Here is a 63,916-nt window from a genome sequence, read left to right as displayed (position 1 = left end):
TAGATTGATTTTCGAATGCCCTTGCTTACAACGGCTTCGCTTGGCTCGTGACGGTTTCAAGATACTGGGGTTTCGGTTTTGTTTATGATGGCAACATTGCCAACTTCCCTCTCCTCGATAGTAATAAACCAACCTCCGGCCGCAACGTGCGGCAGATTTCGAAATAGCGTGTTTCTCAACAAATCAAACTGTGTTGGTGGAAATCACGAATTGCAAAACACTCCGCCGGGCCGCCTCCAAACGATGTGGCTTGGTTTGGGTTTCGGTGTACGGCACGACACGCGGTATTTGCTCTGGGTTTTGATGGGAACACTGTGTTGTTCCCTTATGACAAATTATCGCACCCTCCCAAAACCCAAAATAAAAAAGGTATTGACAGAGTAAACCTCGGGGACACGGGGAGTTGGGATTGAGTGATGATTTCGTTGGGTGAATGTGTGTGTGTGTGTTGGTTGGGTTTTTTGGGGTACTGGCCGATTCGAGTGATGTTGCCGATGTTGAGATAGCGCATTTCGTAGCCCAGCACGCGCTGGCTGAGTCTCGCTCACATCGGCCGGCAGTCAGTCCAAGGAAGTCGGAGGCGCCACGTGGTTCCGTACGCTACGCTCTGTGTGCGTGCGCGTGTGTGTCCGTTTTCTGTGCAGAATAATCAAAACAACATGTCACTTGTATGGCCGGCATGGCAAATGGTTGCCACGCGTGTCGGGAATCGGGAAAAATGTTGTGAAAACAAGCGGATGGGGGAAGAAAATGCGCAGACGCTTGCGCACCACGTGGCCAGGAAAGCTAAATTAAGCATACGCTGGCCGATGTTTCAGTATGTCGCATCACGCGGACGGCGGCGCGCGTGCCTTACCGACTCGAACGCCCACTCCTCGCAGTGGACTGTCATCTGGCAATGTCATCTAGCAACTGGCCGCAGCCTCATCAACCCCTGCAAGCGTGAGACATCGGTCGGATCTCTGACTGGACCGGTTCAGAATTCGGCAGAACGATGCTCAACCGAACCGCAGCCTGCGATCAACGTTGAACAAGTCGGGTACAAACTCGCACGGCGCCTATTGACCTAACTGGGATAGCGCTTGGTGATAAGTGATAAGCACCGATTACGTGCGCTTTCGTGTGGTGGTGTGTACAGTATAGGCATTCGTTTTATCAATAAGATAACAAGCGAGCGTTACTGGCCGCTTCGGTACTTCATTCATCGAAGGCTGATCGTTAGCCGACATAAGTGGTCTTACGCTACACACCCTGCGGCATAAGTACCGAGCTACAGGCAACCTCTTTCTATATGGAATTCTGTTAATCAGGAAACATAAGGTGTCAGATGTGAGTGAGAGTGTTGAAAGCCATTCTCAGGGTTGAACGTGTCAACAGACCTCTAGACGGCTTCCAAATGCCTCAAGCCACATCTAAGCCCAGACAGTTGTCAAGACGACGGCATGGTACATTCACGGATTCACGTGATAAAATCTATATCATCTCAATGGTTGGATCTCGCGCATTTATCTTCACGAGCAGATGAGGAACATTCCCGTCGTTTAGATAAGCGGGTGGCTAGGCTCCCTTCTTGAACCACGTTGCTTTCGCCTATCTTCCTAACCGTGTTTGCTGCTGATCATCAGCTGACTTAGTGTTGTTGGTTTATGTTAGAGATTTCCGGCCGCAATCTACAGACGGAACACGTTCTCCCAAGAGGAAGGCAAAACGCAAACAGGGGTTGTCGCCCGTCGGCACTATCATCATAAACCGTCTGTCAGCTTTGCATTTGTTTGCAATGGTGCCAGACGCTACCCGCGGGCCATGTCTGTTGTTGCTTAGAACAATTTTCGACGTCCTATAAAACTGCGTCCGATGGTTGAAAGCAGGAGGCTTACCGTTGTAGCTCGGAACGAAAGAGACCCGAGAGTCCTGTGGGATTTGAGTCCTCCGATTTGTAGTTTCCATTGCCTCGTTGTTGGCTATTTAATCTCCAAATTACTTTTTTACTTTGATTACTTTTTAATTTGTAAGCAAAGCTGAGTTGCAAAGATTGCCTTGTTGAATTGAAGTATAGCTGCATCGCCTCGATCGAGCTTGGGGTGGACAGGGTGAAAGTGAAAAGCAAACTATAAACCTCTTTTCCCACAAATTACTCCTCCCCTCCCATCCCTTTTCCGTTTCTATCATTCGTTGATCTTATATTTCTAGTGCGTGTTGCAGCAAAGGACAAGGCGACAAGGGAATCTAGCAAAGTAGAGTATAAAAAAAAGGCCGCCGGAACGACAAAATCGGCGACAAAGCTCGCGGAACGCATTCTACGTTGCAGCGTTTATTTTCAGCATCGCCGGCACAAAGATACGTACGTTACAGTTTACAGCCTACTGTTTGGTGGCGGGTTTCTACTGCGCTTCAAGACGGTGCGCTATTTTTACCCCGTCCCTTTAACGATATACACAGCCGATACCACCTTGTTGCTGCACCTTCCGTCGGCGACGTCCAGAGGGTGGCCGCCTGCAAAACAAACCAGGCCAACCACGCTCGGTAGTTTCGTTTTCTAGGGCCCAAGCGCACAGGCCAACATCCACGAGCAGTACGCAATGTGCGCTTCTTGACTCACCCCGTCCGTATAGTGCAAGGCTGAAGTCCTCCTTAGCCTCCCTCCCGTCGCGTCTAGTTTTTTTTTTTTTTTTTTCTACATCTCCGCTCGATCTTTGGCCAGCACGAGGCACTGTGAAGGCTCTTCCGTGTTGCCTTGCACTCTAGCTGCTGAACTGTGACAATCTGTGCCCGGGAACTGGGGTGAAGACTACCAGAGCATGGTCCTAATCAGCTCTCTAACCAAGCAAAAACTAACCGACGCTTCAGAACTGAGTTGCTAGATAAAGTAGATTGAGTGCTGAGTTTAAAGTATTCAAAAACATCGACAAGCAATCAATTGTTTTCCTAAAGCGTCGATCATCAAAAACATGTTGTTCGGGACATCTCGTTTGAACACATCATACGTTGCGTTGAACGTCGGTGGCTATATGTAGCTATCCAATCCAACATTTCGCAGATAGTGTACTACCACGGTTCCTCATCTCTAATTGTCGACCAAACTCGCTCCCGAAGCGTGTACCTTTTTGGAACAAGTAGCGTCGTATATACGAACAAGTAGGAAATCTACTATCCTACGTCAAGCTGAAAGAGAAAGTGGTTCAACTGTGCGCCGGCTAATATATCTTAGTGATCGATCGATAGTGGTAGTGATCGGTTGAGCACGTACCGCACCATTCCGTCCACCTCCTCGGCCCTCACGCTTGGATCGTGTTGCAAGCCGCCGCACTCGCACGCTCGCTGTACGCTGTACGTAGTGATAAGGAACGAAATAGGCTGTTGGGGTGGTAATCATCGCGTAGTCGCTGCTCGGTTCTGCACCCGTTCGGTTGTTCGCCGAAACTCTCGTCGATCAGGCAAGTGTGCGATAGTGGCGCTGACTGGGCTGTCGGTTTGTGTCTCCAGGCTGCGAATCCTATGGCCAGATCGTCCGCGACCGTATAGTTCTTAGTTTCCACGAGTTTCCTGCTTCGTTTCTATAACTGGAATCAGAAGATAGAGTGGATGCTGCACTTTGTCTCGCTTTCTATTTCTCTTCCGATCAACCCTTAAATCTACGCGTGGTACAATCAACTCGTGGTGCATTTTTCCTTGGCAACATATCCAAGCAACCCTCAATTCACCAAACCTTGTCGACACATGGCCGTGAGTCATGGTTCGATGTGCGCCTTCCATCATTGTCCATTATAGACAACGAAAGTGACTGGCGCATCCATGTTATTCGATTTGTGGCAGTGTTTCTTTATTATACTCACGGGATGTCTTTATTCAAAGAGACAGAAATAACAGTTTGATTGCATTACAAACCAGGAAGAAAGAGTAAAACTCTCCGCCTGTGCTCTGGATATTGCTTGCCAGTAAATATCCTGCCTTCTTTCAGCATACTGGACGGATAAACTGCAGAGTAGAATAAGAAGTGTTGCCGAGCGCATCTGGGTGATTTCAATACCACGTGGGTGAGTGAGGAATACAGGTGACTACTGTCAGCCTCAGCTCTCCAGCACGATTTACAGCGACAGATAAGCGACGCACTTCCAGGCGTGTTCAGAAGCCCCGTCCGCATGTGATGAAATTGAAATAAGGGCCGATTAATCTTTCGCAAGGCCGCCGTTGCCCGATAGTGTTTGAAGATTTTGATTACTGAAGACATTCTTGGCGTATGTGGTCAACAATCGTTTTGAGTGGTATACGATTATGTGGAGAGCAGTAGCAGACATCTGTCGGCTGTAATTTGCTGTTGTTTGGTACTTCGATGCTTTAAAGTGTTTTGAACATCCATCGAACCTCGTCCATAAAATTGGGTTGAAAGTGTCGGTCAATCTTTAGCGGTTCAATGCCATGACTTCTGTGGTCTACTAGCATGAGCACCTTCTAATCTTCACTCAAATAGGTTTAATTTCGTTCTCTATCTTCATACAGATGTGTGCCATCGGCGAAACCGTCTATACAGTAACCTAATAGGTTCATTCAGTTAATGTGGTAGAGTACTTCCGTGGTTATTATACTTTAGATAGAGATTCAACTATAACGACAAAGCGAGAGAAAGGGAGAGAAAGAGAGAAAGTAGGAGAGGAAACAGAGACTGAGCACACGCAGGACCGCAGCTTGTCGATCTGCCAAATATGACACACGGACCACCGGCGAGCCGCAAGCGGCAACAGCAGCAGATCAACACCGACATCGAGCAGAGCGTCGTAGAGGCGGAAAGCGGACTTCCGACGCCCCCGGATGGGGGATGGGGTTGGATGGTGGTGTTGGCTTCCTTCAGTATTCATATCATCAGTAAGTACACCCGGGGCCTCCGGGCCACTTAGGCATACGTAGTAGACCCTCGTCCATAGCGACAGCGTGCGGCACCCTTGGCGCTAATCATCGGCTATTGGTGCTGCCTCGAAACCCACGTGGTAAACAATGCACTGTCAATAACAGATCAATCAAACTGCGCTCCTCATCGGCGTACAGAAACGGGTCACTTATTAGCTAGATAAAGCCCTCAGCTCCAACTGAACCTCAGCTCCATTTGGTAGGCGTCAAATAGATGGTGATCGATTAGCGTAAGCTATGCCATGGCACTCCAATTACCCCGCTCCCCTCATCGTAGACTTATTGTGCCTTTTGATAGCCATTATCCGAGGGACATGTGCCTATATAACCAACCAGCTAGGCGATGATAAGATCGATTACACTCATTTTCGGAATGTATGACATAACTGACGCAATCGGCCTGTTCGGAGATCCTGTGAATACATCACACATCAGTGGTTAATAGAGGTAACTTTCTTTCTGCATATTGCAGACAGGCCAGATGAGCTAGGACACAAGGAGAAAAACAGCTGAACTCGTGAACATCTACTCCGGTTTTGCTCGACAGCAAAGTAAATGGAATATCGCACGTTGTTTACTTGTCGACACATTTTTTTTATCACGGCTCGCCCACACATTTCGCATGCATCAACAACAAACAGTAACATGAGTCTTAATAAGTGCGATATGTCTCTGACACTGCAATGCACATTGACTCACTCTCATGTCACCATTCCTTGGATTGCTTTGTCGCTTGTAGGAACGCATATTAATAGCCGATCTTTGTTCGCTTCTTGATCCGAGGCTTTGTCCCCGGTTGGTGAGTAAGCAGCGTACTTTGTACCGTACCAAGGACGCCAACCCTCGCGATGTTCCCGCAGGCCTGTATAGGCTGGTGAGATACAGTGAATTTGATTAGTCGGCTGATTTTGATTACACGGTCCGACCGCGACCGGCGACAAGTTGTTAATGGGCGCATGATATGCAATCGCTGGATCTATCGATCAGGTTCACACACCGCGCACGAGGTTATGCAGGAAGGTTAGCCGCTGTTACGCTTCCAAGCGGCCGAACTGCGTTCGAGCTCTTGCCCACCCAGTGCTGGCAAGAAGTGCTGACGAGCGTATTTATGACTTCGAGGGCGTCGACAAATCAATTTGTGGTGTTTACCCGTACTTGGCACCTAGCAAAGGGCACGGGATGAGATATAGCAACGTTGCACTAGAACACGACAAAAACAACGGATAAGAGTTTGGTAAACACTGCTGATAAGCCACCTCTGGTCGGACCACCGAGTGCAGACATTGTAAAACACGGACGCACTTGGCGGGTCGATCGGTTCCTACGATATGTTTTGAAGATGAACCTAACTAGTTTATTTTTATTAGCAGCCAGCTTTGAAGTTCATATGGCTGGCTAAGCACGGGTGGTACAACGGTTGGTAAACACGAGATGTGCGTTATCAAAATCGACCACAAGAACTTGGAAAAGGGAGCTGTACAGAGCAATCGCGAGGAGGAGGGTCTACGAATTGTACGATGTGTAACATTGATTGACGCCTAGACTGGCAACAACATCCGTGAATGTACTCAAAGCAGGGTGTGGATGTTTCCTCTTTTACAGCTGATGGCCTTACGTACTCGTTCGGTATATTCTACACGGAGTTTTTAACGTACTTCAACGAAGGGAAAGGCTACACGGCCTGGATCGCGTCGATCCTGGTAGGAGTGACACTATGCTCGGGTAAGTCCAGCACCGTATGGGTGGGTCTGCTGCGCAACTCCTCACCTTTGCACACATGTTCTGACTCACTCCCCATGTAGGACCCATCTCATCGTCGCTGGTGAACCGGTACGGCTGCCGGGCGGTGACGATAGCGGGTGCGTTGCTGGCCGCTGCCTCGCTGGCTGTCAGCAGCTACGCCACCAGCGTCTTCATGCTGTTCATTACGATCGGCTTTGGCACCGGGATGGGCCTGGGGCTCATCTACCTGCCCGCCATCGTCAGCGTGACGATGTACTTCGAAAGACTGAGATCGCTGGCAACCGGCATCGCCGTGTGCGGCTCCGGGCTCGGTACGTCCATCTTCGCCCCGCTAACCGAGGCGCTAATCAAGCGGCTCGAGTGGCAGGGGGCACTGCAGGCGATCGGTGCCATCGTGCTGATCTGCGTGCTGTTCGGGTTGATGTTCCGCCCGTTGACGCACGAGTCAGCCGCTGCTGCTGCGGTAGCCGTTGCTGGCAAACAGGATGAGGCAACGGTGCCAGCATTGCAACATTCCAGCACTGGCAGACCGGCATCGCCAGCAAAGCAAACCACACACCAGAGCGGCGAGGGTGCCCTGAAGCGATCCAACAGCCACGGCGACATGGACATTCCGAAGATCGACCTTAATGCGGTAGGTCTGCCAACGAAATCTGTAAGAATGCGCTGTAACTCTCTCTTTATCTCCACAGAATGGTCACTCTATCAGTGGCCACAACCTGGACGCGGATCGCAAGCTTCTGCCGGTGGATGAAACGAAGCGGCTGGGACTCAGCCAGCCCCTGCTGACAGCTCCGCTCACCGATCAGCAGCTCCAGGCGACTACGATGCAGGGCGCGATGAAGCGAGCCGAAAGTGGCACCATGTACCGCAAGGACGCCCTGTACACCGGTTCCGTCCACAACATCGCATCGCGTCACACGTCGCAGGCGAACCTGTCGGTGTACGAAAAGGGCAGCTACGGGTCGGTGCAGGGCAACGGCACGGGAACTCAGCTGGGCGGCCAGGACGCGACCGAGCAGTGCCTCGGGTGCATCCCCTGCTCGAAGGAGACGTGCGACACGTTCCGCGAGATGATGAACTTCTCCATCCTGAAGGACCCGATCTTCATCGTCTTCACCGTGTCGAACTTCCTGACGAGCGTCGGCTTCAACGTGCCGTACGTGTATCTGGCGGCGCAGGCGCAGGTCCTCGGCATCGACACCAAGAACGCGTCCTACCTGCTCGGCATCATCGGCATCGCCAACACCGTCGGCCGCATCGTGCTCGGCTATGTGTCCGACAAGACGTGGGTCAACCGGCTGTGGGTGTACAACTGGTCGCTCGCGATCTGCGGCATCGCGACCGGCCTGTCCGTCTTCTGTCGCGACTTCTACTGGCTCGCGGTCTACTCGGCCGTGTTCGGCTTCACCATCGGTGCCTACGTCGGCCTCACCTCCGTCATCCTGGTCGACCTGCTCGGTCTGGAGAAGCTGACGAACGCGTTTGGCCTGCTGCTGCTCTTCCAGGGCATCGCCTCCTTCGTAGGACCTCCGATCGCAGGTGAGACGGTTACCCCCCCCACTCAGTCCGCCCTACTTGCCCGTTTCACTTACTCTTTCCCCCTTGCACAGGCTGGCTGTACGACTACACGCTCTCCTACGGGCCAGGTTTCATCATGGCCGGCACAACGATCGCCATCAGCGGCGCGATGCTATTCGCCATCCCCTCGATCCAGCGATACCTTGACCGAAAGCGCTCCCCCGTCGCCCTGCCCGGCGGTATTCCCATGGAGTAGCGACCAACCCGCGCGCGCGCGTTCGTGTGTGTGTGTGTGTGTGTGCTTCCATCCCGGGGTTTTGGCTTCTTTTGTTTTGGTTTTTCCTACGTTAAGTTTTCCACGATTTCCGTGCCATCGTTGCCATCTCTGGGCGGCCATTCGTTTCGTCCCGGCCCAGCTGTAGGGTTACACCAATTATATTTACCTCATCTTTTAAAGCAGTAACACCATTAGCGGTAAGCAACGATTAAGGATAGGAGCACCGTTAGCTAGGACACGTTTTCTAATTACATATCCACTAAGATGCGCGACACGGTCGATAAGAATTTTGTTGAATTTTTTTTTATAACTTTTTTCAAAATATACTGTACATGAGGCTGATTCTAATTATTCGATGGCAGTTTCTTACCATCCGTAAGTATCCTTCCGTTCCCATTGTGTGTCCTTTAATTGAAATTTTTAAATTACGGTTCCTACTCACTGTCATCAACGCCATCTAGCGGAATTTTAATGTAAGCTAACGTTTAAAGGGTCGAAGGGAGATCGTTATTTTTTCCGTTTTAAAAATCGTTGATTCGCATTCGCCAATACGTACGCTCTTGCGGAAAAACTTCGTGATTTTCTTTCGAGCTGCGTATCAAAATAGTTCGGTTTGATTTGAATTTGATTTCACTTTATTGAATGCTGGTCGGAAAACCCAAACGATTGCATTGCGCTTCGACCGACGAATCTCGGCGCACGATATCAAACGTGTGTAATTGTGTCTGTTTTTGTGTGTTTTGTCCACTGTGATGATGTGAAAAATCACTAGGGAAGTAATGTGAGAAAAGGTTGACGTTAAAAACCGCGTTACGCGCCGCGAATGCTGGCCGCCGAAGCTTACGATTTGAAAAAGGGAGGAATCCGAATTTGTGGATAAAAAACGACAAGAGATTTGTAAAAAACTGTTGTGTTGTAAGTGTGTGTGTGTGTGTGTGTGTGTAGGTGTTTAGGGGTGATTATCAATTCTCGAAAGTTGGCCATGGACGCGCTTCGTGGAGCGTTACGCCATGCCAGGAACGGGAACGGTTAATTGTTATTACTTGATTAATTTTGAAATATTGTCTCCGTAAAAAGGGGAGCCGTGGTGAAAGGGAAAAGGAGTAAATTTGTCCAGCCCTCTCCGATCCCAGCACTGGCTGCAGCATCGAACGGGTCAGCTGTAGGATAAGGGAGAGTAGCCTTTTACCACACCGTCTTTTTTAGTATTCAGGCTCTCGCCATTCCAGCACAAGAAGTCGATTTCTTCGAGCATCCTGATCGGAAACAACAGAGTTTTCCTCTAGCACACACACACACCCACACATACACAAGTAAATACTCACGCCCCAGATATTGGGGAAATGTCGATGCGCCACCAAACCACGCGGTGCCAAAAGTGGTTGAAGTATCAAACGTGCTCTTCAAACCAAACCTCGGAAGTCTACCGGCTTTCCACACATTTCGCTTGTGCGCGTTTGTTGCGTGTGTATGGGTGTGCGTGTGTAGGAGGTGTACACTTTTCACCGTTCAAACACTGGAAACGAAAGGACAACGTTCGAACTTGGCACCCGCAGGTTTGCGTCGTATATGCTGCCAACTAGCTGTTTTGCAATCATTCCAATTATTGCACAACCGACATCTCCTTCCTGTCCTAACTCCCCCATCGCCTTCTCAGCTCCTATTTTAAATATTGATTTGCCTAGACTAATGTTTTGCATAATGTTTACTCCTATTATAGCTCCTGTGCCCTTCGGTGTATATTTTGTTGAAACCCACACGATCGCATTTGTTTGCGCATTTCATAGCCATCGGAATTTGTAAAAATTAAAATACCCTTTATGCAGCGTCGCCCCTCTCTCTCTCTCTCTCTCTCTGTCTAGCCTAACCTCCTCCTCTCTGGTCCGTGGAGCAGCGTTGAACTCTCCCTCTGTTCTTGCACCTGCAGCCTGAGTCTTTTCATTTGAGCGTTCCTAATCTCGGGAAAAACACAGGTCCTTCCGCATCGCCTCCAGTTTGCTTAAGTGCCGAGTGAAAAACAGGTGAAAACCAACAGACGTGTCTTCTTCTGCGAGGTGTTGCGATATGTGTGTTTTTGTTCGTTTTTTTTTACAAGAATACGTTGAGGAACGGCAGGAAACTGTGAGCGCTCGTTTTCTGTGCTGACCAAACGGGAGATGGTCGTCGCCGAAAAAACCGGTAAAGTCTCCCTCGGGCGTGAGGGAGGGGTGGGGGGGGGGGGGGGGGGATTCAATCGAGCGGTTCACAGCCGACGCCGTACTTCACAACCATTTGCTGCAGGTCCTTGGGCCGGTTTCCGCTGGGGCCAAGGATTTGCCAGGCGGTCCGCAGATGCTCCAGATTTAACTCCTCCGTGGTGTTCTGTATAGGGGAAATAGGAAGGCAACGTGTTAGATCGAGAAGAGCTGCCAGTTGTAGGAACTCCGGGAGCCAGGAGCTGAAGCCGCAGAATATCCGTAGAGGCAACTACTTACACCACTCTCGCTCGGCACCTGACCCAGCGTGACGCGGGTGACGAACAGCTCGTAGCAGAGCACACCCTTGACGAAGCACTCGCCGTACTGCAGGCGCTCCAGGATGTCCAGGATCTCGACGCAGTAGCGCTCCTTCTCGCGCAGCTCCGCCACCGGCCGGTCGGCCTGGATCTTCTTGATCGCCTGCAGCTTCAGCTCGACCGTGAACTGGTTCGTCGGCAGCAGAAACCGCACCAGGTGGTCGTTCAGGTAGTCGATGATGTAGCTGGACTCGCGCTTGATCGCGTTGTTCAGTATCATCCGGCCGGCGATCTCCTGGATTTTCGTTGCCTTAATGTTGTCCATCTTCAGGTCGCACCGGTCGCAGCGCCACAGGGACGAGATTTTCAGCGGGTTGATCGGTAGCAGGCGCCCCTCCGGGCAGCTCTCCCGTACGCACTTCAGCGCCCCGAGGTACGTGCCGAACTCCTGCCGGTGAAAAGAGCAAACCCCCAGCGGTTGCGTGAGCGTGTTTCTGGCCTTCCGTTTTACGAAACCTACGAAACCATAAACAACCTCCATTCCCGCCTGCCAAACACACACACACACACACACACCCAACCCTTCCTTCACCCAAGTCGGTCTCTAATGATTTTAAATGGCAATTTTAAGTGCCTCGCATGCCGTGCTTCGGGGACGTTTCGTGCCGAGCGCTAGTTTCGTGCTATGATAAGCATTTTTACTGAAACAGGTCCTCGATGCCGTGACCGAAGCCAACAGCTCTCCGTCGTTCAGCTTCGTTCAGCCTGCAAACGCCGTTTCGTGGCCTTATTTTTTATAAAATAACTTTGCCTGGAATATTTATAACCTCGCCTAGGCCCCAACGCAAAGTGGGCTTCTACACCGTACCCTTTGGAAAGCTCGTAACTTATACCTGAAACAAGGAGATCTACAGTCAACGAGCTCCATTCAAAAGGATTAAAGAACAATATGTCCTGCCAGGGTTTGCAAATCACAACTACAAAACATAGTCAAACTACTCGAAGCATGCTAGAATTAATAAGCCTCAACTTTTAAGAGACAATAACAGTAGAAGGAGTTCTTTTAAAACAAATAGTAGAAAACCAGTCTGTCAACTCAGCCGTTTGGTTTTGTTCGGCTAACTTCACTAGTCATTCCTTACTTCAGCTCTTTCATTCACTGCACGTAGAAGCAAATAACACGAAATATAATTGTGTTTGAAAAGTGAGTTGCTTGGTCTACCTAGTGTTAAACACCATAGAGCCTAGCTTTAGAAACTTCAAACTAACTCCATTCGAGCCGCAAGTGTTCGATAGGGAGGGCTTGAATGTTCCTCAGCAAACGGACGTCGAGGGTTTATCAGGAAAACCGTTGCAAAAGACACCTTCTAGTTTTAAAGCAATTAAAAAGACACGCCTAACCCATCATTCAGAAGCGTACACACACACACACACACACACATACACACAAACACACGCCGGAGGATCGGTCACCGGAGGTTGCCAAAAGCTATGGCCATAAATAGCTTTAACCTGAACCGACCGGACGGTTTGAAAGGTGATTGATTCGTAGCTTGTGAAGTGTTTTGAATTCGGGTTTTTGAAATGTTGCACGATTTGGAAGACAGCCATCCCTCGAACAGGGCAAGCGCAATGGCTGACGGATAGCATTTGAATACACCGGAAACTTGACGTCTGAAATGCGGTGGGATGGTGTAGGGTGGGGGGGAGGGCCAAACAGGAAATGGAAATGCGAGAGTGCGTGCGTTCGTCCCTGTTTTCGTCTAGCAAGGGGGAAAATTCGCTCGTCACATTTATATTCGTGCGGGAAAATAACAGCGATTGCAGACGAGGACACAACACCTGCATGTCCCCCCTTGGGCCTTGTGAGATGCATCCGTGTGGTAGCAGGCGGTCGGTGTAGACATACTCCTAATCCCCCGATCGGATTTTTCCGAATGCCGAATGCGTCGCCTACGCCATTTTTCCCCAACGTTTTTCCGCGACGTGAAAGGTGACGGTAATTAAAACCACCATTTGTCGCCGTTAGTAACGTCCACGTCCACAACTCTACCGCAACGCCACACCCTCCTCCCCCCCCACCCCTCCCCCCTCACGCCAGCTGTCAAACGGTGTCAAAGTGGTAGTTTATTTTGGCCGGTATTTGAAAAAAAGGGGGGCAAAACATATATCTCCTATGCGAGCGCCCAGCTCGAAGCATGAAAATCGAAAATGTAATCTTTCACGCAAACGGGGGAGACCAGGTCGGGGTTAACCCTCGGCCCACACCCCCTCCCCTTGGACGCTTCCGAGCGCGCGCGCAGGTTATCCTCGCGTTTCCCCGGGGAAAAACTTCTTCCTTCCCATCTGGTGAGGAGGAGATTAAAATTAAAGAAAACCTCCTCGCCCCGCCGGGGTACAGGGGTACAACTTCCTAACCGACCGGTGCTCAACGTAAACATATGCACATGTGGAGGACGCAAAACCCCATCGTCCCTCCCTTCCCCACCGTCGGGCGGAACGCGGCAAAACTGCCCGAAAACACACGGAAAAGAAATACACCGACGTCGGTACACGGGCGTCCAAAAATATCGATCCCGGTCTCATAAAAACTTCTCAAAATAACCTACCCCATCGCCTGCCCGTGCCCCGCTCAGCTCACGGGGTCTTAGTTTTATTTTTCGTTCCGTCCGTTATCAGATCGTCAGCAGCAGCGTCGGGGTTGTTGAAAGTTGAAGCTAGTAAAACACAACCCCACAGGAGGTGTGGACTGGTTGAGTCCCGGAGCGGAGCGGAGCGGGTGGATACGAAGAGTTATCTTTCCTTCAGCATGCAACACGGACTCTTCCGCATCCAACTGGAATGGGGGAAAACCGTAGGGTTTGGGTTTGAGCACAGGTAGTCTTCAGTAACTGGGCTGAACAGCATCTCGCCAGGGAAATACATACAAATACCCGGCCCGGAACGAAAGGGAGCGCGGGGTACGATGCATCCTGCATGGAGCTACAGTTTCATCGAACACTGCCCTTTTCGCTAAAGCCGGGTGTCTCAAGTTCTGAATGCGATATCTCGAAAGTTGCGAAACAAACTACCTACGCAAGGAATGTTAGATTCCACGAAAAACCCTCTCAAGTATTACTGTCGAGCGAGACGTCGAGATAGACACGTACATTGTACCTCGGGTCGGTCGACTTGGTGACGTGGGTGGGGCAGGTACCTATCAAACATTAGCCCCGACAGTTGCAGTCACCTGGTTTCCAAAACAAACAAAAACCCGACCGACGTCAGAAAGCGATACCTCGCGAAGACTATTGACAGCTGCCTCGTCTGAGAATAGACGTGATGCAGCGGCGAAAGACAGGAGATGTTTGGCCAAGATCGCGAGGTTCCATAAAGTCAACTTGAAGAGGTTTCTGTATAGAGGCTGGACCACGAGGTGGCAGAGGTGTGCCAGAATTCTCATTAGGCTTCGGTCCTTAGTAATCTCAGCAGAGTCTTTTATGTGTCGGTGTTCTTGCGGTTGCCAGACCCGAGTACCGTCAAGCATTGGATAATTGTTCATCAATCAAGCTCGATTGCTGCAAGCCTATTTAGCCCCACACTCCCGATGCGAGAGGATGTTGATGATTGCGCTTGATTGGTTTCGTTTGATCGAGGTCTTCCGGTTGATGTGCTCGGAACTCACCGTCGGATCCTTGCAGCGTTCGCAGGAGCACAGGAAGCACTTCGAGAAGCACAGATGTATGATGCGATGCTGCGTGCCCCACAGGATCTTGGAGTAGTTGTTGAGCAGCTGCTGGCCGGCGCGGATCGGCCGCGAGGCGTACACGCGCATCCGCAGCTCGCTGTCGAACACGTAGCGCACGTTCGGGCGGCAGCAGTGGTTCATGAGCGCCCCGAGGATGTACAGCCCGCGCAGGATGATCTCGTGGTCGTTGTTCTCCTCGTCCGCCACGATCCGGCTCGTCTCGAACGCGTTGGTGTTGAGCACGTTGACCAGCTGGCGCAGGTAGCGGACGTCCGCGCCCTCGCCGTCCAGGTTCTGGAAGTAGCCGTCCTTCAGCAGCCGCTCGATCTCCGTCGTCATCTCCTTGCGCGGCGGATGGCCCTCCATCTGCAGCACCAGCGAGCGGTCGCGCTCGGACAGCAGGAAGCCCCGGATCGAGGTGAGCGCGTACAGGATGTTCTTCGAGTAGCGCCCGGCGTCCTTCGGCTGCCAGCTCTGGATCAGCCGGCACTCGGCGGCGTGCGGCGACGCCTCGCCGACACTGAAGTCACACTGGGCGCACATCGGCAGCCGGCAGCCACCGCTGCACAGGTGCAGCTTGCGCAGGATACGGCAGCAGCTGGCGCAGAAGATCACGTCGTAGTTGTTGACGCGCGGCCCGACCAGGATCGGCCGGTCCAGGAAGATCAGCTCGTTGACGGCGATGTCGCGTGTCGCCACCAGCCCACGCCCCAGGCCCTCGAACACCGCAATGTCCCAGGGGGCCCGCTCCGGCGGCACCAGATCCCCGAGGAACTCCAGCAGCTCGCCCTTGAACTTTGCCACCCGCTCCGGGGGGTACTGGACCGCTGCAGGCACCGGAACCTGCACAGCCTCCTTGGGAGGTTCACTGCCGGTGGGTGTCGCACTAGCGCCCACATCATCGGAGCGCTCGGGGCCGTCCCCCGCAAGCTTCACAGCCTCACTCGAGGTATGTCCATTACCATTCTCGCTGCCCACACTCGCCATGGTTTTTCCCTGCCTTTCCTCTCTCCCCCCCACGAAGTATTTCCAAAGCGAAGTCGTTCGCTGCCCTACCTACACCTCTTGCGTATAACGCTAACCTAGCCGCTCAAACCCTCCGTCGGCGTCGAGCTCTCTTGACTACTCTTGTGTTTATCGCGAAATTTGGATACGCCTTTGCTTCTTCTCTTTCGATTCTAGCCTACCGTAGGAAAACTACCAGTGCACAACCAGACGGAACGCTCTACAAACACTGCTACCCCACTAGCACCCCATCGACGTGGTCGAACGCGTTGGGCTGGACGTTGGCGCAGGTGTAGTCGCTGATGGCCGCGCGATGGCCTGACGCGCGGTCCGGTCGACTCGACCGTTCGGCGTGAACTGCGGCTGCAAACTGCCAACCTGTCCGGTCGCGGTCTCCCGGGTTTCGGCTAGCGCTCACCGCAAACGCCACTGCGTCTGCCCCGGATCCGTCGGTTCTTGTCACCGTCGTCACCGTCACCGTCACCGTCACCGTTACCGTCGTCGTCGTCGTCGTCTTGGTTGTCTTGATCGCGCTCCCCTCCGTACAACCAGGGTGAGATCTCCGCTCCTCTCTAGGCGCTACCGAGCCGATCCCTAGGAAACAGTGACCCCCCGGGGGAGAACGGTTGCCGCCCGCCGGCACGTTTCGTCGCGTCCTGCGCCCGCCGGCAGCCATCGCTCCCTGCCGTCGCCATGTTTGTTGGACGCAGCCTAGCCGCGCACGTGGTGTAGTAGTTGTTGTCGGCCCTGCACCGCATATGAGCGCATATTCCGGGCGTCGCGCTCTTTTTTTTGGCAATGGCTCAACCGTGGACCACGAGGTAGGGGACACCAGGACGCCCGATTATCCTACGCCTTGTCGGGAACGTTTCGGGATGCAGGAACTTTAAAGCAGCCGTCGAACACCTTTATCACAACCATACATATGACACCCGGTGGCTTGTGGTCCAGGTCCACCAGACGATCGCCAACGTCAGCCAAATCAGCTGTAACCGTCGACTTCTCACTCGTGTGTGTGTGTGTGTGCGCGTATATATAGATATAAATCTCTCACTTCGCTGCCGCTTTCACCGAACGCTCTAGAGACCGTTCTTTACGACGCCGTCAGCGTGGCGTTGGCAGGTTGACACTTTCGCCGCGTTTGCTACTTCTTGCACACAGTGTAAGCACAGTGTGGTGCTGAGCACACCGGGGCGCCTTAGGGACATAGCTCCTCCCCATACGAAACCGCGTCCGAGGAGTCGCGGGCTCTGCGTCGTTGCCCGGTGGAATGTTCGGTAGCCTTGACCAAAACAACGCGTCGCATCGTCGCGCAACCGGACCTACGGCTCCACTGCAGTGGAGCCCGCCCTAGATTCTCGTCCTTGCCCCTTCCCCTTACTCCTACCTACCTCCCTGCCCTACCTTTCACTCGATTTCGCACCTTGCCAAAAAGGCGACCGTCGAAGCGGATAAGGGCCCCAGCTAGACGCTCTCCCTCTCTCTCTCACACACACAATCTCTCTCTATCCAGAGTCCTGGTAACGAAGCAGCTGGGAAACACACACACACACGGTCGCACTCGCTTGGACGCTTGGTGTCCTGCACCTGAATGGCGCGCCTAGGCCTTGAACAGTCGCTATGGGAACACCTGCCGTCCGAGGAGATGTCTCACCCTCCCCGGGGAGGGGGGCTGGAGCGGAAGGGAAAACACGCACACTTTCCGGCACTCTGGAGTGGTTGCACTGAACAGGTGGTTGCACAGTTGCGACGTTCGTCGTAGCGTCGGAAAAATGCCACCCGAAGAAAAACAATAGAAACTTCTGCCCAGCACCAGCGGGGTGTTTTAGGGTTTGCGAAGGGCCAGGATGGAGATTTTGGCGAAGGATTCACGCACACACATGTCGGGGCCAGCACTGGAGGGTCGTGGAATGAACACGATGCTGGGTTTTGGGGTGGATCTCGTGTCCAAACGGAAACCAAAACAAAGTCCGGAACATCCGTCCGCCCGTGGCTACGTGCGAAATTGGAATGGTACGATGCCTGGGATGCACTGGAACGTTCAAGTGTCCCGTGTGCGTGTGTGTGTGTGTGTGTCTGTGTGTGTACATATGTGAGTCCTAGGGAGGGCGACGCACTCGAGGAAACTCGTTGTAGTCCGGAAAATGTTTCCCTCCGTATGCGTACGCACGATTGGAAAGTTCCAAAATACAAAAGATGTAGGAAGAAACAGAGGAAAAAGGATGGGCCGAGACAGCAAGGCAATGAGAGAAAGAGAAAGGTGCACAACGCACAAGAACGGGAAAGTAGATGAGGTTGTACTACGACGCGATGGCAAGAGATGGGACGCTGCGTGGAAAAACACGAAAGCACCGAGAGCGAATACAAAACAAAACAAAGTTTTTCCTTCCTTCCCCACCCCTTTGTCGCCCCCCCCCCCCCTGCCCCCTCCCCTTACTTCTCTGCCGGAGCCACCCGAACTGCTGCTGCGTGCGAAGTTCAAGATTTTCCACAGAGTTTCCATTTTTCTCCCTTTGTTTTGCTCTTTCAGTTTTTCCTGACTCCCCGTGGAATGCCTCGAGGACGTGCGACTCCAGCCGTAAGCCACCACTTTGCCCGGCCCACCTCTTCTCTTCACTTCCCACCGGACCGGTGTCGCGAACGGGAAAGGTTCCGGGAAATTCAAGAGAAAATGTGCGCAGAAGGCCATAGTTTCTCGGAACCCGCGGGAGAAACGGAGAAGGCGCGAGAGAGGAAAATAATTACGAAGGGAAAAAGCACAACCGAAGCCACAGGGAAAAGTCACAAACTTCTCGGATTCGGGTTTGCACGCGGTACGACCGGGTTTTTCCGCAGTATGTCCTTTCTTTCAATCGCGTGACGTCGGTCCCAGCACGTTGGTGTCCTTTCGGCACACTCCATGGCCGCGGTTTGCCTTTCTCTCTCTCTCTCATACACACAAACACATACACACACACACATAATTCAGTGCGAATGCGCGCACGAGAAGGTTCCCGAGCCCGCAGCGGGTTGGTGTGAAAACATCGTATCCAACGAGGGGCTCGCACGACACGAGACCACGAGAGCGAAGGGAAAGCGTTCGGGCTGACCGACGACAATGGGAAAACTCCAGCAACAAGTTTTCCCATCTCCTTTCGCTGCCGAAGCGTATTACGACGTTCGTTACGGTCCGACACGTTGAAAGAGTTCTCCGCTACAGGTTCGAAAACCCTGGACACCCTTTGATGTTTTCCATCAACTTAGGTTAAAAGTTTTCAAGAAAAGAAAATGAACCAGCCAAGCAAGCAAAGTTGTGTTAAGACCACATGCCACAAACATTCGCCTTTCAACTGAACGGTTGTTCAACTCTTCCACGCGCTCCGGCCAACACGTTACACGTGAAAAAGGGCCGTGCGGTGGAAAAACAAGCAGCCCATGTCGGACGCAAGACGTTTGCATTAATCGTTCTGGCATAACGCAGGTGCATCTGGTTGTTTGCACATATGTGCGGCGAGTGCAAGGCGAAGAGACTTGGACTTGGAATTCACAGTGCGTTCCATTCGTACAGACTTCACTTTGGAGCAAACGAAATCGAACAATGAAACTAAGAAACAAATACCAAGTCAATCAAATGAAACCATAGCAAAGCCAGTTGCTTTGTTCGGATTAGTTATTTAATTTAATCTTCCAATTTCATTTCCTTTATTATTCAATTTTCCAACTTCCCTTACAAGCATGCGCCACACTGTATCCCTTGCGGGTACACTATTAATAGCTCCTGCACTGCATATCCGCAGCATATGTTTCATGTAGTTCATGTTTTTACCTTTTTCAACCTGGTGTTCGATGAGTTAGTTTGTCAAAGAGTTACCAGAGAAACAGCTTCATCTGGAGGATGAAAGGTGATGTTGGGAAACTGTGTTGGACAAACAGCTGAAGAAACATTTCCGCGGCTTGCTGTTATGATTGAGGCTTTTATTCATCGTATGGAGCGTAAAGTTAAAGTAAAAAGCTGATATCGAATTTAACGCAAATGAATGAGAGCTAGAGCTAACATTCAGTTTATAGATATGCTTGTTTGAGATTAGGGAAAACACGAATTACTGTTTCGCCTGCATGTCTACGATGACTACGTAGTTTAAAAATATAATCGGAGCATACGAATATCTGGCAAGCAACCCTAATCGAACGGGCAGTTTAAAATATCAACTGCCCGACGTGTAATCCTGCTCCTGGCCCCGCACGGGATTTATGCGGCCGATTTTCTTGGCAAACGTTGCGGCCGGAAAAGTCAAACCCGTCAACCAGTCTGCGTAATGGGACACCGACTAAAGTAAGGCGACACCGAGAACTCGAACAACGATGGATAGTTTGCGAAAGCAGCTAAATCAAAACGGCCAACCGACGGACGGCAAATACCAGCAGCAAACATAGGCTGGTCGTGCGGGTATCTGGTCTCATTTACTAATTTATGCATTTGCCCGCGGTCGGATCGAAATGCTAAGCTGAAATGGTGTACCGGGAAACCTTCCAACAATTTTCCTTTCCCCCCACACCACCATATCGCGAACAACCCCGCAACCGTCGTCGGTCGGTATGATTGAAATTTATAGCTTTGGCAATATCCATTTTTTACGATACTTCCACGTCAACATCGTTCGTATCTGTCGCTTCAACCTGTAGCCCAAAATCGAAGGCGGCCAGAGCGAGTCCTTGAAACGAAATCGGAACCAAAACCCAACCGAACCTTAGGCGTGCACGCACGCCCCGAAATGGGGTACTCCGCACGCGAACTCAATCCCTCCAACAGCAACAGCGCGTCCAAGTTTTGGTAGTCAATCAAAAATTGTTCAATTAGATAGACACTTATGGCACGGGCAATAAACCTGCTGCCGACGATGACAGCCCGAACCCTTTTGGGCAATGGATTGCATGCTTTCTAGCTAGCGAGATTGCGGTGTTCCGGAAGAAAAGGGCCCGGCATACTCATTTATTGCTTTTCGTTTCGGTTTTGCGGAACTCCGAGAGACTTGACAGGAGTCGGTTGTTTGTCGAGCATCGATTTTCCTTCCATTGAATCTGGTCATTATCCAAACACAGCAATCATAACCATGTTCGAATACCATTAAAACTGTTTTAGCTTTTTCAGATTCCGTAAAATTGACTTCGTGCAAGATACGTAAAGATAGCGCAGAAACAAGTTTAAAACGGATAAATTTGAATAGTCGATGGAGGCGCCCAGTCGAAATGGATCGTCGAGACGGCCAGCCAGTTTTTTTCCTTTTTTCCAAAGTCTTGTTTTTACCTTTTGTATGGCACAGCGACGAAAAAACAAACAGTCAGCGTCTTTTCGGTCCTTCCAATCATAATAACCTCAATTGTTCATCCTAGTGTGATTTGAACGTCAATCAGGAGCATTAATACTTTTATTGTGGAAACGCAGCTTAATCACAATTACATCTGTCACTAAGCCCTCTCACCTGTCACCGCCACTCTGTCAAAGTGACTTGTTTTGATTCGCGTAAAACCATGTGTATTTACTATCCTCACGTAAGTTTTACGTTCTTTTTATGTCTATCAAGGCATTTTTACTTGCCGGAAGGACGTTATTGCCCCCTACCGTGTCCTGTTCATCAAATATTAAGGTACGTTACAAAAATACCCCAAAAAACCTACATGATTGTGTACACCTAATCTTCTAACCCTAATCCTCGCTCGATCTTCCTTTTTAGGCGTTCGAAGATGGTTCTGGCCCGCTCTTTGCGCCGATGGCACCTTTGCACCTCGCCGAACAGCGTGATCATGGCCAGCGCCAGCCCGACCAGCGTCGCGATGAACGCCCCACCGAGGCTCTCCGCATCGAGCCGCTCGTTTACCCGCCGGAAGCCGTCCGCCGCACTTGCCACCGGCTCGGCCGACTCGATGACGGTGAGAATGTTGATGTACTGCTCCTTGATCGGATAGTCCCAGACGCGGTACTGCGCCTGATCGTTGCCGCTCGAGAGCATCAGATTGCGCCACATCTGGTACAGCACGTCCTCGACGTTCTTCATGTTGCGTAAGTATTCATGTGTGCACGAGTTCTGCACGACCGTGTACTTGATGCGGTTCTGGCGCGACAGTTGCTCAAGGGACTGGATCGGTGTTTGCATGCGCTCCACCGTGAGGAACGCGGCCAGGTTTACGGTAAACGTCGCGAGCATGAGCACCACGAACAGCCAGTAGGCAGCGACCAGAGTTCGCCCGGAGAGTGCCTTCGGAGCTTCATCACCACGCAGAATCTCGTACTTGATCTCAGCCGAATCGTGGATGAAGGCAAAGTCCGCATCGAGACGCTCGTTTACTCGCCGGAAGCCGTCCGCCGCGTACTGTTCCTTGATCAGATAGTCCCAGAACTGCGCCGGATCGTTGCCGCTCGAGAGCGTCAGATTGCGCCACATCTGGTACAGCACGTCCTCGTCGTTCTTTATGTTCCGGAAGTAATCATGTCAAGGGACTGGACGAGGTCAACGCGAACCAGCAGCTTTCCTTCATCGTAAAGTTCCTGCGTGTGGGAAAGTCAGTGGAGTAATCGGAAACGAACACAGTGGAGGAATAACAATATCTTAGGGAACCTGATCTCTTACCGACACTCGTACGGATAGGCGGCCTCGTTGTTTCTTGCACTATAGGGCGAGAACTTGTCCAGCAACCGATGCGAAAGAGAGCCCCACAACCACAGCCAGTGGTTCATACAAATAGACGTACTTGCTGATGCGTTGCCGGTGATCACAGGATATCAATCTGGCCGATACCGATCGGTTTATGGCTAGCCGGAAAGTCGATGCAGATCAACAGCTGGGATCCTTTGCGATGGGCTACAAATTTGACCGCCCGGATCTGGACCACCTTCAAGCGGAGAGCGTCGTCAATGAGAAACAATGGCAGCAACACGTCTACGGTTGCTCGGCAAACACCTCGCCCACCTCGGTGAAGTTGCAGTTGCGCAGAATCTCGTACTTGATCTCGGCCGAATCGTGTATGAAGGCGAAGTCCGCATTGAGACGCTCGTTTACTCACCGGAAGCCGTCCGCCGCACTCGATGGCGGCGAGAATGATCAGAACTGCGCCTGATCGTTGCCGCTCGAGAACGTCAGATTGCGCCATATCTGGTACAGCACGTCATCGGCGTTTTTCATGTTGCAGAAGTAGTCATGTGTGTCCGTGTTCTGCACGACCGTGTACTTGATGCGGTTCTGGCGCGACAATTACTCAAGCGACTGGACCGGTGTTTGCATGCGCTCCACCGTGAGGGTCGCGGCAAGGTTTACGGTAAACGTCGTGAGCATGAGCATCACGAACAGCCAGTAGGCAGCGACCAGAGTTCGCCCCGAGAACCCGATTGCTGCCTTCGGAGCTTCACTACCACCTTGTGAGGTGAACGAGGTCAACGCGAACCAGAAGCTTTCCTTCATCGTAAAGTTCCTGCGTGTGGGAAAGTCAGTGGAGTAAACGGAAATGAACACAGTGGAGGAGTTACAATATCTTAAGGAACCTGATTTCTTACCGACACTCGTACGGATAGGCGGCCTTGTTGTTTCTTACATTTTAGGGTGAGAACTTGTCCAGCAACCGATGCGAAAGCGAGCCCCACGACTACAGTCCGTGCTGAGGTCACTAAATAGATGCACTTGCTGATCCGTTGCCGGTGACCACAGGATATCAATCTGGCCGATACCGATCGGCTCAAGGCTAGCCGGAAAGTCGATGCAGATCAACAGCTGGGATCCTTTGCGATGGGCTACAAATTTGACCGCCCGGATCTGGACCACCTTCAAGCGGAGAGCGTCGTCAATGAGATACAGCGGCAGCAACACGTCCTTGGTGCCCGTCACAAACGCTCCGCTGCGTGGAAAGCGAAACCGCCAGGCTCTTGACGTCGTCCGTGTGACAAAATTTGCTGGACCTAAATGGTTACTTCAATCGTCCTCGCCTCCCGATCAACCTTCATTTCCATGATGACAGACCGGAGTTTCTGTCCCTTCTGTGACCTCTCCAATCTTCGATTTCCAGTGTGTGTGTAGTTCGAGGCATCATGGAACCGAGCACCGTTGATACCGTGCCTCTTCTCGGTCTTCAGGAGGCCAAAGATTCCTAAGAAAACAATTTTGCTTTGGAAATGTAGGCCAACAAACTTCCGGATTAGTTTTTGGTGCTACGCGTGCGCGGCGACGTAAGATGATGTCGGGAAGGGATTCCTATGTCCTTTCGATCCCCGTCGTCCTCCAATCAGCCAAATTGACTTGCGAGTGTGACGTCGGCGAAGTATAAGACGTCGAAAATCGTGCGCAAACGTTTTACGTACGATTATTACCGCGCGCGGTAAAACCAATTGTTTTAGAATAATAGATTTACTTGTCCTAACTTTACTCTTCGCGGAAGAAAAGAAAACAGCTATCAGCTTCTCTTGCTTGTCGTTACCTGTGAGTAAACTGTAGTTTAAGTATGTTACAAATAAATTAACAGTTTCCAATTGTATTTAGACATGTTCTAATGCGGATTTTAGCACTGTAAGAAATGCCTTTTGTACGTGAAAACATGAAGTCTCATTAGTTGTTTTATAAACAAATGTTATAAAAAACGTTTATATAGGCCATAAGAAGACGAATCGCAAGACTGTAGAGGCTAAATGCAGTAGTTGTTACACAATTTTGTACGTTCACAGGTTCTCATATAAGGTCATTCTAAATAATTTTAATCCCTTTAGGTAAGGAGGTAAGTAAGCATTAAATTATCTGAAAAGATTTATTTGTTTTACACATCTTTCAATCACCCAAAAAGAGTTATTTGAGTAAATGCTGAAAAAATTAAATTTTTCAGCTTAAAAAATCGGCTCCAAAAATTGGCCAAAATTTGCCAAAGTAACAGGAGCGAATAATTCGCGGTTTCGTAGGAGGTAGCACAGCTGGTCGAACCGATTCGGCCGAGTCGGTTCGGGTGACCGATTCTCTTGCCAAGGTCATAGAAAATTGATTAAAATGTACGGGAAAAGGCGACAAAACGTCCACTGTTCATACCAATGGCTTCCTAGTAACAGTGATTCGTGAATGAGCGGTGATTTTAACGCCTGTGACGAGTGAATCTGTTGATAAACCCGATAGAAAATGTAGTCTATGTAGTCTAAGGATACAACCTACATCAAGAAAGATGTTCATGCCCAAAGCACACCGAGTCGCCTTCTACGAGCACCTCTTCAAGGAAGGAGTGCTGGTAGCACAGAAGGATGTCTATGCCCCAAAGCATCCCGAACTGGAGACCATTCCCAACCTCCATGTCATCAAGACGATGCAATCGCTGAAGTCCAAGAACTTCGTGAAGGAGCAGTTCGCCTGGCGCCACTGCTATTGGTACCTTACCAACGAGGGTATTGAATATCTTCGTGCGTACCTGCACCTTCCTTCGGAGATTGTGCCCTCCACCTTGAAGCGCGCTGCCCGCTCGGAACCAAAGCGTGCCCGCACACAGGCTGGACCGCGTCCGGATGGATCCAAGAGCGGAGAGGACCGACAGGCTTACCGTTGTATGCAGCAGGCTGGTCTAGGCGACAAGAAGGGAGATATCGGCGCTGGAGCAGGCGATCTTGAATTCGTAAGTGATCAGTTCCACAGTTTGATCTGTTTGAGTAATCTATTTGTAGTATTTTACTACACCCCTCAGCTAAGGATAAAAGTTGAATTTTCAAGCTAACGGTAACTAACTATACGAATAGTTTGGTACATGCAAAAAAACAAAGATCTTGAACTGAGCCTTATTGCCAAAAACGATGTGGTACATTTGTAGAGAAACCAGTAAAATATTTTGTCGATGTATATATTTTCGGACTGTGCCCTTTATCAATTGATTAAGTCAATAAGTTTTTGTATAAACAAGATTTTAATTCATTGTCTTGTGTTTAATGATGATTTAAATGTAATGATATGTCCATTTGCTAAAATTCAATATAGTAACGTTTAATGGAAGAATTCGAAATAAGAAAATTCATTAACTAATAGAGCTCGATAGAGTTTAGCAACATATGCTGACAAGAGCTTATTTAGATAGTTAGTAGTAGCAATTAGTTGCCACGTCGCTTAATCGAAACTTTTCCTTGGCGCAGGTGCGAAAGGAAGATGCACACCTTTTTGCCGTCTGATGGTTTCTTCACCCAAATGTCATCGGCGCCAATCGCTGTTATAATACCCGAGAGTGGAGATCTACCTATCCCTTCCACATACACTGGTTGGCCACGGAAAAACCAACGGCGAGCATACCACAGCCTACCATCCTCGATGCGTGCCACACTCAAACGTTGCTGCCGCAAGAGTGAATGCGACGGTTTTCGAGAGCTGGATGGCTGTCTATTGTAGCTTTGGTTCTGGAAGATAAGGAAAGAAAAGCCATTCAATTACATGACCAATGTAACGTAACACATAAGACGCATTTCAGTGCAGCGCAATATTGCTTACTGTTCGAGATCTGCGTGCACCTGATGTTAAAGCTCCATTCAGATTGGAATACGATTGACCAGTGGCATAACCCAAACCGCCAGAGTTTAAACCCGAGCTGTGCGCCGACGTGGAAGGATTATTTCCACTTGCACCTGCACCGGTACTAGTCGAAGCACCTTCGTTTATACCATTTTGCCGCGATCTCCCGGAACGGGGCGGTGTAGAAGGATTAACTCCACTTGGACCACCGCTACTGGTCGAAGCACCTTCGTTTATATCATATTGCTTCAGGTCCGGAAGCGGCTTCTTTGAATGAGAACGCAATTTTCGCGTGACCGGCTCAACTCCACTTAGACCACCGCTACTGGTCGAAGCACCTTCGTTTATATCATACTGCTGCGAACTCCCGGAATGGGGCGGTTTGCCACCAAATACGAGCTCCAGGTCATGTTCGATCTCCTTTTTGTCGAGCAGAAAAACGAGCTTTCTGGGGGCCAGTTTGCGCCGCTTCTCTGGCACCGGAAGCGGCTCCTTCCAATCAGAACGCAATTTTCGCGTAACGGGCTCAACATCGATCGAGTCGCCATCGAGGCGCTTCGACCGCAATTTCATCGCGGCAAACTCTCGCAAAAACAGCTTCTTGTCATTCTCACACTTGGCAATCAACCTTTCTTTGAGCTTCGCTTCTTCTTCCTGAAACTCCTTTTCGGCCTCCACAATATCTTTCTCGTATTCTCGTTGGGCCCACTGGAGCTGGTGGTCTCGGTGCAATTCGTTGAGCATCAAACGGTCTTCTAGTTCCACCGTTAGTGTCTCGACGCGGCGCAGGTAATCGGGGTGCTTTCTCATCTTCAACAGCTCCATCTCATGCATGAGGTCAGCTAGTTTTTCCCGGTATATCTGCTCCTTTAACTCCCTTTGTTCGTCTATCGTGCGCTGGTTCGTCGACGATCCTGACTCCGTCTCGCTAGCCTCGTCCGTATCTAAAGAATGTAAAATCCATGATCAGTCTAAAGTATGAAGCAACCGCTTTAAAACGTACCTTCATCACTGTCGTATTCATTGTCCTCAGACCGACGCGACTCATATTCGTGCTTGGTTTTTTCTTCTGGACTTTCTTCCAGCGTCGATCGCTGATTGGAAGACATATTTTAGCTGCGATTACAACGCTTGATCTTTTACAGTATATCAGGAAAAAGGATACTTCTTCGTCAAACGGCACGCTGTTGCGATATGCCTGCGTTGGATAAACTATCGCGCGTCAATCTGCTGTTCAGCCTAGTACGTGATTGGCTAAACTATAATGCGTAAAAGGATAATTCTATGCAGCGTTTTAAACCTTTCAAAACCCTATGATGTATGCCAACTGAAATTCGTATAGGACTAACTAATTCGTAGAAGACTAAGACGTAACTAAACGAAGCTAAACCTTCAGCACAGTCGAAGTACGGCGAAAAATGATGAAAGTTCTTCGAAACTTAAGCACCAATCGGAGAGATTCCCAGAAACTAAACGGATATCCTCTGGTTTTATGGCTACCGGTTGCGTTTGTAATATGCGTTCATCATAGGAGCTGTCACCAATGACAGCAGACCTTGCGTTCTCTGTACTGTACTAAAAATTACCATAAAAAATTTTGATTGCAAACGTTAATGTTCGAAAAGTAATAATAATACATGAAACGGCTTTTTTTGTTTTTCACCCGACAGTTACGATATTTTAGCTCAGACTTAAATTAGATCGAATGGTGTTATCAATTTATCATAGACATTCCTCAAGACAATCGATCAAACAATCTGCCCTTATTTCGTATAACTTTGAGAAGGCTGTATGCGCCCATGGCGTGGTTGATACAAAATAAAAATATTTCTAGCTTTTTCTGGCGTTTAAACCAAGTTTGGTAGCGATTGTATCAGAATTTGTCGGGCAACAGGTCGGGCAAAAAACCGGTGGGCAAAAAAACGTTCACCGAGTTTTCTGATGTATGTACAGCATTAACAGTAGTCTGTTATTCTGCGGGAAAAGCTATTTATCATAACTAGGTAAAACGGCCCGGTTACACGGCCCAGTTACAGGACCCAGTTACAGGACTCGGCTACAGTGCCCGTTTACATGGCCCGGTTACACGGTCCGTTGACAGGTCCCTGTTACAGAGCCCAGTTTTAGGACCTGGTTACATTGCCTGTTTACAAGACCCGTTAACATGGCCCGGTAACGCCGCCCGTTTACAGGGCCCGGTTGCAGGACCCGTTTACAGGGCCCGGTAACACGGTTAATTTACAGGGCCCGGTTACATTGCCCGTTTACATGACCCATTTACATGGCCCGGGGACACGGCCTGTTAACAGGACCCGTTTGCGTGGCCCGGTAAACCTGTGGTCAACGCTTTGCGCAACCGCATGCGGTTGCCTTTTTGATCTGTCAAACGAGCACAGCTTTTTGCCAAAAATAATACTTTAATGTTTGAATAAACCACTTATATGAGGATACAATCTCTTCAATGTCAAAGTCTACTAGGAACAATATTTACTGTTGACATATAAAAACGCAAGAGTCTGCGGCAAGAATCAAACTCGTTTGATTTTTTAGTACAGAAACCGCAAGGTCTTGCGTCTGCGGTGACAGCCCATGACAGCTCCTATCTATGGGAAAAAACGCAACCGCATGCGGTTGCGCAAAGCTGTGACCAGGGGTTGACAGCTCCTATCTCTCCCATGGGAAAAAACGCAACCGCATGCGGTTGCGCAAAGCTGTGACCAGGGGTTAAGAAATGCCTTTTGTACGTGTGGATAAAAACATAAAGTCTTATTAGTTGTTTTATAAACAAATATTATCAAAAACGATTATACAGGCCATAAGAAGACTGTAGAGGCAATATGCAGTAGTTACAGTAGTTACACAATTTTGCGTATTATCCGAAAATATATGGAAATGACGTAAGTAAGCTTTGAATTATTCAAGAAGAGTTATTTAAGAAAATTAAACAGCTTTTAGTTAAACAAAAATACTACCACAACTTACAGTATTTTATTTTGAAAAAATCCGGAAAAAATTAGATTCAAAATTGAATTCGAAATTGAACAACTGCTCGAACCGGTCGATAAACCGGTTCGGGTGCCCGGTCAACCGATTCGGCCGAACCGGTTCTACCAGCTGCGCTACCTCCTACGAAACTGCGAATCCTGCGCTCCTGTTACTTTTCGGCCGATTTTGTCGGTTTTTGGGCCCGAGACTGCGTTGAAAATTTCAACTTTTGTAACAGGAGCGCAGGATTTTCAGGAGGTAGCAGGAGCAAAATTTTTATCGATTTTTCGACCTAAAATGGTAACTTTGGGATGATTTTTGGGGATGAAAATTTCCATAGGAAAAGTTTAAGTTATATAGGAAAATGAATTGACTTCTTTTTCTTTTCTCTTTTCGGAAAAAATGCAATATTTTCGGATAATTTAAAGCTGCTTCAAATGCCTAAATAACTCTTTTCGGATAATTTAATGTTGGCTTACTTACCTAAATAAAACTTTTTGCATAAAATGCTATATTTTCGGATTACTAAAAGTTGTTTTACTTACCGAAACAACTGTTTTTGAATAACTTAAAGCTGCTTTACTTACTACGTCCCATATATATTCGGTTTTTACGGGGCTTTATTAAAATACACGATTCCAACTTTTACTTTTTTTAGACTTTTATTATTAACTTGATTCGTTCTGGTTCTCTATAATGCATTTATACTCAACTTTGCTAGCCTTGGATGCAGTTTTTCCTCCTTTTCCCTTTCATTTCGGCCTGTCTTTGTTCTGATGCGTAAGAATTATTTTATGTGTGTAGTGTAGATTTTTTTTCGATTTTGTTATGATTTTCCTTTTCATTGTTTATTCTCGCCAATATGTACTGTAATTTATTTTTTTTCTGTTTATATCTTTATTAACTTTATTCTCGGCGAGAGTAGGTTTGTGTTTATGTGTATTTGTATGTGTTTATGTTATTTCGAAAGTAACTGTCCTATGCAACCCACACTCCCCTTATCCCTTGACTCCCCTCCCGCTACAGAACGGTGAGGTGTTTCCTGCTGACCGGGTTTGGAAAAATGCTATTATAGTTTTGAATTTGCAAAGAATACGCCTTCCAGTGGGACACTGCCGAAAAGATGATGCACAATGGCAGTATTTATATCATGTTTTTTGGTAGTTTCGTTTTTGTTTTGTTTGTTTTTTTTTCTTCGCATTACATAAGTTTGCTCATACATTTTCTTTAAATCTATCCACGCTTCATTCGTTAGTTATACTTCCACTTCATATTTTTTGTTTCGTTTTTGTTCCATTTGCTCCTTTTTTCTCGAGCGGCTACTTAAGAGAGAGAGAGTGAGAGAGTATCTACGCAACACTATCATCATACCTATACGAATCACGATCCGACGAAAGCCGGCTTGAAAAACAATCCATGTCCTTGCGAGACAATTCGACCGTTGCGCATCAGTACACATAGCATCTCCCGCAACGTCTCCCCCATTCGACTATCGCTATTTCTCTAATTCTTTCCTCCTTCAATTACACACACGCTCTTAATCCTAAGCGAAATAAGTTCACGTATCATACCTTGTTACCAAACATCTTACACTTTGGACTCGAACTTTGATTGTTGAGTGGGTTTCAGACCTACTCCATCCGGTTGCTGCTGTTCAGCGTTTGTCCCTATCCACATGTACTTTTCCCTACGCTGGAAAGGATGACGAAACGATTTCCAACCGACTTAATCGGACCACTACTGCTGCTGTTGCATTATTTGAATTATTTTTTCTGGTTTTTGTTTGCATAGTTCATTACTTGGCTCAAGTAAAATCGTACACTAAACGCTACCACCTATATTCTCTCGTGCGAACGCCTTTCTCCACTCTGCTAAACACTAATCCGATCATCCGTTGCCTAACTTAGCACTAGCTCTCTGCCTGTATGCCATAAGTCGTTAATGTAGTGAACTAAAACAAACTAATGTAAACTTATTATTTTACCGCAAAATCTATCATAATTTACACAACTTCCGATCCGATTCCGCCCGCAGACAGATCACGCCGGACACGCACCTCCTTTCCGCTCGGAGGACTCTGTTTTTCACTCTCTTCTATATTTTTTGTTTTCGTTATCACAAATCCTTCACCGTTCATTTAAGTGCGCTCTGAGCCATGACCTTCAATCAGAACTGGACCTGAAAATCATTCGGCTGCCCATACTTCTCTTGTTGTACCACTACAGCCAGCCTTTTCCCCACAATTTCCTCCTCATATATCTCATATCCTCTTGGATTTCATTCGATTTTGCTTTCTGTCCCTACACTACATCATCGTGTCCATCGTCCCGAAGACTGTCCAGCCGGTGGTATACAACCACACTTGTTCTCCTTCCGTTTTGGTTAGCTCGAAGAGTGAGTAGCGGAAGGATGTATGGGAAAGAATGCAGCATATGCGAGCAATGCTTTTGAACTTAATTAATACGAAATGGTATGGTAAAGGGCATCTTACGTATTTACCTATGGCTCATAAGACTTTTCCATTAGTGAGCGGACGTACCAACCAAATGCAATATTAAGAACTAGTCAGGTTGCTTAACGAATTGGAAAATTATGTGTCAAGAATGAAAGTATTATGATATTGCGAAAAACAAGAATATGGAAAAATACATTATCACGTTAAGCGCTACGTCGGTCCCGTTGGTTTGCGCATAGCGCTTAGCGTATTATGTAAAAGGTTGGCAACTATCATAACACGAATCTGTACGAACACGGTAAATAATGAAAAAAAACATACAAAAACTTCACTGCAAGAAAATGAACTGACTTTCTAAAACATATACGCATTTGCATCTGCCTAACGCATCTTCGATACTAACATGACGAAATAGTAACGTGTCACATGCAAAACCCACAAAGATTTCCTCTTTTTGACTCAACGCTTCGTTGTTGACTTCCGCAAAAATCCCTAATGCGTCCTTTTTAAAATATCATTTCCGCAACCGGTTTCGAGGTAAGCGAATACTGGACTGGAGTTGATGTTTTCACACCCGAGCAGGGAAACGATAGAAAACTAACCAACGGAGGCAAACGAGGAAACACAAAGCCTTGTCGATACCTACACGCAAAAGTTTAAACCTAAATCTTCCCCTTCCTTTCGGAGGACAGTGGGCCGCGAGAGAGTACACGAGTAAACTGTACGAAAATGGCAGTTAGTGATGAGACCTTTTTGTGTTTTTCTTCTTCTTTTACGAACTCGTCCTTTCCGACGCGTCGACGTATCGGCTACCGTGCTATGTTTTAGCTATAATTGTTTTCCTACCGTACACTTTCTTTTTTTGTTGCGTTAGTCGTTTGCATTCGCATGCGTGGGTGCCATGAATCCGGAATTCCTTTCTCGTGTATTATTTCACTTTTAATATGGTTGGTGTACTGGTGTTCCAAATGTTTCGCTATCTTCTCGACTGCTCCCTGATGCAGGATTGTGTGTATGTGTGTGTTTATGTGTGTGTATTTCAGCGATTCTATTGTTTACGTCGCACGTTTGCCTGATGTATCCATGCTTCATATACATCCATATAGATAAGGCTAATTCGCACGTCGGCAAGTGGTGAGTAAGCAGGCAAGTGGCAAGAAGCCGTCCGCACTGTAGCAAGTACGTGCCGGTAACTAAATCACTCACACAAGTAAGCAGGAAGGTATGAATTTTAATTTACTATCATTTGATCGTCAATAAATAAAAAGATCGATCACTGATACTACAACCTAATATTTCTGTAACAAAGGTCGAAAAGTTTTTGTTTGACAACTTGAAATTACACGAGTTGTCAACCAATAACATCCACCTACTTTCCTGTAAAAGTAGATTCGGTTCTATACAAATGGCAAGTAGCTACATTGTAGTTAGTAGCAAGTACTACCATTTGCTGGGTCCGGATTCGCACGGAGTAGGTACGCTGCAACTTGCGACTCGTCGACCGGCGAATCAGCCTACAATGTATACGGCATGACTGGATTAAAACAAATATATCAATATAAACTAATAATCGCAACACCACTACAATCGCGGCATTGTTGGTTTCACACCGGCTATATAGAAAAACCTATAGCTATTAACTTCTATCCCTATGTGGTTATGTATACCCTAATATCTAGACTGTACAGTATGAATCTCCAATAATCATGTTAAGTTACAAATAGTTTTAAACGTTAAAAACGAATAGAGTCTAAGCCAGCACAAAGGGTAGCAATAGGAGGTTGTGCCCTCCTTGCGTTAACGTTTCGGTTCTCCCTTCGGAGCGCGCTCCGTAGCTGTAAGTAATAAAGCTCAGCAAAGACGATCCGCCAAAAACAGACATAGAATGAAGGCGAAGGATGAGGGATGTAGGGTTTGCACTGATCGCAGCCAGTGTTGCTGCTGATTAGTCGAATCCAACAGACAACTTCATTATGGAAGCAGGTTGGGCGGGGTGTCCGTCAACCTTCGAAGAAGTCACACGGTCTAGGTTGCAGGAACGTCTGCAAGCCAGCAGCACGCTACTACCGGCCATGTTCATCGCATCAGTTGTATGTCGCAACGCCCGGCTGCGCGTTCAGGGTGGCCATCTGGAACGGGCTGCATTTGGTCGGCGGTGTTGTCGCGGTGCTCGCCGTCATGGTCAGCTGATGGTGCTGCTGCGGCTGCTGAGCCTGCTGCGAATGATGCTGTGGTGCTACCTCCGGTTCATGCAGCTGCTGGGGCTGAAGTTGATGCTGTTGTTGTTGCTGCTGCTGTTGTTGCGGCTGTTGCTGAAGTTGCTGCTGCTGCTGCTGCTGCAACTGGAGATGCTGGTTCTGATGTAGATAGTTGTGATCGTGATGGTTGGCATCCTGATAGTACGTCAGGTTCAGCACATCCGGAGGATTGACCACGATTTGCGTTCGACCGTCCGGCATCGGGTTCAGTAGCAACTCGTATCTGGGCGCCTTCATCTGCCATTGGGGTTTCTTCGCTTGCCGGCGTTGCTTCTGCTGCGAATGCAGTAGAAACTGATCCAATAGCTCCCGCTGGTGCTCCAACGGCATGAAAGGCTGTTCCAAGGGCTGCGTATACGCCTCCTGCAATGGAGTTGAAAAGTTGAGAGAATTATCGGCAACGGAACGTATTAAAGTGATTGCATAGAAATAAGGACATCAATGCTACAGACAACAATTGCTACGTCCAAGTATACAAAGGATTATACCGATACCGTTGAAGTTCCCGAAGTTGACATCGAGTGCAGTAGAAACTGATTCAATAGCTCCCGCTGCTGCTCCAACGTCAAGGGTGGCTGCGGTTTTTGCTGTACTGGCTGTTGTGGTAACTGCTCCAAGGGCTGAGTATACGCCTCCTGCAATGTAGTTGAAAAGTTGAGAGAATTATCGGCAACGGAACGTGTTAAAATGATTGCATATGAATGAAAGGACATCAATGTTGATAATCAAACTACACACAACAATTGCTATGCCCAATGATACAAAGGATTATACGAGTACCGTTGAAGTTCCCGAAGCCGCCGCCAACATGGGTGGTTCCGTGCTGCGGCGCTCCTGTTCGCCATCGAGCGGCAGCAGTTGGTTCACCCATCGCCACCAGCGCCACCAGTTGCCTTCCTCCATTTGCTCGAAGTCCCGCCGCAACCCGTCGATGCTCTGAGCGATGCCGTCCAGCGTGCTGCATGCCTCGACCCAGCCGGTCCGCATCGTGACGTCGTGCCGATCATTACCGACCAGCTCCTGCAGCGTGTCAAAGCTCCACTGCAGCCAGGCGAGCTTCTCGTCGAACGTATCCAGCGCCGTGCGCAGCCGCCACAGGAGGCTGACGAGTGCCCGACCGTACGCCCGGCTGCACTTGCCGGCCCGCCTCCCCAGGATGTCGACGGCGCGCTCGTGTTCGCGGCCCGGCGTCAGTGGTGTCGTGTCCCGGATCCAGCTCACCGTCGACCAGTTCATCACGCGGGTGGCCGCGCACAGCGGCATCAGGTTAGCGATGTTGGCCGCTTCCTCCTCGTCGCACCCGCTGCTGCCGCCGCAAATCTCCGTCACGATATCCGGTCGGAAGTGCATCGGCAGCATCTTAATAATGCTCATCGTCCAGCGACGCACCTCGTAGATGTGCAACATCAGGCGTAGTCCGACCTGGCGTGGCATCGCCCGGAGCAGCGGGGCCAACTCCGGATTCGTCGTAGCTTCGTGCGCCTCCAAGTCCTCGAAACTGTCGATCACCGAAAGCGAAACGTTGGCCGCATTGTCTTCATCTACGCGACCTTCCCCATCGCCACCACCGCTTGTTTCTCGGCGCAGGTGCCTCCGGCGTCCCCAAATGCCACCCGCCTCCACCGACTGCTTGAACTCGCTTCGCAACTTGCCGATACCCTGAGCGAGGTGCTGCAGCGTCGTGGACACTTCGGTCAGCCGTTCGCGCGACACTGGCCCGTCCTGCAGGTGCTGCAGCAGCCAGGCGAGCCGCTCGCCGAACACCTCCTGCTCGGTGACCAGCCGCGCCAGCAAACCAGCGAGCGCCTTCACGTATGGCTCGGTCACGCAGTTGTCGAGTCGTGCCGCCAACGCGCCCTCGTCTTTCGGCACCGCCGTTCGGAACCAGTGCAGCGTGGCCCGGTTGAACGCGATCGCTTCGGTGCACAGCGCGGGCAGGCAGTCGGTCCAGGTGTCGCCGACCAGCAGCTCGTCGCTGCCAGCGTCCGACGAGTCCTCCCCTTCGCAGGCCACCGTTGGCCGGAAGTGCGCTGGCAGCAGCTGGGTGATACGGCGGATCGCCGACATGACGGCGTAGATGTGCGAACCGAGCGCGCGTCTCGCCGACTGCTGACCCGTGTGCTGAATGACAAACTGCTGACCGGAACCGTACCGTTGGGGTGGCTGCTCCGGTGGGAAAGTGGTGGTGGTGTTGGTGGTGGTAGTGGGCACGGGTTGCTGCTGTTGCTGCTGTTGCGAAAAGCCATTGAGGTAGAGTGGCATGGTGCGGGAATGTGGCAGAATGTTTGTCTGTGGCTGCGACGCACCGACAACGGATGTCGAGGCAGTGTCGGCGACATCGTTCGAATCAAACGCCGTCGCTTGCGCGTCACTTCGGGCGATAACACCTCGGCTGGATTGCGGGCACAGGGAACGCGGGTCGCCGGGTGCCTGATGGTGTAGCGAGGGCGGTTGCGTACCCAGCCCAACGAGTCCCATCGTTTGGGACCCCGATTGCGAGCGTGCCGGGCTGACAATCACACCCGGCGTATTGTTGATCGCAACCACGCTGGCCCGCTGCTGTTGGCCCTTGTCGGCTCCTTGACCCCCCACCGGTGGAGGCACGGTGCACGCGTCCGTCTGGTAGATGGCAAACATCGGTGGAATGTCGCGCGTGTGCGTTTCGTTGCCGAAGATCAACCGTAGGCGCTTCATCGGTGGACCTTTGTCGGACGCCGACGACGACGTCGATCCTGGCGAGGCCGGAACACTGCAGGTGGTGGAGGAGCAGGACGAAGACGAGGAGGCGGTCCGGGCGAGCGGATAAATCTCGCCGCAGCGCGTGGTGCTGCCGGTTGCGGCACTTCCTCCCCCGCTGGTATCCGTACCCTCCGGCGGCTTGCTGGTCAGGGCCGACGGTTGCAGTATCACAGTCTTTTGATGATGATGATTATGATGATGATTATGATGATGGTGGTGGTGATGATGACGATGATGAGCGGCAGCGCCAGTTGCGGGTTGGTTCCGTGGAAAGCCGAACACATCGGGAACCGCCGAGTGCGACGGCACTTCCGTGGGCAGATGATCTCCCGCCAGCAACAGGTGTTGTTGTTGTTGCTTGTCGACGGCCGGCGGTACGATCATGGTGGTAGACGGAGACGACGAAGCAGTGTCCGTGGGAGGGCAGCGATTTCCATGTGACTCCTGCTCCTGCTGCTGCTGTTGCTGAAGCTGCTGAAGCTGCTGCAGACGACGATGCTCCCGTTTGGCCTGCTTGCGCAACCGACGTGCCTCTTTGCTCGACGATTTGTGTCGCTTTTTGCGCTTCTGCGAGATCCGGCTGCTGCAGCTGCTGCTGTACGACGTCAAGTCGGTATCCTCCTCGTCCTCTTCCTCCTCATCTTCGCCGTCGTCGTCGTCGCCGTTTGGGTGTTGGGAGTCACCGTTCCGCTGGTGTTCGACACGGGCAGCGTTGGGGATCGAGTCGAGCAGAAGCTTCGTTTTCGCCCGCCCGAGCGCACTATCGCTACTGCTGATGCTGTCACACGTCAGCAGATGCTTTCGATGGCGGTGGCGTGCCGCGGACGACGTGGCCTCGTTGAGGTCATCTTCCGGCTCGTGCAGGCTTTCGACGCCCTCCACCCGGAGAATTTCGTACTCACGCCGGAAGGTGGTGCCTGGGCTGGACCCATTCTCGGCCCCACCGTCGCTCAGACTGTTGCCCGATTCGATGATCTCGTCGATCACCGGGCTGCGCTTCATGCGCAGCGTCAGCTTGAGGCGACGCTCCGGCGTGCGCAGCATCGACGTCGACGTTGTGGGCTCGGCAAGGGCGGAACTACTGGCAGAGGTAGTAGCAGTGGGTGGTGGTGGTGGTGGTGGTGTTTTCGTTCGCTCGGAACCTTGAGCTTTTCGTTGCGCACGACCGGATGTTCGGGATTCGATGGCCGGGCTCGTGGAGGAAGTGGAGCTGGCCGACGATATTACCACCGGCGAGCTGCCAATCCCGGACGGTTCCTGGCCGGCCTGGACAGATCGGGTCGGCATCCTGCAACTGCTGCCGCTCGTGTCCTGTGCCGTGCTGTCAGCTAACCGCTGGCTTGTACCTTTTCTACAACCAATCATCTTGGCTAGTATTACATCATCCTCGTCGTCATCATCACCGTCGTCGGGAATGACGATCGCGTCGTCTTCGTCACCCACCGTCGTCGTGGTCGTCGTGGCTGCCGTGGTCGTCCTCTCTCTACTAAGTCCGTCCACTTGATTCTTTCCCTTCGCTTCGCTACCATCGGTCCGCTTCACCTCACCACGCAACCGTTTCGTCGGCACGGGCTGCGATTGCTTTCGTAGTCTACTTCTCCTACCGTTGGGATCACTGTTGTTACTGCTAGTGCTGCTGCTACTACTACTGCTGATGCTAATACTACTGCTGGCTTGTTGAAGAAGAGGGGCTCGCTTGCCGGCAGCCACTTCTTCGCTTGGATCCTTTTTGTTGGAGATGATGGTGGTGGTAGTGGTGGTGTTGGTGGTGGTGGTGTTGGTAGTTGTGGTTGGTGAGTCGATATCGAGCAGCTGGATGATGTCATCATCGTCGTCCTCGAGGGTGCGCGTTTGTAGCTTCTGCTTCCGCCGGCTGCCGCGGTTAGAGGGTACGGAAAACCCTTCCGGTGGGGGTGTTTTTGTCGTCGTCCTTCGCGACGGCACACCATCGTCAGCGGCGCTATCTACCAGTGAATGGTCGTGGCCACCGTTGCTGCTCGTGTCCTCCATCTGGCGCAGCATGCGGCGTGTAACGCGTGGACAAATTTCGTCCTCGGCCCATTCGGGTTCCGTCCGCGCCGGCGACGAATGTGTTCCGGTCAACGGTGAGCTCGCTGCGGTGGTGTAGCGTTGTGACGTACGGCGGGTGACGATAGCGTAGCTAGCTTTGCCCCGCTGGGTGCCTGCTGGGCGTTTCTCTTCTGGCTGTGGCGCTTCCGCGACACGCTTGCGCTTCCCCTCCGTGGCCGTCGTTGATTGTTGCTTACGGTGCGACGACGCCGATGTTGATCGGGATGATTTGTTGAGTGTTGAATCGTCATTCCGGAGCACGTCCTCCGGCTCATCCGGCACCACGACCACCTCATCGTCCATCTGCCCACCGTCGAACGGTTCGTCGTTAAACCGGAACACACTGCGTCGGCCGCTGGCGTAGCTAACGCTGCTGTGCATACTGGCCCGTCGTAGCTGTAGCTTCCGAGCGCCACCGGGCGCATCGTAGCTGCTCTTCGAGGCGCACGACGACTGGTTGCTGCACTCGTCGTACACGGAGAACGCGTCGCTCGGGTCCTTCGAGCGGCTTCGCGTCCGCCCAGCCACACCAAGCCGGCTCTGGTCCGGCTCGTCCTGCTTCTCGCGCGATTTCCTCGCCTTCCCTCGAGGCACGTTGCCGACCGGCATAGCGCGCGCATCGTAACAGCTGTGCCGCCGGAGCACATTGCGCCGGAGTGGACGCGCTGTTGCCGGCGGTTTGGCTCCTTCGTCTACCTTGCTATTTGGATGCTTCGCTTTGCTGCTCCCGCTACTACTGCTGCTGCTGCTGCTGCTGGTTCCACTTTTATCACATGCGGCCGGAACTCCCTTGGAGTTACGCGTTGCCCGTTTCGTGTGTGCATCACCCTTCGGGACGCTGTTGCTCCCGTGCTGGTTCTGGCTAGCCGTGGACGGCAGCTCCGCCGCCTGCTCGCTGCCGCCAACCGCCGGGGTCGTTACCGAGCAGTAGGAGGCCTTCGGCTGCTGGGCGAGCAGCATTTCCGCGTCGTACTTGGTCATACCCTTCTCGCGCAGCTCCTTCATCGTCAGTAGGCGAAGCGCGGACGGTGGCTCCTTGCCGACCGCAGTCTTGGCCTGACCTAGTGCGCCCACGATCATGCCCGTTCCGCCATCTACCGCACCAACAAGCCCACTCTGACCCTTGCTTTTCATTCGATTCAACCGATTGTCGGTTTCACGCAGCCGATACCGCACGCCACCGTTCACCCCAACGACACTGCCCATCACCGACACGCCACCGTTCGCCACACCACCGTTCACCACACCGCTAAGCCGCGCATCGTAGCCGGCACTGTCCGACCCTGCACTCAACTCGACTCCCGCACAGCCACCGGCACCGATGGTACCGTTCACGCCACCGAGCCCTTCCACCGTTCCTTTCCCAGCCCCATCGATGGCCGCTGCAGCCGCCGCGTTGAACAGCAACCGGGCCCGGGCCTCGAATGCGCCCGTTCCCCGCCGCTCGCACGTTTCGCACTCGCAGTAGCAGTTGTTGTCGCCGAAGAAGTCCTCGCCGTAGAAGCAGGTGATCTCCTCACCAACCTCGATATCGCGCAGCACCTTCACGCAGGCCGTGTCGCGCCCGGTCGCCACGAACTTGCAGTTCGCGCGGCAATCGTGGTTGATGTAGGCGGCCGGGCCAAGCCATAGCTGAGCGCAGTTCTTCCGGCAGCTGTACATCACGCTGAAGTCGTTCCTGCCCGGGTGCAACAGCATCTCCTCCTCACGCTCGCTCAGCTCGGCGATGCACCCGACCAGGCACTCGATCTTCTCGTTCTTCGCCCAGCGGCGCGTCGAGCAGATTTTCGCCCCCTTCTGGCCCTCGAGCGAGTAGCGGTAGCATGCCTCGATCACAAACCCGGAGTGCTGATCGAACACGCGCAGGTAGCGATAAATCTGCGGAGCAATCAGCAAGCATAGAAGGCAATTGCCATTAGTTAAGCACGTTGAAACAGAATGGAAGGAGGGGAACGGGAGACAACCTGTGAATCGAAAAAGACTACTTACGTGTGCCTCCAGCCGCTTCAGGGCCAGCTTATTCTTGTTCAGCAGCGACCGGGGCATCCAGTGGCCGCTGATTAGTCGCTGGTAGCATTTGCTGTAGTTCTGCGTCCGAATGAACTCCTCGATGATTTCTTTGATTTCGTCATTGTTCGCCTTCAGCGGTCGGTACTTGAGACTCATTTTGTGCGTCTGGAAGCCAAGAATCGGATCGAGCACCAACCCGGTGGCGAGATCGTCGTTGTCAGACAGCTCCTTCGGTGTCATGCCGGTGCCCGGGCTGGCAACCTGAGCCAGCTTGGGCGGCTGTCCGCTACCCTTCGATTGCTGCTGGCTCCCTCCCCCCGTGCCCGATGAATGCCCAGACGACGCTACCACCATCCTGCCACCGATGCCTTCCACTTCTGCCGTTGCTGCAGCTGCTGTGCTCGCTGCCGATTCGCCGCCGGCGTGGCTGAGGGACGACGACGACGACGCCAACGACGTCGACGGCGGCAAGCCACCACCGACGTGGCGAGCCTTCCTACCGATCCGTGCTGAACTGTGCGGTCTACCGCCGCCGCCGTCGTCGCCGAACAACGACGCGGACACTTGCCCAACGCCACCGCTGCCACGTTCCACTACACGCCACCTCCTTCTCCTCCTTGCGTTGTCTCTTTCTTCTCCTCCTCTCGCAGCTGCTGCTGCCGTCGCCTTCCTGACAGTCCGGACGATTCGTAGACGGTTTCCACCTCGATGTCTCGATGTTCGACCAATGCCACGAACGCTACCACCTCCACCTCCGGCCACGCCCCGCTCGTCAGCACCCGTCGTCCCGGGGTGTGGAGATAACGCGGGGAGGTGTGTTTCGGACCCGCGTTCTACTGGCCACCGGGATGGTGCACACTGTCAGCACCGTGAAGTACGTTTCCTGCTACGCTATGCCAAACCCGAAGAACATAACAATCGTGCTGTAGCCCCGGTCGACGTTCTGTAACGAGTTGTAGACAAATAAAAAAAGACATTTAATCGCTATCGGCCATGGAGGGATTTTGTCGTACGATAAAGCAAATATAACACCGAATGAGACTCCTTCCCAAAAGCATGTCACAAAAAAACGGATTGCTCTCAGCATAAAGATGGGCTGTTCCATTTCATTTCTAACTATGCATTTCTTCTATCTATTAATTTGAATTACTTAATGGTTGCTCGACCGATCGGTGCCATCTAGGTGCTGGTACAGCTCTTGGCAACAAAAGTGTAATAGAAAAGATGATTGGAAAAACATCCGAGGTATGGAAGTGACCATTAATTTAATAGCCTTCCCTAAGGATAAAAGCTACAAGTGTGCACGTGGTTCTTCGAATATTCCATCGACTGCAAGTTTGTGGGTATGAATTCAATTTGCAAGCAGAAGGACGCAGTTAGATGTATGTTTTTTTATTGCTTTAGACGCCACACATTCCGCCAGCTAGTCAAGCATAAAAACTAGTTGATGACTGGAAATTGTATGCCAAAACTGCACTTTTCAGTAAATGTTTTTCCTATCTTTTTACCTGCGATTTCATTCCTTCCATCACGACCATTGGCGCCACAAGGTCCATAAATTTTGCTCATTTTTGTAATTGAAGCGATTCGCTGTACAATGCTACATAATCCCAGCAAGCAAACTAAAGTGAAAGAAACTTTTGCCGCAATCGGCCACGAGGCGGAGGGAGTTTGGTAAGTTCTATTTTCGCAACATTCAAGCAAACCCCGACTCTCCGACCATTCGCAGTCACGTTCCTCGGCACCACCATCGGCAGGCAGACGTGAGCTTTCATCGATCCGCTCTGGCTTCCTCGCGTTTTCATCTGATTTCCCGAACTCAGGCGGAAAAAGAGCAGACCAAGGTTCATAATACAGTGCGCTGTACGTGCCGTGTTCGGATTCCGGGAAGAAAAGGGGGTTTGGAAATCCGGGAATTTTGAACAGCGCACTCTCTACAGTGGGAGCAAAAGAGGAAGAAGAAATTAAGATGCAAGGCACCGCAGCATCATACGAGTGCATCGTTCCACAATGAACAGCATTCGAACCAATCGAATAAACAAATATGGCGACGGGCGAACGACGACGGTGAAAAAGCAACCCCCGACAATACCTCGCTTTCTCTATCGCTCTTATTGTAGTACCTGCTGATGACAAAAGGGAAAATAACATGGTGAGCCTATCACACACACACAGCGGACATGAAGGGATGCATTTACACACTGATGTACACATAGCTGTGCCTGTTAGTCACTTCCATCGCGAATGGTATGTTCTTTAAATTTAAGGGGACAGGATATGAGGTAGAAAGAGGAATCTACCCTATTAAAGCATACGGCTGAAACAACCACAAGCGCGCTGGCTGCACGTTGGCGGTGTGTGTAAATATGCGAAATGCACCCAGTGCATTATCATGCATTTCAAACTTGTTTCGCGAGGTGTTGCCCTTTGTTTAGAGCGGGCAAAGATCCCTAAAACGATCCAACGATGCACCAGTAGCATGCACAAGACATGTTTGACACCGGGTCGCAACACAGCTTGTGAGATCTCCAAGTCTTGGCGGAGTCCATCTAGTGGCTGCCTGGACTGCAGTAAACTCGAAAAAGAGCGAAAAAACGGGTGGTTGTAGTTATTCAATGGTTTCCTTCTCAAAGCCTTCCAGCTTACAATGGATTCATAGCGACCTTCGACTTGTAGCTAGGAAATGTTCATGGAAATTCAATTTTAATCCCTTTGACGCATTTCTAATGGGCAGTATTAGGTAATATAATCTTTTTCACGGCAAGCCGTTTAATGGTTAACACCAGACTAGTTCATTAAATCGCACCACAGACTCTTATATTCAAATCGAAACCCTAAAATCGTAGTCTGCTGCGATTCATCGACGTCGCCTCCGAATAATTCTAGTTGAAAATTGCTGCATGCGCAATGACGTGCAACTACAGGCGTATTGCACGGACGGTGTCGCGATATGTATGATATGTTGTGGCAAAGCTAGTGGTTGGGAAAGAGTTCTGCCACCTCCACCTTTGGTTCAATGGCATCAAAAGCATCAGCTTTCTCACGATGAACTACTGATGAGTAGAACCGTTGTTCAAAAAGTGCATCACACTAACACTGCACTTTGACTAACGAGTGCAGTGGGGGGAAGAGAGAATGGAGGAGGAGGAGGAGGAGACATGAATTCTTGAACAACTAACTGGGATTAAAAGGTTTTGCTTTTATGATATTTTTCAATGGAAAGTTAAATGTTTTTCATTTCCTGAAACCAGCACAAACACACGGGCAAAATATGTGTTTAGAGACGGAGAAAAGGGAGAGAAAAAGAGAGAGAAAGAGAGAACGATGGAAAATGACCGTATGTTTATGCATTTCGTTGAAAGGCTCTTATTGAAGCCGTCCGCTGCTCTGCTGCGCTTGATGGTTGATTGATTTCCATTTTCTGATTGTTAAACGTTCATGCATCAGTTGATTGACAACGCTAGCAGCATCTTCCTTAACAGCAGTTCTCGGACGGAAATGTATCTTTACACGCACGCGGGGCAAAAAGGTAGAGTTTTCCCTGCACTGCTTCACTGCAGGCTGCAGCCGTTCTAGCACTCGCTCTTCCATCATTTTTCTCGCACTCCCTCTCACTCTCTGCTCTCTTTCCTTCTTTTTTTCTCTTTATGCTGACTGATTCTTCTTGCTGGGAAAATCGGAATCATATCAGCGCTTCTTCTCTGCTCGACGCGACTTACAGCACACCTTCGTTCACCTCAAGGTTCCGTTCCACGACGGGTGTCCCCGGGAATGACGGGAATGGAATGTTGAGGTAACCAGCATCATATATCGAAGGGTTACCGTCTAGCCAAGATTAGGATCCCGTCGCTTACACGGTTGATTGAACTAAAACTTTATCTAAACGAAACCTAGCACATACCAACTGTAGCTTCTGTGATGTGCCTCTGTTTAAGCAAGAGTAAGAATATTTCCTTACAGTTTAAAATCGCCCTTTGTCCCGCTACATACGCCGTCTATAAAGAACCTGATATAGCTTTACATATACATAGCAGAAAGTCTATATATTTGATCGCAGCGATCCCGACGAGAGTGCGGGTGAGCATACCGAAAGAATACTCCCCGGTGAGGCGTGATGACGACGACTGCGCTGGGTATATTACGTTCTTACTGGCCTACCCTCCTTTCCAATGCTGTTTTCTACATACTCCGCTGCAACTTCAAGGGTTCCTCCAGTGTACTATTGCTTATAATACCTAAAAGAGTGTCTCTCCCTTGCACATCCCTTCTGTATGCAAAAGACGTTTTGATGTTACAAATGCAATAAAAACAGCATTTTTAACCAAGAACCCTCTAAAACAATCGGTTGCACAGTTGCCAGCCAGTATAATTACGTCTTCGGAGGCAAAAAGGGCAAAAAGTACGAAGGATAAGGTTGAGCTGACGTTCGTCCACCACCTTCGGTTTGACAGTGACCGAGCAAAACGTCAAAAATTGTCACATCACTACTGACAGCTGCTGCTTCCTCACCGATAAACGCCTACGCACAGCATGATGCGTAGCGTAGAGCTTTTTCGAAGCCAGCCGGAAGGTCCTAGGACTAAGACTCGTGCAGGATGGTCCGTAAGGACTGGCCACCGATTCTCTGGACTTATTCCAATGGCACTTGTGTGGCGCTACAAACGCTGAGCGGTCTTGGCCTGACGAAGCTCCATCCGAAACCGCTCACTAATGCAATGGGAAAGCTAAAAAGGTGAAGGAAAGCTTCAATTACCACTTTTCCTTGGGACCTGTCGTGTTTTGTTCTAAATTCTTCATACTTTCTTGCAAATTGCAGCATATTTTATCCACAGTTGACTGTAACTGAACTGACGGCCATCTCTGTTGCTCTCTGCCACTCTCTTGTACCACTGCTTCCTCCCTGATTTCTCTATCGAGAAAAGGCCTTTTATGACAATCCCAGATTAAAGAAAAATTCACCACTTTTACGGCACGGTACTGGACTCCATGCACGGAGGTGCATTGAGGAGAGGTGTTTGTCCGAAAAATGCACTACATTCAACAGCATAATGCCTAGATATTTCCACAGCACACCGCGACGCGACGGTTCTTGTTTTGATGGACGTTCAATAGGGGCTTTGCTGATGCTGCCGTACCACTTATTTATTGGTTGTTGTTGGCTGATGTTGCAGAAGCTACTCCCAATACTGCTAATGCTTGGTTCTGCTGCTGCTGCCGGATTCTGCTGCTGCTGCTCGTACTGCTGCTGTTGATGCTCGTACTGCTGCTGCTACTGCTGAGGTTGCTGCACCTCTTCGATCATATAACACACTCGATAAACATTATTGCACACAGATTATTGCACGCGAGGCCCCATCCGCTGGTGTCGGCACAAACGACGAGAGTTGGGTGCCGACTTTCGAATCCCCAAGCAACACTAGAGCACTGTGTATTAGGAAAAGCAATCACAATTTATTCTGCGCGGCGAAATGGGAGGCTAGCGTCAACCTCGAGAACGATATATTGGATTATCGAGCTGGATTCACGCTGAAGTGTGCCAATATTGCATTACTCGGCCTACCGTCGCACTTCTCTTGGAAGGTATTTTCGCGAACAATGGGGCAATCCCCGCGCCGCACCATGAAACACACACACAAGACCGCCTAGCTCGCGGTTTACTCGCGAATCACTTTTGCTGCCGTTTGCTAAACGCTGCTTGAATGCTCTCACTGCGATCCCAACCGTACACCCGTTGCTGGGGCTTTCGCGTTGTTATTGCTGCTGCTGCTGTTTCTTGGTTTGCTTTGGTGCCTCACTAAATTGAAGCATCTGACCATGGTCTCCCGTGCGCCAGAGGGGTGCTTGTCCGCAGCACCATCCGGGTGAAAGGTGTGTATGTGCGTGAAATTCAAGAGCATGCACGCACGGACGAATCGATCCAGACGGACGTGCGTTTTAGATCAATTCTTTCGATTCCTTCCTTCCTTTCTTGCTTGTTACTTTCTTTTTTTGTTAAGGTGGTTCTTCTAATGCTTCTCGACGAGCAGAATGTGCCTGTGGCCGTGTGCGTGTACGAACCGTGTTTCACCGAACGCCTCGCCGAGCGTTAAGATAAGCACTGCCGTGCGCTAGCGCTTTGCTTCTCACTGCTGCTCCATAGCCTGATGCGGTGCCGTTCCGTTCTTACCAATTTTCCTTCCATTTCACGCGAATACGATCGCGCATAGGCTACCCGCGACGGTTTCGCTGCCTCGCTACGACGGCGGCGCTGTCTCTCGTTCTCTGTCTCACTCAAGCTCTCCCAAGTATATTCACCGCTCATATTCATGCGTATCCGCAGACGGAGGAATATCTGGACGATGTCGCACAAGACGTCAGTGTCAAACATCTTCCAGTTCCGAGGATACCCGAACCAAAAGCAAAGCAAACAAAACAATCGGGAAGTTACATTATTACGCCACCGTAGAACAGGGGTCAGCAAAGTCGCCAACTGATTTTATCCGGCCCGTAAAACAATTTTAGTGCTCGAACTCAACTAACTCAAGCAGAGATTCCGCATCAATTTTTCCACATACTAATCTATCCACAAATAACTGTAGCAGTATTTATTCCAACAGCATCAGTTGATTTTATAACGCAATCATGTATATTATAACTGTGTCAGTTGAAATCAGAATCGTGGCAGTTGATATTATAATCCTTCTGGTACAGCAGCTTGAGCGAAGTACGCAACTAGCGAGTGTTAACGTATATCGCAATATTATAATTTACAGGGGGTCAGCGACAGCCAAGCGGTAGCGCCGGTTAGAAAATCGGCCTATGAGCACCGGGGCTCACCACCTGGACGGCGTGGGTTCGAATCCCAACCGAGACCGGACCCTCCCCTGTACGAGAGGACTGACTATCCACGCACAACAGGGAAACGAGAAAGCATGATGATTTTGCACGCTGGAATATCTTCGGGTTTTGTCGGTTTTTACTGCTCACTAGGTGCGAGAACTTCGGGCTTCATTGTTGCCTCCGTGTGCGCAGGCCTTATGCCTGATAGGTGTACATTCGACCAAGAATCAAATATGGAAGCAAAAACAAGTTCCCTTCGCTTCCTACTCCCTTCCTTCCCTTCCCTTTTTCTGCTGATTTTTCTAGGTTTCACTGGCCTTTCTCGCACGCTTACCTGAATGGTATGATTATCTGGAGGGATTGTTACCCGTCTGCTTTAAGGACTGTGGTAGTTTTTCCTGAGTTTCCACATTGTTGTCGATCGTATACATCAGTGAATTCAGAAACCATTTATCTTTACTTGTTAGACATTCCCTACTTCTTTCTTCTCCTCCTTAGCTGTCAAAAGCTTGCACTTCTGTCATATGTAAAGGGCGTTTACACTACCGAGCTTAGGGTCGCACGATAGAGAAAAGGTCACTTTTTTCTTCGAAAGAGTTCCCAAAAATGAAGGTTTTCATTTTTAAAGAATCACAAAAGCAGCGCATTGCATTGCACGGTATTGCACAGTATTGATTTTGCCCGAATAATGTTTGCTTTATGCAAGTTGTTCCCTTGCCACAATCACTTGCACTTATAGCGCATGCCTACTGTACGCCATCTTGGCGTTGTCTGTCTCCTTTACGCTTGTTACAGAGTTGAACCATCTTTTTTTGTTTTTCTATTACGTGAATGGTTCTAACATCTCATGATTTACTTCTTGACATTAAAATAAATCTAACAACTGTATAAACTATTAGGTCGATCGGAATTATCGGCATAATTTTACTCAGTTCAGCTCTACATAACCTGTCTCTTCACTGTTCCGAATTGGGATAGCACTACCATCCATGCATATGAGGCGTCATTACACTGATACTGGTCTACACATCATTCCCAGCGATGGTGATGAAAGTAAAAACCAAAAAAATGTGATGTTAATTTTGTTGAACGCCTTGGGAAGATCTTTCATGAATGGTTTTGAAGGGGCAATACTGTTAATTGCAACTATAGTTACTTTAGAAATAATCGTGTAATATGTTCACGAAAAACCGACAATTGATATAATTTTTATGCATATGTTTGATATGTTTTGTCATTATATTAACACACCAGACCGCACTTTATAGTTAGATCTTTAACTGGGTCAAATAATGCATGATTATTTGTAGTAATTCAATTCTTGCCCGTGTTTTAAATTTACATTAAACGATCAATTTAAGCAAAAGAATGATTTTATGGCACAGTGGCTTTATGGTTTGTTTTCCTTTGGGTTTTTGTCTTCGCCACCTATAATGATTATACCAGCTTACTAGAGAAATGCATACCGGGTTTAACTAATGTATTATCTACTCCTCGACGTACACATCATTTCATCATCACGTTTAATTGCTGAATTTCATTTAATTTTCTCTATTAAATTTTTTAAACATCTCTACAAAATTGAGCTATTTATGAGATTCGCCAAATCCATGGATTGAAATATTGTTTACACTGATTCAGCGATAGTCATACACATTCAATTAATGATTGTTTTCTCCTGGAATCATTATAAATTTTGAGCAACGATCGGTGTTCAGCATAAATAATATATAATTGTGTCATTCCACCTATTCCGTACAGATCCGCATGAAGTATTCGTTTTAATACGAAAAACGGATCTTTCATGAACCATTGGAATTTTGAATTTCGAATTTGCAAATGGTATAAAACCAGCAGTTCAAATACGAAATTTTATTAAACTGATAAAATCTGTCTGATTTCGTCAATGTTGTAGTTTGAGGTAGAGGGTTGTTACGCTCATGTTGATATTATGATTTGATGTGGGACGGGATCCTTTTGGTAGGGCATGTCATGAGGATACCGGATACTTGCATGCCAAGAAGGAGCTCACCATCGGACCATCGCGAGACGTAGAGATCGGGACAGAGAACTGCAGCCATGGGATCGAGTATGGACCAGTCCAAAGAAGATGAAGAAGAAAAAGAAGAAGAAGATTTTGTAAGTAAAATAGATTGTAGGGTTAACAAGATTTTTTCCCTTAACACCTTGTTCGTTTGGCGATTCAAAAATGTTGGTGGTATCCCAAATAAGGCCCTCCACTTAGTCATCGTCGCCATATTTTTCCACATTTGCGGCTGAAGGTATACAAAGAGTTGTGCTTGCATTCTGTTCTTATATTTGAACCGTTGCATTGACGATAGAAGAAGCAACGGTTTGTAATAAACGGTTAAACTAGATAAGATGGACAGCATGAACCAATTCTTCAGCCGAAGAAGTTAATTTGAAACGGCACCGCTCCCAGACGAGTGCAGCTAGTTAGAGTTGGTTGTACGTTTGTGAAATAAAGGAGACTTTAGTGAAGGTTTCATCATATAGGGTAATGTGGGGCAAGATGCACCAATGAAGTAAATTTTAAAATATTTAGAGTAATGAAATAAATCCAATGTGAATATCACGGCTCTACATAAAAATTTAATAGACATGACATAAAAAATACTGGCTGATATCATGTAAGCTTAACTACAGTTTATGTTAAACTTGTTTAGTCCACTCACAGTTGAGCACGTTTTTCTGACATGTCTTGGTCACAAATCCTTCTGCGGGATACTCGCTCCATGACTGCTTCTGCATGCCTCACTCGCCGAGATTTTGTGCAGGGCCTGGCAGGTCCGCTGGTGGTAGGGCATGAGTCCGGCTTCTTCATAGCATTCTTTAGAGTTACAGAGGTTCATACTACTCCTCCACACGCCTTGCTCATACACGCCACCCTATGATAGCCCGAACCACGTGCTGCTCGATGAGGACAGTCCAGGATTCATGTCGGGTTCCACCATACCTCAGTAGTAATCAAAGGACATTATGCGTTTCCATTCTGATCGTCTGAGTTTATGAATTTGTATCCCGACAAGAGTTTTTATTTTTGGCTTGACATAAACTTCTCCGTTACGCAAAAGAATCATCATTGTAGTTTTTACGTTTAAAGTGGGAAAATAGAAATCTCCCTGCAAAGTGTTGGCCAAAAGAAAGAACAGAACAAACCGGTTTTCCAGGAATGTATGCTCCACGGTACGATTTCAGTGTAAGAGTCATATTGTCTTTCCTTAAGTTTGCCGATTGAAAAGGAAATCTTACATTAAGCCAGCACGGTCCCCTTTCTCAAACATGGGTGCCTGAGATTCTAACCGGCAAAAAACTTTTCCCGACAGACGCCAAGCGCATCCGCTGGACCCTCCGTTCGGCTCCGGTTGGTTTTACGATTGGCTGCGAGCATGATCATCGTTTGTGTGAAATTATGTCGCGGCGACATAACTTTTTATAACGCAACGGCACAACGCATTGAAAAAGTTGTGAATGGCTGGGAATGCACGAAAATAGAATAGCATTTTCGCACTTCTGTCATGCACGTGTTTCTTAAAACCGCACACTCCACGCGGGGTGGTGCATTTTTACGATGCATCGTAAAACAGCACACTTAATGCATCGGACGGTTTATACAGGCACAGTGAACTTCGTGGCCGTGGATGGAGTGGTAGGAAAAACAGACAACCTCGCGCAATCCCTTCCCTCTTCGAGGTGGTCGAGCTCGAGCAAAATCTGTGTTGCTCGAACCACCTTGACTTTATACAGCTTATGCGTGACAGATCAGCTTTGCCATGTGTTCCCGCCACACTGACACCACAACGCAGGCAGCGCCATCGGACTCAGGCTCGTTATTTCTCACGCGGCAGAAGCGTCGGAGCTTTCGTGTAGTTTGCAGTTTCCTGTCAGTTTACGGGTGGCTAGCGAGCAGACCGCGTTTCGGATTTGTTTCTCCGTGTGTTTGATGCGTGTAGCGCGTGAAGTTGCGTTTTCCCCATTCTATCCTCCGTTATCGATCGATAGATTGTGTTCGATCGTTGGCAAAATTGTACGCGTTCGTTGTGAAACCAGCGTGTGAAGTAAGTCGATACGGTGCCGGCGAAGCCGTTTTCTTGTGCGTTCGGTAGTGCGAATGGGTTAGACAATAGAGCGACCGGTTGACTGTTTTTGCAGGCTAGAGCATCTTCCCGCTCAACGTGTGCAAACCCGCAATGCCTGATGCTTACGTGCCGTTAGCAACACGTCTCATGATGCGCTTTAGTTTGATTATTTGTAGAAAAACCTCCATCGGACAGCAGCAGCACACCAGGGCAAAAGTTTTGCGAATCCCCTCGCGTTAGCCATTTTGAGTGAGTAAGACGGACGTAAGAACCCCTGGGGAAGGCAAGGAAGGAAGAAGCGATACAGAGAGACGGCCGACGAGAATAAACGCTTCCCTGTAATCGAATGGTCCGCACATGGTGTGTCCATCTTTCTTTTCTTTCGTTTTTCTTTTATGACGGAAAATATCGACGCCGTTGCTCAGGTGGCGAAACGTGAGGAGACAGTTATCAGAGGTGGTACCTACGTGCGTGCTTGTGTCTGGGCCTGTTGTGTGTTGTGCGTGCGGCATCAAGCCGGAAAATTGAAGACGGAAAGACATCCGGCAAAGGAGAGCGCCTGCTATCGGATGTTTGAAAGATGAGTAAGCAGGCAGGTAGACGGTGTGTGGAAAAGGAAATGAAAATCATACATACACGCAAACACACACCCCACTTTCCGGTGGCAAGGAGAACGGGTGTGAATAAATGTCCATCCTATGTCACGTGTCAGCTTCAGGAAAGGGACATCGGGTAGAGGAGGGGGTGTACGGAAATAATTTCATCCGTCGTCCCCGTCGCTCGAGGCCCCAAACAAAGCGAAGGTTCGCCAGAGTTGGCCAATTTGTCCCGTTTCGGAAGGACAGACTTATAGTTGTAACCGGCCACGGTGTGAAGCATTCGCGAGGACCACTTCAATCAATAAAATGGCCAAACAAGAAACAAGAACAATAACATCCGTTGTCGTTTTTATCACCGCCGGGTGTAAGTGCGCGTGTGTTTGGGTGTGCGCACGAGTTTGCGCCTCGGAGCTTGCGGTAAAGCAAGGAGCATCGGCGGAGTAGAAGAAGAATCAAGAAGAAAATTGGGCGAAAACGGCCAAGAACAAAAGGGAAATCAACGTACACTCTGCTATCAACCACCTCGACTGGCTTTAGGTACCGATTCGGATCCAACGGCCCCGGTACAGCGTCGCAACCATCAACGCCTGTTCCTCAACCTCGTCGCGCTGCATACGTAGGACATGCCATCTCATCGTTTACCAGGAAGATCCGATATGACGTCTTGAGCTGCTCGCGAGACATCTGCTGGCTACTTTTTCATTACATCCACTTTCGATGTTTTGACACCAGGATTCTAATCAGCAGGTTTTCTTGTTCATTTCTTGGTCACCACTTCTCAGGGTCCGCCATTGCGCTGACAGGATAAGAAGGAGGTTTGTGCACACACGTGTGCGTTGACGACGTGCGTACAACAACATACCGTGCGCAGCAACGATGACGATGATAGTACGAAATTATCGACCATCATCCAATTCAGTTGTAGATGGAGGCCAGTGTGGCGTAGTCACGTACCATGCAAACACACACATGTGTTGTGTCGGACCGTCATATTATTTTCATTCCTTTTTTTAATGTTTAGAGGGAAGTTTTCTTACCTCCCTTCCGTCCGCGCCGCCGGCAGTGGAAGCTACTTTGTGTTTTTGTTGTTGCTGCTGTGTTGTAATGCTTCTTTCTATCAAGATAGAGAGAGAGAGGGTTAGCATTTTTCGCGACAGAGAAAAATTGGTGGCCTTTAAACCGGGGGGAAGGTGGTATCCTCCCTGTGGGCCCAATGTTCCGCGGTTTTGAACCGAACCATGGCTATGGTTCGCTGGTTACAACCTTCGGGATTCGTTTCGTTTGGACCAGCCCGGTTCCCGGATGTTAGATTTACCTATGTTTAATCTCCCCTATACCAGGATGCGGTGGAAAAAGTTGTTGAAAGTATGATAAGTTCACTACCGATTGCGGTAATCGATACAGGACTGGCGAGCGTCGGCGATTAGTAGTGCGGAAGTGGTGTGGCGAATGGTACATGCATTTGTCGTCCTGTGTGCGTGTTCTTCGTGTGTGCACGACTTGCCTGAGCGAGTCAAGAATAAGAAGTGTAAGTGTGTCGGTGTCTTCTTCTTGGCGTAATAACCGTCTTAGTCATGCCTTCCCGGCCCATTAAGGGCTTACTAGACTTGTGCCCTGTATAAGTAAGTGGATAGTCAGTCAGTCCTGTCGTACAGCGGAGGGTCCGGTCTCTGTGCAGAGCCTCAGCGCTCATGGGCCGATTTTCCGGTTCCGCTCGGCTGTCGCAGACCCCCGGGAGTGTGTAGGTGTGTCGTTTTTTGTGTTTTGGTGAAAGTTCACGACAGCGAAAAAGTGTCTAGCGCGGCAACCCTCTAGAGGGTTGCGAAGGGAATACTTTCGAAGGGCGAAGGTAGGAAAATTAGAAGCTGGTCGAAGCAGCTAATCGAAGTGAAGATATCGGTTCGGTTGTGGGTTGCCGGGGTTGGGTACGATTGGAGAAGGAAGGCGAGAAGCATCACATCACTAACAGCCGAAACATTACCCAATTCGACCCGGGGAAGCTCCAGCACGGAACGGCGAGCTTAAGAGCCTTGTTCCGTTTACGTTAGCTGCTCGCAATCAGCCCTTCACCGTCAGTGTCGATTGTCCCCGGATCGATCGGGTGCTATTCCAATCGCCGGGCCGCCACGTAACGACACACAAACATACGGGTGAGTATTGGTCAGCGAGAAGAGCCAAACACGATCTTGGTTGCCTCCGGTCCCATTTATAGTCCGTTCCTTTTCAGGCAATGATTCGGCTTCATGGTAGGAGCAAAAACCGGGAACGGAGTGTCTAGCACGTTCAGAGTCGAGCGGTTCGATTTGAAAATTATAGGAGGTTCATTTTGGTATAAGAACAAATGCAAGATCGCTGAGGAAACATTAAGCTGAACCAAAGAATACGAAATGCATTAAAATATCCTGACAGAAATACAATGAAAGAAGTGCTTGAAAGGAAGCCAAACATAATCGCCATGGCTCCTCGTTCTGGTACTGCATTTCAAAATTGGATATTTTCTTCCTATAGCACAATAAGACTATCCTTTCGGAATGGACAGCAATTTCCACACAGCACAATTTCCTGCCACAGCGGCGTACGTGTGCGTGTACCACCAAATTTTTCTTTTACGAAGCCGGCAGCTGTTGCAAACGTGCCCTCTTGCAGTCCACGCACGCGCACACACACAAACCTTCTATTGCTTTGGTGGCTCTCCTTTTTTGCTGCGGTTTGAAAGCGGATACGGAGATTGGCTGGAAAACCAAACCACCGGTTCGGCTTTTCCAGTTCCTACCGTTCCCGGTTTTGAGTGCGAACAACTGTGTTCGAAATGCGAAATTTCATCGACACTGAAACACGGATCTATAGTGATGTCAATTTTAAAACATTCATATACGATTTGGTACGTAATTCAAGTCGGTTTGTGTAAGGTTGCAAACGTAGCACATACAATGCACCAACCGATTTTTCCTGAGGAGTTGATAGGGGGAAGAAACGTTTGAAACGCAGACAGAGGAATCTCTGGATTGTCGAGAGCGGGCAAAAGAAAGAAAATCGTTGAATGCACAAAGATTGAACATGTTCAAACCGCTACCGACGAACGGAAAGAAACCATTCAGCCGCAGAGAGAAGATATACACACCGACCTTCTTTTCTCGCCAACAACGGCAAAGGAAAAACGCTAAGCGGTCGTGCATCCTACCTCTCTTCCACTCGGTTGTTCCCTTCGGTCAACTGTCGACGATTTGGTATTATTTACGAGGCAGTTTTCGTGTTCCTCTAGATGTTTTGCTATTACCACTTCTTGTTTTTTTTTTGTTGTTTCGCCCTCTTGAGAAGGGTTCCTCGTTTGAATCATGTTTCACTGCCGCTGTAGGAAGTTCAGCATGAGTTAACAAACGGGACAAGAGACCGGCACTGTACCAACGGAATGAAGCGGTTCGTTTTCTGTCAAACGGCACGGGTATAGTCTTCTGCCCTGTGTAGTTATCTTTTTCTCCGGGAAACTTCCTCTTTATATTAATGTTTATGTTGTGGTAGTTAGAAACCACAGGGAATCGTCAGTGTAGCAACGATTTTACAATCATATGCGTATCATGCAGTCGAAATCGCGGTCTGCTTGAGTTCTTTTGATCGATAGTTATTATTGACTTAATAAACACCTCTCGAATTGATCGGCTTCTCGGTAGGGAGAGCAAAAGCGCACCGCATAGAACTGGGATTTTGAGGTTGAGGTTGTTTTCAACTTCCGCTACAAACTCTGTTCTGAGAAAGGTATTAGGAAGAAATGACATGTGGCTTCTCCAACAAAGAATTTTAAAAACAATACACACCACCACAAACCCGTGCACACACTCTTTTCGTTAATTGACTACTTTCTTCTTCTTCCTTCCATAGATGACGTTCTAGAGTCAATGAAGTTTACTGTCAACCTCCCATCATCAATGGTATGACCGATCCGATTCGTTTCTCTCTCGGTGGTAAGTGGAAAACATATTTTCTTCGTCCCCGCCCAACAACAACAAATATGCTATTTCATCTCTTTCCCCCCGTCACTCTTTCCTCCAGGTGCGACGGTCAAGATGGATCACTTCCAGGCCGCTCTGGATCCGCGCAAGCAGGAGCTCCTGGAGGCTCGTTTTCTCGGCGCTCGGGTAAGCAAAACGGTAATATGCTCTTGATGTAGTAATATGCTCCATATGCTTGCTCGTGTTACTTTGATTAATTTACGGACGAAGCGGAAAGAAGGACCTGTTTGGCGTTGGTGGTACGATGCGAATCCAAGAACGAAGTCGGTCATGTTTCAACCGGCATATGCGCACGGCTAGATTGGAACCCACTGAAGAATGTTCCTGATAAGCGAAAAGATAGTGGTTTTGGATGACTTTGTTTGTGACTTTGTGCCGCCGAACGAAGCTTATGTTTCGTAATGTGTGTTCAATGGTTTCTTTTTTGTTTTCGGCAGTCCATGTATGCTTTGCAACCGCAGGGTGCAGGGGGCGGGGGGTAGTGGGAGGTGCGTAATATAAATGAAGAGAGAGTACGCGGCATAAATCCGACCGAGAACCACCGCAATATGGAGCTGGGGAATAGCTTCGATTCTCTTTTGTACTCACAACTCCAGCGCGCTTCGAGGTGTGTACGTGGCCCGCAGAATGCTCCCCTACCCGACCTTCCTGGTTTTCCTTTTGCCCCATCAAGCTACAGGTTGGCGGCGGTCCAGCCACTTCCGGTGCAGACGCAGCCGTGACGTTTAGGCCACGTTCCAGAATGGAGATGCTTTGGCGGAGGTTTGAGCATTTTAAACCTTGGAAAAGAGAACGAGAGCGTGGAGCGAATCCCACGGGAGAGAGGAAAATATCGGTGGAAACGGGGCAATACATAAAAATTTTATACATTTTGGATACTATGCAATCCATGGCTATTAGCTAATTATACAAAGCTCACATTTATCATACCTTGAATAAGCATCCACCCACAGTGGGTCTCTTTTTTCGCATACGTTTACAGATATGCTTACATTTAAAAACAATCGATAACGATTTTCAGGCTCGATAAAAGAAAGGCGACAGGGTTTTCCACGTATTTTGTCATGCGTTTCTTGGCACTACAGGCGCAGCCACCCACTTTCTTGGCTTTTCGCACCTATACGACACTGAACCCATTTGCACCCACGCAGGATGCATTGTGCCCCCGAATGTCTTTCCCTGTGGGAAGATTTTTGCGCACACTCTGTAGCGGTGCAGGAAGCAGTAGGTTTTGTTATTATATCGTTTTTTTTTGTTAATAAGCTATGGCAACATGCTGTGGTGTACAACTTTTCAGTTCGGTATACGATGAAACAAGGGTTGCCAAGAATGATTTTGCATCCAAATTATCCGATTGAATGTTTCATCGGGATGAAAGCGAATTTCGTTTTGTGGGAGGTTCTTTACCGACTGACAATTCATATGCCTAAATCAATATTTGTTGATATTAATGTAAGATTCTGTTTGATGGATAGATTGTTAGCTTGGTTTCTTATAACGTCTTAAGGTTACATTTCGAAGCTTGCTTTTATGGACAACAGGTTTGACTTCCGGTTTGGTTTTCACATTCGATCGGTAATCGATTGGAAAGATTCTGCTCTAATCAAAACACAAATAACGAGTTCAAACGATGATGGTGAAAAGATTCTTTTTTTTAAACAAAACACCCTTCGAGAGAAAAGAAAAACAAATGATATTGCTAAAAATATCTTGACATTGTGGGAAAGATGGGGAGAGTGGTGAAGTAATATTCTTGCCATTATATCCCGCCCTCCTTTACCTTCGCCCGGTGGTTTTCACATCAGCTGACACCTGCAGCAAGTATGTCCTTGCTGTATGTACATCCTGCTCTTGCCCTGGGCGTTCTTTGTTGGCAAAAGCATGGCTCCATGCTCGCTGGTTTGTGTGTGTGTTTTTGTTGGGTGTTACCGATACGCGTATGTCGGCAGGAATCGCATGAATTTTCCCGATTCGGTCCCGAAACATTTTTTTGTTCCGGCGCCGGTTTGGGAAACAAGAACAGTACAATGACAAGCGTGTGGGATTTTCGCAGCTTTCCGTGGGTGGTGGTGGAGGAGGTGCAGGAAAATAGAAGAACGTAAGGGGGTGAGAATAGAAAGAGATAGAAGAAATTGTTGTTAGTAGCAGAAGAAACAGAAGTGCGTCAATCGATGGAAAAAGGCGAGAAGGGGCCGCGAAAGAGAGATAGCGCAAAAGAAAATGGTGGCTAGGGGAATCGGGGGGAGGGGGGGGGGGGGGGAGACAAAATGAGCCAGCGATACGGCCGAGAGCAAAGGAGGGGGGGAGGCCCCAGGTCCTTGAGGGTTTTCGGGAAGTTCGAATCCGGATTTTCGGACCCGAACGCGCCCTGGCCCTCCGTGGGAGTGTGTGTGGGCGACTAGCGTCAGAGTGTCCGCGAGTAAACGTCGTCCGCCAGCGCGCCCAGACACAAGAACGCCAGCGCCCGAGTCGAACACTTCCCGCGGCGTGCTCGGGTGCCAACAACCGGTGTCGCTCGTCGTCGTCGTCGTCCTCGTCCTCGTCATCCGCCAAGTGCCAGTGCCTTTTTCCCTTCCGGACGGATTTTTCGCCTGCTGGCTAGGCGAGGGAAAGGTAGTGCTGACTCAGTGACGACGGGAGGAAATTTCCCGCACGGAAAATCGCAAGGACCATCGGCACTGCCATTCGGGCGCGCGCGCGCGTGTGTGTGTGTGCTGTGTCCGTGGGTGCATGCGCCGGCGCGCGCATCTTTCTCCTCTTTCCTTTGTGTAGGAACAGTGGGTCTTTCGGTGCGCCCCCGTGCACGTGCTTATCGGTGTGTGGCCTCGGGAGGGATAAGTTTTTCACGCCGGGCGCGTGATGTCTTCGTCGTACCGCATGATGGTGGGTGGTGGTGGAGGCAGCGGCGGCAGCAGCAGTAGTGGAAGTATCACACGCCAGCGTCATCGGCTCACCAATTCATCCTCAACCGGCACGGCAACCGCGCCACGGCCCACGCTACCCTCCGCCGCCAGCTGCTCCCTGCCGATGGACCGCCCAACTGGCGTACGGGGAAGACGTGCGGGTGGGGGTGGTGATGGTGGGGTGAAGCAGCAATGACAGGTAACAACAGCCGCCGCCCCCTACGTGTGCCACAAATCTCTGGAGGCTCTGAAGCTCCATTTTCCTCCCGGAGTGTCTACGAAACCGTCGACTCTGAGGGACGTAATTATGCTGCCGGGAGGGCAGGAAAATAGCCTAAGAAGTTGAGCATTTCCTCACCAAAACACGTGAGGGAAGTAAACTCGACTAATTGTCGCAGCTCAACCGGAAACAGTTGGCAAAAAAGGGTGTAGTGATAACCATGGCATCTCGGTCGAAAAACCGGGAGGAAAACAAACACCGGATGGAAGCATTCCCGGTCACCGCGTCACGGGTTTTCTTCTGGTATGCCCGGAAGTTGGGCCGAGCACACACACGCACACATAGCTTGCCTCCCCTTCCTCGTTAATTGCTCCGCCGTTCAAGTCACCCATGGTGCGTGACTTTTGACAGCACGTGAGCACGTGAGAGAACCAACTCCAAACTCGTGCGCTCGCCATGACGCAGTACGGAGAGGGATGCCATGTCCCACATCCCCCTCCCCCCAGCCCCTTCCCCTCCCTCGGTGAGGTCACAAAACTGGGTGAAAAGAATTGTACGACGAAATGAAGGGAACGTGACTAGAAAATAGGGCTTCTTTTGTTGGTTGCTAGGGAAGTTAGTTGAAATTGAGTTGGAACTTTGCAATACTTACTCGATACTCGGAGGCAATCGATAGAAGTGCGTACATTATCGAGAGGACATTGGTAAAAGGCAAATGGGGACAACATAAAGTGGGCAAATTTGGGAATGTCTCATAGTTTTCCACTCCAGCCCGTAAGATGGTGCACATTTCAAGGTGGGGGAGAAGGGAGGGAAGAAATTTATGTAATCTCTTGCTTCCCACACCAACATTCAACCTGTTTTTTGCGACCGTGTTTTTGAGCTACGGTTGCAGGATGCGATGTTTTACACCTGTTCTTTGTTGCAAATTGCTGCTAAGCATATCGCCTGGTATAGACTCGCGCGATTCACACACACACACACACACCACTTGGGCATCGCCAGATATTAGCGGTCTTGCCCTGGCAGGAAATCGCGCGATCTCGCTCTCCCCGAAAACGCGCATGTGTCTTCCGAATCCTTGGAACAGATTCGGGTCCCGGGGTACCTTCCTTGTGTGTTGGGTCCGACGCGGTTCGGCTTTGCATATGTAGCCACAGCACTTTTTCCCCTCAGCAGGATGAGATGGGGTGGGGGGATGGGTTCCAGAAGGCCACGGATCCCGCTCCGATTCGCGTCCCACTCCTTTATCTCGTGCCAGTCATGACCTTTGAACTCGGTTGTCTATCTTGCACTTTCGGCACCTTTCGGGCATCCTTTTCCGTCCTGCTTTTGCTATCGCTTTGGTTGGGGAGGGGGGGGGGGGGGGGTTCCTTTATACTAGCTAACATGATGCTCCGCATTAAACCGACTGTACCGAAGGTATCTGGCATCTGTACCGAAGATTTTGCAAAATTCCTTCGCCGCAAACTTTCTTTTACCTCAGATTCTGGAGAAAGGGATTTTCCCCGAAGGAAAGGGCTGTAACAAAGAACAAAACAATGGCAAGGGGTAGCGGGCACTCCAAGACGAGGAAGAGAGGGGACGATCCACTGCAGGAGCTGCATTTCCTTTCCTCCCCTTTCGGTGCCCCGGGATGGGTTTGTTTGCGCCGGGACGGCGGAGAGAACGTGCTGTCATCATCCAGCATCCACCCACACTGTGGGGAGTGTTTTTCCTCTTCCCTCCCTTTCTCTCTCTCTCTCTCTCTCTCTCTCTCTCTCACTATCCTAATCTGTTATTCTCTCACATCCTTCCAAAATTCCTCAGCAACCCCTTTGTGGGTGTCTGTTTATCATACATCGCAAAGGAATTTCCATGGCGAGAGCCGTCTGTTAAATATTGTGGAAAGCAAAGGGGAGGGGGGGGGGGGGGGGGGGAGAGGGAGGACTGCAGCAGTGTGACGGGGCGGCTATTTCCATCCCACGGGGAAAACAGAAGCGTATGCGTATGTGTACGTAGGATGAGCGCACTGGTTGTGCATAGGTTTTGTGGAGAAAATTGAATTCGGTTCGGATATCGGAGGGAAAAGGTGTTGGAGGGTATAGTTATTGCTAAGTGTGTGTGTGTTTAAAGATGAAAGTAGATAGAAGTCACGCATTTTGACACGAGTAGATGCCCAGATGAGGATGCTAAGCTGCGGGTTGACAATATTTAATTAACATTGTAATCCCATCGGTCGGTACATACTTGTACAGGTTCAACCGAGTTAACCCGGTATAAGGTTACAGCCGCAGTTAGCTGGAGGAAATGCCACGCTACAATTAGCTTTAAGCATTAGGTTAAGAAAAATGTTACATTTTTGGTACAACAAGTACAATACGGCCTGGCCGTCCAAATATGTAACGGTAAAATATTTATACCGGCACCGGAATCGACAGATTGTGTGTGCTGTATAGGTCAGTGGTTAGGAGCGTCGCGCTGCAGATCAGCGCTTTAGTGTTCGGTTCCCGCTCTGGGTGCTTTGGGTCACGCATCCTTCTTGTGTACTTTGAGGCTGGTGCATAAGAGAAGGAGTCCTTGTATCTAATGAAATTTGTAAATGTAGTGTTTCGGCTGTAGTTATTTAGAAAATCCTTAAGTTTTATTAAAATATAACGTTTTTCTAGTGGGTTGCTTGTAGCTGTACGTTGATAGCAGCTTTACTCTGGCATTGCTTCGGAGTGTAGACGGTGTGTGGAGTACAGGCCGAGAGTAAGAGCGCACGCCTGTTCCACCCTTGGACCGCTGGTGTTGCTTGGTGCGGCGGCATGCATCTCCTAAGCTTTACAGAACCCGATCCGCTCGCCTCAGACGGTGTGTTCCCATTCCCCACATTCAGCAGCGTGTGCTCTGTTTCTCCATATCTCCCGGGCGGCTGTGTTCGCCTTCTCACTTTGTGTCTGGGCTGCAGCGCGCACCACCCCAGCGGCAGCAGCAGACTTCCGTCATCTCATCGCACCCAGAAAAACCTGTTCGCGATGATGAATGGGGAGCTTCCGCGAGTGTCTTGGTGCCAGCTGCCGCTGAAACACACAGACACACTCTTGCGCCCTTTCTCGCGAGGTGGCCCGCGATGTCATCCCGCGCGTAGGGTTCGCCCGTTACACTGGTGGTCGTGGCGGGCCCTGTCCACGCGTGGTGTTCTACAACGTCGTCGGTTTTGGTGGCAGTTTATGCTCCCTAATTGGTTAATCAGTGGCGGCGGGTGCCAACCCTGTGTCCTGCGTGCTCTGGCTGAGTCCGCAAAAAACTGCACTCACCGTGCTCACCGGGTATATGCTCAGCTTCCCCAACATCGTCATCAGCCCCAGTGGTGGTGCGCAGTGGTTGTCAATTGGGGGAGGGGGAAGGGGAGGTTCTGTGATGCGGGAGCTATGCGCTCTCGAGCTGACAACGCCGACCGCTGACCGGGGTGTTGTACCACCTTCGAATTCCACCTGCTACCGTGGGGTAGATTTGGTGGAAGGGGTGGGGGTGGGTGGGGGGGGGGAGTGGTATGCTTATTGCCTTATAGGTTTTTTTAGCACACTCGATAGCGATGCTGCAGCCCGTCACGTCGCACCATCTTGTGACGGGTTGGGTGCTGCGCCGGTGAAAATTGCAAATTGCGAGGATAGTCTTGCAACGTTTACTGAGGAGAACAGCCTTCTTTCGGCACATTCTCAATGTCTGATGACGTGGGATTTTAATCTTAGTTGCAGACCATCGATTGAGGCCATTGTGCTTATGCGGATGACTTGAAACTTTGCGCTAGGTATGGTTGACTAAATGTTTGCTCTATCGGAATCACAACACAATAGGTTTGCCACCCTTTAGACCCTAACAAAAATACCAGATATGGAATCTTAAAAAAAAAATAGAACAAGTTGTTGTCGTAAGGAGGACTTGAACAGCATCATCGACTGAACCCAGTGTGACTAATTTTTTGTCGATTTTGAAAGGTCTTCCTTCGAGTGGGTGTAATGCACCGGAAGGTAGTTAGAGAGTGCCACGCCCCAAAAATTCATCACTTTTTGTTCAGTCAACCGTATCGTTTATGTTCGGGGCGAAGAAAAACCAAATTTTCCCAGTTTGGGAAATCCAACCCATCCTCCGATCCTTGATGAGTACCTGCCTGCCCTGCGGGTTGCGAATGCGGGAAGGAGGTTATGTTTTCTGAAGCAGTAGAACATCTTTGCACCTCCAAGAATGCAAACTACTTCCCGCTGTAATATCTAAGATAAACATCTTATATAGGTTAGTTAGTTTGTCAAGTTGATTGAGGTCGGTGTAGTATTCCTAACTATGCGTACAAGTGGTGTCGGAGGCACTTTGTAATCTGCGGTGTCTTGCCGAAAATCATGTACTGGTGAACAATTCCATAGCAAATTACAGTGCAGCATCCTCAGATAAAGTTAAGCTGGTTGAGAAGGAGATCAGAGGATTGCCGAGGATTTAGAGAAGCAAGGCAGGAGAAGGATTGGTGGAGGGGGGGGGGGGGGGGGGGGGATATTGCTGCTGTGGTAGCATACGGTTGAGCGCCTTTCGATGCGAAGGTCATGTGACGCGACACGCACATCATCCATCTTTTCCCCCGG

General features: G+C 49.6%; 7 protein-coding genes and 1 pseudogene across 8 annotated transcripts; 2 read left to right on the top strand and 6 right to left on the bottom strand.

The window, feature by feature from the left end:
- The first annotated feature begins 4,583 nt into the window (after nucleotides 1–4,583).
- LOC131269421 (monocarboxylate transporter 12) lies at nucleotides 4,584–8,521 on the top strand. The gene is made up of 5 exons (XM_058271771.1): nucleotides 4,584–4,860; nucleotides 6,505–6,624; nucleotides 6,705–7,279; nucleotides 7,338–8,187; nucleotides 8,259–8,521. The coding sequence occupies exons 1-5, from the start codon at nucleotides 4,701–4,703 to the stop codon at nucleotides 8,420–8,422; spliced, it is 1,869 nt and encodes a 622-aa protein (XP_058127754.1). The 5' UTR covers nucleotides 4,584–4,700; the 3' UTR covers nucleotides 8,423–8,521.
- Nucleotides 8,522–10,672: 2,151 nt separating this feature from the next.
- LOC131268763 (SET domain-containing protein SmydA-8) lies at nucleotides 10,673–15,651 on the bottom strand. Its single transcript, XM_058271038.1, has 3 exons — nucleotides 14,602–15,651; nucleotides 10,918–11,385; nucleotides 10,673–10,804 (listed from the first exon to the last, which is right to left on the bottom strand). The coding sequence occupies exons 1-3, from the start codon at nucleotides 15,649–15,651 to the stop codon at nucleotides 10,673–10,675; spliced, it is 1,650 nt and encodes a 549-aa protein (XP_058127021.1).
- Nucleotides 15,652–21,338: 5,687 nt separating this feature from the next.
- On the bottom strand, nucleotides 21,339–22,381 carry LOC131268762 (ionotropic receptor 25a-like). Its single transcript, XM_058271037.1, has 3 exons — nucleotides 22,275–22,381; nucleotides 22,137–22,192; nucleotides 21,339–21,922 (listed from the first exon to the last, which is right to left on the bottom strand). The coding sequence occupies exons 1-3, from the start codon at nucleotides 22,379–22,381 to the stop codon at nucleotides 21,339–21,341; spliced, it is 747 nt and encodes a 248-aa protein (XP_058127020.1).
- A 202-nt stretch (nucleotides 22,382–22,583) lies between these two features.
- LOC131268761 (ionotropic receptor 25a-like) lies at nucleotides 22,584–24,842 on the bottom strand (annotated as a pseudogene).
- Nucleotides 24,841–25,479, top strand: LOC131268759 (small ribosomal subunit protein eS10B-like). Its single transcript, XM_058271036.1, has 2 exons — nucleotides 24,841–25,275; nucleotides 25,468–25,479. The coding sequence occupies exons 1-2, from the start codon at nucleotides 24,841–24,843 to the stop codon at nucleotides 25,477–25,479; spliced, it is 447 nt and encodes a 148-aa protein (XP_058127019.1).
- Nucleotides 25,480–25,741: 262 nt separating this feature from the next.
- Nucleotides 25,742–27,262, bottom strand: LOC131268758 (breast cancer metastasis-suppressor 1-like protein). The gene is made up of 4 exons (XM_058271035.1): nucleotides 27,157–27,262; nucleotides 26,133–27,097; nucleotides 25,948–26,041; nucleotides 25,742–25,854 (listed from the first exon to the last, which is right to left on the bottom strand). The coding sequence occupies exons 1-4, from the start codon at nucleotides 27,260–27,262 to the stop codon at nucleotides 25,742–25,744; spliced, it is 1,278 nt and encodes a 425-aa protein (XP_058127018.1).
- Nucleotides 27,263–30,260: 2,998 nt separating this feature from the next.
- On the bottom strand, nucleotides 30,261–36,254 carry LOC131269420 (uncharacterized). 2 transcript variants are annotated; one of them, XM_058271769.1, is made up of 3 exons: nucleotides 34,632–36,254; nucleotides 34,340–34,486; nucleotides 30,261–34,214 (listed from the first exon to the last, which is right to left on the bottom strand). In XM_058271769.1, exons 1-3 carry the CDS (start codon nucleotides 36,111–36,113, stop codon nucleotides 33,678–33,680), a joined length of 2,166 nt encoding a protein of 721 aa, XP_058127752.1. In that variant the 5' UTR covers nucleotides 36,114–36,254; the 3' UTR covers nucleotides 30,261–33,677. The 2 variants fall into 2 exon arrangements, with proteins under 2 accessions (XP_058127752.1, XP_058127753.1); XM_058271770.1 differs by having other exon boundaries at nucleotides 34,346–34,486.
- On the bottom strand, nucleotides 36,220–41,454 carry LOC131268757 (histone-lysine N-methyltransferase Suv4-20). The gene is made up of 4 exons (XM_058271034.1): nucleotides 40,650–41,454; nucleotides 36,871–40,538; nucleotides 36,321–36,732; nucleotides 36,220–36,243 (listed from the first exon to the last, which is right to left on the bottom strand). The coding sequence occupies exons 1-4, from the start codon at nucleotides 41,022–41,024 to the stop codon at nucleotides 36,220–36,222; spliced, it is 4,479 nt and encodes a 1,492-aa protein (XP_058127017.1). The 5' UTR covers nucleotides 41,025–41,454.
- Nucleotides 41,455–63,916: the final 22,462 nt, after the last annotated feature.

This window comes from Anopheles coustani, chromosome X (assembly GCF_943734705.1).
Source record: "Anopheles coustani chromosome X, idAnoCousDA_361_x.2, whole genome shotgun sequence".
Classification (NCBI taxonomy): Eukaryota; Metazoa; Arthropoda; class Insecta; order Diptera; family Culicidae; genus Anopheles; species Anopheles coustani.
The sequence above is the reverse complement of the archived record's forward strand: the minus strand, read 5'-3'. Positions and strand labels throughout refer to the sequence as shown.

Bases quoted from the DNA above. Each gene is read 5' to 3' on its own strand.
- LOC131268763 (XM_058271038.1), bottom strand. From the start codon at position 15,651: ATGGCGAGTGTGGGCAGCGAGAATGGTAATGGACATACCTCGAGTGAG. The intron at 11,386-14,601 runs GTGAGTTCCGAG...TTTCACCGGCAG, and splicing joins AACGCTGCAAGGATCCGACG to GAGTTCGGCACGTACCTCGG. The intron at 10,805-10,917 runs GTAAGTAGTTGC...TCCCCTATACAG, and splicing joins AGGTGCCGAGCGAGAGTGGT to AACACCACGGAGGAGTTAAA.
- LOC131268758 (XM_058271035.1), bottom strand. From the start codon at position 27,262: ATGTCTTCCAATCAGCGATCGACGCTGGAAGAAAGTCCAGAAGAAAAA. The intron at 26,042-26,132 runs GTAAGCAATATT...CTTATCTTCCAG, and splicing joins GTGCACGCAGATCTCGAACA to AACCAAAGCTACAATAGACA. The intron at 25,855-25,947 runs GTAGGCTGTGGT...GTATTATAACAG, and splicing joins TGTGGCACGCATCGAGGATG to CGATTGGCGCCGATGACATT.
- LOC131268762 (XM_058271037.1), bottom strand. From the start codon at position 22,381: ATGAACCACTGGCTGTGGTTGTGGGGCTCTCTTTCGCATCGGTTGCTG. The intron at 22,193-22,274 runs GTAAGAGATCAG...TCCCACACGCAG, and splicing joins GCCTATCCGTACGAGTGTCG to GAACTTTACGATGAAGGAAA. The intron at 21,923-22,136 runs CATGATTACTTC...ACGAGATTCTGC, and splicing joins GACCTCGTCCAGTCCCTTGA to GTGGTGATGAAGCTCCGAAG.
- LOC131269420 (XM_058271769.1), bottom strand. From the start codon at position 36,113: ATGCCACTCTACCTCAATGGCTTTTCGCAACAGCAGCAACAGCAGCAA. The intron at 34,487-34,631 runs GTACTCGTATAA...ACTACATTGCAG, and splicing joins CGGCTTCGGGAACTTCAACG to GAGGCGTATACTCAGCCCTT. The intron at 34,215-34,339 runs GTATAATCCTTT...ACTCCATTGCAG, and splicing joins CGGGAACTTCAACGGTATCG to GAGGCGTATACGCAGCCCTT.
- LOC131269421 (XM_058271771.1), top strand. From the start codon at position 4,701: ATGACACACGGACCACCGGCGAGCCGCAAGCGGCAACAGCAGCAGATC. The intron at 4,861-6,504 runs GTAAGTACACCC...CCTCTTTTACAG, and splicing joins CTTCAGTATTCATATCATCA to CTGATGGCCTTACGTACTCG. The intron at 7,280-7,337 runs GTAGGTCTGCCA...TTATCTCCACAG, and splicing joins CGAAGATCGACCTTAATGCG to AATGGTCACTCTATCAGTGG.
- LOC131268757 (XM_058271034.1), bottom strand. From the start codon at position 41,024: ATGGTGGTAGCGTCGTCTGGGCATTCATCGGGCACGGGGGGAGGGAGC. The intron at 40,539-40,649 runs GTAAGTAGTCTT...ATTGCTCCGCAG, and splicing joins TGAAGCGGCTGGAGGCACAC to ATTTATCGCTACCTGCGCGT. The intron at 36,244-36,320 runs GTTGGGCTGGGT...CCCGCAATCCAG, and splicing joins GGTCCCAAACGATGGGACTC to CCGAGGTGTTATCGCCCGAA.
- LOC131268759 (XM_058271036.1), top strand. From the start codon at position 24,841: ATGCCCAAAGCACACCGAGTCGCCTTCTACGAGCACCTCTTCAAGGAA.